We start from the raw sequence: 68,276 nt of genomic DNA on the forward strand, positions 1-68,276 counted from the left end.
AAATCTACACATTCAGAAGTAAAATTTGACAAATATTTCCTAAATATTTGTTAGAAAGAACAGGAGAAATGTTATATGGCAAAATTCCTATTCTACTAGGCAACAAATACTTCAAGGTTGTTATGTACCCTGCATACGGATCTTCTCGAGTCTTTTAACCCAAAATAAATCGCCGCTTTAAGTAATCCACTTGCTGGACCTTTATTACCTCACCTGCTACCCCCTCGCTAGCCGCTCTGACTGTAAATATTTAATTAAAACCCAATGCGCCATTTCCCTGTACTTAGCGATATTAGAAAAGCATACAAACGACTACTACTTTTTGCCTTCACTTTGGTCAATTAAATTCCACTACCAGTCCACTGCCTGGGTTGACTTTCTGCTTTGGATTCGGTAAATAAAAATACAAATTAATGCAACGCTTGGCCACCAGTGTGTGTGTGTGTGTGTGGGAAAACGCAACGCAATAACCACAAACTGGCTGCCCTCGCCGGATTGTCCTCGCCGGTTGGTCGTTCGTTTCAGTTGGCAATTAAATAATTAATTAAATGCAAAAATCAATCCTTTCGCATTTTTCCGCACGTTCGGGTTGGTGTGGATCTGCGAGATGCGCACTACTTCTATTGCTTTCAACAAAGTTCCTTTGGTCCTTGGATGGAACTCCACTGAGATGCATGAAGTAAAGCTAAAGCACACCAGGGAAAATGAGGGGGTAAAAGTGAGAAAAAGAGAGCGAACGAGCGTATAAGTAAACACATTCCGCTCTGGTCAAGTTTTAGAACTAATCTTATAAATAATTTATACACTGAAACCGACACCGTACCATGGACAGTTTCCTCCCGGATGGTGTCCGGCTGCTGGCCAGATTCCACCTAACCAGCGCTGGTGACTATTTGAGAAGACAACAATTTACACCAGCACTTACTGTCCACTGCCTTTTTTATGTATTTTTCGCCAAACCGGACAGCTTCACCATCGATCCTTGTCTTTATGCACCGTACTACACGATGTACGATGTCCTCCGAGTCCTGTTTCACGATGCGTCCCTCCAATAACTAGAGGGGGGAAAACAACCAGCAGGGAATCGCAACCAAAAGGAACAGAGAGCGTAAGATTACTAACATTTTCGTCTGTACCAGCAGCTTGTTTTACTACACCACTCGCTGTCGGTGGAAGAAAATGCTCACCGCCCCTTATCTATCTCATCCTCACTTAACTGCATTGTACGTAACAGCAGCAGGAGACGAATGAGAACGATCTCGGAGCAGCAGCAATTGGAATTTTAAATCAAGACCCAAGGTTTGGTGATGCTACCCTACTGGTGGTCATGTTTGGACAACCCTTTTACGTTTCGCCACCCGCCGTGCCACGTTTGACGGACGCGATGCTCGGTGAAAAATCGGTCTCCTACCCCTGTTTTCCATGGTTTGCTGGTGTGGGTTAAGACGGTACGAGCTCCAGCATCCGAAAGAGTTGTAAAATGTGATTGTACAAGCTGTTGCAAAGCTGCAAAGTATAAATAATGAATATTTATTGGATCCCAGCCCGTGTGCTACTGGTACACGAAACGGAAGAACCCTCTCCGTTCGAATATTGATGAGTGGAAAAATGTGGGCAGAATTTAGAAAGAGAGCGAGAGAGAGTGGTTAGCAAGCAAAAAAAAAGGACTCTTGGATGAGGGCAACACAAAATAAAACCTCCAGGAAGATTATCTTTCCCGAAATCGACTCACACCTACCAAGTTTCGGCTGGAAGGTTTATTTTCTTTGCCAATGTCGACGCTATTTTCTTTCTTTTTTGACGTGGACGATTGAAACGAAACCGAAACATCGTAAGTGATACAGTGGAACACAGGGTTAAGCGGGAAATTGGAACATCTCTATTTGACTGGTAACAAATCCCTTTATTATCTCGGGTCGATGCGATGTTTGGGGAGGGAATCCTGTTTTGCTTTACGAAAGTACTAACATCCGTGTAACTTATTCCAAGAAGTGGTCCCGTTTGACGTGAATAGTTTTGCAAAATGGATGGTTGGTTTGGTATTTAAACACACGTTTTCCTCGTTTTGAGAGACACCAGAAATTGTTACCTTGTCTTACGGCGAAAAAATAAAGATAAATTGTTTTAATGTGCTGTGGGTAACTCTCAATCCAGCCTTGATCGATCGCACTGTCCTGTTATCTTTATCGCGACCCATCCCTATCCCCTTCCCATCCCCAGCCGAAGTGTCGAAATGGGGATATCATTTGCACGCTAACGTGCCCTTTTCAATCTCGCACTCTACCCCGGCCAGAAGAGGTCAGAGCAGAAGACATTAACATACCACACATACCACCACGGCGGGAAGGATCGCTCACCGAAGCGTTTATTTTTATTTCCCTTCGATTCGATTCCTGTTTTCCTTTTTTTTTTGTTCACGCGCTGCATCCTTCCTTAAATGGGCAACAGCGAGCGTGTGCAAAACCCACGGCCGGGCACGGTAATTTGCGCCAATAAATCAACCCAAATCAATTCGACGTTAATCAATATAATTTAACGCCACAAATGAAACGATGCGCGAACCCAAAACCACGGAATGCGGAGGGGTAGGGGAGGAGTGCGGGTAGTGGAAGGGCATTGAAACAATCGGTGCATTGAATGTATGTGTTCGCTTTAGGTTCGCTCTGTATCACCTGGCGATCCCAAAGGCGATCCCTCGTTACGATCAAGTACGACATACCGCTGGTTGCACGTTGGTACAACGAGTGGACAATTTCGGCTAAGAAACGTTTCTTATCAGTAAACAATTACTAATTTTAGTTACGAATTTTAAATACAATTTGATGAAATAAAAAAAAATAGCTTATCTAAATGTTATTTAAAAATAAATTACTTACATCATTCATGAGCTACGAGGTAAGTAAAAAAGTTTAAGTAAATAAAGATTAGTTTGTTTGGCCGAGTACACCCGAGATACAGTTTGGATGATTCAATTTCGGTTCTGTTTTGGAAATTCACTGTTTGGTGAAGGAAATATCTTCAAACGAATGTGAAATGTGTATTATATTAAGCTACATTTATTTATAAATTATACACCCTGGCCGGTCGTGTTGATTTAAAAATGATTAGTTTTGTGTTTTGTCGTCTTCTAAAGATCCAAAATTAATTTTATCTCTTGAGTCTTTCCCGCCATAGGAAAGAATTTAAACAAATCTAACTGAAAATAAATGAAATAGCTAATGTTCATTTCAGAAACCCTTCAAAAATAGCAATGGATATATTACGAGCAATTGAAGAAGTTAATTGTATTATTTTTAAGCATAAACGATTCTACTGCTTAATTCGACATTCGCTAGAAATATTGATACTCATATCTATCGCGGATTATAGGAGACAGCCTGAATTAATGCCAGTTTTTTTTGTTATCCTTTTAATACACATCTAAAAAGGTTGCAAAAAGTAGATCATAATGTAAGGACAACTGCTACTACTAAAAATTGAAAACGATGTGAATTTTCCCTAATTTTTGGTTGTGGGGAAATGATGATATCTGGAAGTTTTAACTTTAAAACACCTAAACAGCATTACCATTTGGCAACATGATGTTGAAGAGCTCATCAAGCTGAGTTGTATTGCTTTATACATATTATTTGATGAATGATTCAAAGAGGACTGGTAAACTTTAATATTCCAATGCAGTTTTCACACTTTCAATTTAAGCTTAAATATGTTTTTAAAATTTTGTCTGTAACAATCCAAATTTATAAAACTTAGCTATAAAACCAAGAATATTCCACATACATTTAAAAAGTTTAATTATTCTGGACACATTTGACACAGGATTATGGTTGCACTGAATATTAGCCAAATTGAGAATAAAAGTGAACAAAACCTATTTCACATAGCAAATAAATTTACTCTAAAACTGTAAAATTCATAATTTCGACTACTCCGGATGATACCTCGAACGAAAGCAGATATTTCTCAAACAAAAATGTCCGCCTATTTGTATTGCACTGTCCCACTGTGCGCTGGTAGTAGTTTTATGCTTTTCGCATCTTTTTCGCTCCGATCGATCGATCCGCCCGACACCAGCGGTTTTTGTGGTGCATCGCGGCAATAACAAAAAAAACACAGCCTGGCGTTAATCGGGTGACAGTTAACGGTTAACCTGGGCACCACAACATTTTTTTTTTTCAAGTGCTTCGTGTTCTCATATTTTGCATACCAAAGCAAGCCAAATCTTTCGGCACCCCTTTTTCGCTCTAAGCAGAACACCCGTCTCAATCGCGCAAAAGAACGAAAGCCGCACGAAAGCTTTTGTGTAGCGAGTGCCGGCATATGAACCGATTTTTAATGCGCGAACCAATGGCAAATGAAAATTGGTGTAATTTATATCCCGCGTTGTTCCTCAACCATTGCCCTGCCCCTGCTGCTTCCCGCATGCGATTGATCGGCACTAGGTGTTGCTGGTGTGTGCTCACAATCCAGCACCAATAATTTATGGCCCATTTTTCCAACCATGACCATGGTCAGGGCCGCGCGTCAATTAGTGGGTTAACCGGGGAGGACGGAGCGTGCGGGCCCGGTTTGCTGATGCCACGAGGCGATGAGCTTTTATTTATTGCTCAACCTCGCAATGGACCACCATATTTGGTGCAAAAAAAACGTAAGGCGGAAGGAGTTACCCGGATGCCCTTTGGCGGGCACTTTCGGTGAGATCCCATTTGCATAACCTTGTTGCTATTAAAGACCTATTCAATAGCTATTCGATCCTTTTTTTGTCTTCTTTCGTTTTTGGATTAAACGTACAATTAGATGACATCATATGGCAATATCTTCTCACCTATAACTGACTCACCAGCATTGATTGATGCATAGGAAGTCTTCTACAGTCATCCGGTCCGTTATCGTTATCGGGTAAGCAAAGTAATCACCACAGCCTTGAGCGTCAATCGTTCACTGTTTATATTGTAGTCAATTAGACACACATCGATCGGTGGTCGCTGCGGGAGAGTTAAACTATTTTCTCCCTTCTTCAAAACAGCTTATCATCTCCTTGCTTCACTAAATGGCAAACGCAAAACAGTAAAACAGCTTTATTTGCCTTCCAAGGTACAGGCGAACGAGCTCCAGTAAGCAAACAGCAACCATAAGTGTGAAACACTTCAGATAGGACGGTTTTGTAAACCGAATTGTGTTTGGGAAGGTATCACTCTTTACTAACAGATAGAAGAACATAGAAGATATGTCGTAACACCCCATCCGTCTAGTACACGTTCGGGAAGTTGGATAGCCTTATTATCAGTTCTGTACTAGCTTGCCTGCAAGAAAGGTTACCAAACCGTTGCTTCTGTTAACAATCGAACGCTAGTAAGCGTGCCGCTTTGTCTGAGTCACTACACCCAAAAAAAAACCAAGGTTTATTCAGAACATCATGTGCTCCTTGATCTCGTGCTGCTGCGATTGTGCTGCATCGATTGCTTGCTGGTAAGTTGACATGGTAACAAGAGTAACACTCTGCTGTAACGCCACCGAAGTAACGCAGTAAACCGTGCCTGTTCAGAATAAAACCCCAAACTCCTCCGTGGTGTCCAATACTGCACGAAGAGTTCTTAACAATGTGCTGCTTTATTAAGTCCATTTGGTTCTTTGTGAAAAGTATTCTGCAGACAGTGTGCTAGTGAGTAACGACCGGAGTGTCTTTATGGTGGTAAAAGCGTTACAGATTTCTATCAGGGTTTAGTCATCAGGCTTATCGCACAATCGCAACAAATTAGGACAAACCCAGGCGGGATTGTTTCCGTATCATCCGACACTTACACAATTCGGTGCCGATTGTTTGATATGTATTATCAGTTCCGGTATCCCAATGCCCACCCGAATCTGTGCAGGTGTCTTTGTGCATTCGTTCGTGCGAGGGTGTGTGTCAGGGGCATCCGCGTCCGCTCGGTGCTTAGTTTGAATATATCTAGGCAAAGCGATAACCTGTCGGCCTCCTCACACCTCTTTTTATATCCGATAACAAGTGATTGTTATATTACATCGTTACTGCGGCGTAAGCGTTCGTGCTCAGTACCGGTTCGCCAACGGCAGCGCCCAGTTGTGTCAATAAAGGGGCTTCACAATGTGTGGCATACTTCGGTGTTGTTGCGATTGTACCAAACGGATAGCTTGCTGGTAGACTCATACGCGCTACGTACGTGTCATCTCACTTCACTAACACCTTTTTGTTAAACTCCCATTCTACAGTTGCTGCACCTGTGCCCTCCAGACGCTTTGCTGTATGGTGTTTGTGGTGGTCATCATCTGTCTGGCGATTGGGCTGGGCGTCTATTTCGGCGTCTTCCACAACCGGGACTCGGACGACAATACCACGACCACGCCAAGAAGTCTCATACTAAACGCCCTGATGCCTGACGCCTTCCGCGAGGAGAAGGAATCGACCTGGGTGTATTAGAAATCGCAACAATGTCTGCTCGACACATCCCACAAGGGTTAACGCTGTGATATGTGAATAGACTAAGGAGATGATCAACAGTTCTTTGGCACTCGTGTCGGTTTAACGTTCAGTGCATTCAGCTCATCCAAAATTTGCCGTTGAATAAATCGATGTGCCATCAACCAAAAAATGGAAACGCGCCCGTGAATCATCCGTCAGTTTTTTGCCGAAACCCAGCAGCTTGTGTTTCATCGGTGTGTGTGTGTTTGTCACTTTCGCAACCACCGGTCGGGCGTAGATAATGCTTGCGTTTTAGATGATAAGCGGAACAAGCACACAAGCAGCGACACCGGGAAGAGCAACATCCCGAACAAACGTAAGGTGCGATCTCATTTGTGGATAAAGTGACTCAAATTGGGTGTCCAAAGCGCAGGGCGGCCCAGTCCAGGAGGTTGAGCAATTAACAAAAGTGAAGTAATTGGAGCACACCACTCCCGAGTACGCCTGTTGACATGATGAATGTAACGCCTAAATTTATGTAAATTACCCTACCGTTCTCTGTGCGGTGCGGTTTCTGGCGCGCTTTAGAAACCGGCCATCGGTGGGAAGCGAATCAGTCCGAAGGTTCTTCCGTTCTTCAGTCCCAATTTGGGCACAATTTTGCGAGGCCGAAAAGCGTGTAGCAAGCGTCACGCAATCACGCAATGCGCCAGGTCGCGGTGGGGACCGATGGCAGGATTAATTACCTGACCGTCAGGGCGCGTCGTCTTGATCTTAGACGTCCGATAGCACAACAGTGCCCGTGTGCATTTGGGACGATGGAGTGATCAGCTGATAGCAATAGGCAGCATTTAGCAAGGTCAATGCCTAATGGTCAAGCAAACGGGGAAGCAAAAAGTACTACTAAAAGAAGGAATCGGAGACGACCGCACTGCCTTTGCCAAACACTTTGAATAAGAGCTCTTTTATAGCAGCTTTTTCTTGAAAAGCATAACTTGGAAATTGCGTCAACCTTTTTTTTTAATTTATTCATGAAATTAAACCCGTCCGAAGGGTGAAATTATCAGATTGTAAAATTAACCACCGGGCATGGGCAGAATATGAGTTGCCGTCGTATCACGAGAATGGAAATGGTTTGCGGATAGAAATTATGGTCGCTCACCGTCATCGTGCTCAGCCCCAAAGCAAACAAATCACCTCAAAAGCAGCAATCGTCCAACGCAGGAGAACCTGCCTGAATCGGACACCGAACACGATCCGGAAGCTAATGCCCCAACACCCTTCCGGGCAGCTTTCGTCCTGCATATGTTCCGACCGGTGCTGTGAGGCCCAGTCGTCGGCCAGCTTCACAATCAAGCGTCAATGGGCTTGCAATTTGCGATACCGCCTTCCGCATTGCCTATTTTTCATTCATCTATCGGCATCAGCTCCCGGGGAACCATGCGTACACTCCGATGGATGTGTTTTTATTTCTCCACCTCACTCCTCCCTTATAATCCGACACTTCTTCTGGCCCCCCTCTTCCCCCCTTCATTCTTGCTCTCTTGATATCTCCACCGTACCACACTTGTTTGGAAAATTGTTTGAAGTGTGGCCAGCCTAACAAATGGCCGATCATAAATCCGGGCTACTTAATGTCGCGGCATTGAATTACGCCGGTCCTGGCTGCCGTCAGGTCCCGTCAGCCCGGTCCGGCGCTGGTCCGTTTTCTAAGCACGTAAATTATGGATTATGGTAGCCACGGGTTGCGGAAGGTGCGAATGAGAATGAGCGTCGATCTATTTTTACAACATCAACCTGCATCGCCGGTGCATCTGTTGTTGGACCGCCAGACATTGCGGCTCGCGTTACGCAACCTGCATCATGCGGGCGGGCTGGCAAGGCATTTAATCCTGCGTTGCTGCGCTTTCTGTGTGCGCGATACGCGGACCGGACCATTACGGTGCGGTAATTTATGCTCCGCAGCTAATGCTCCCGTTCACATCTTTTAAGCATCACACGGTCTGGCGATTGCCGATGTGTGCATGTTCGATGATAATTTTGTCCCATCAATACGACGTCAATACGGCTAGCGTTATTTATGGGTAAATTTTAAAAGTACAATTTATTGCGGTAAAATCATAGCTAGAGTTTGGCGAATTGTTTTCGGTGCGATAATGAGGTATTAAAAATACAGGTTTTTACTATGAAAACGAAACTTTGTGTGGATTTACTGTACATTTTTTCTTATGATCTTGTTTTAGCAGAGTGATCTTTTTGAGTCTGAAATCTTTAGAATCGGTAGCCTTTGGTGCGATCTTTAAGGTATTGGAGGTGACAAATAACGCAAGGTTTATAGAAAACCGTAATCTGTATTTTATTCATTCACTTTGTAGTCGAAACTACGAGTTTTGATAAGAATTTGATCTAAAAGACATCATGATTTATAGGATTATGGAAATGGAAGTCTTTCACTTTGCAAAGTTCCATCCTTGGTTGCTTCTAATTATTTATCAGAAAACTGTTTTACCACTTAGAACACATGAAATATGTTGTGACAAAAAGGACTGTTTTTGGAGCTCCCTAGAATTCCCCGAGAAATGTATTCCAATAACCTCCAATTACGATATTTTTGACAGCAAAGTGATGCTCTGCATATGGTGGAATCGCCCCTAGGTAGTTCATTATGAGCTGTTACAAATGATCCAGATGGTCAAGTGGAGACTTTGTGAGTAACAGATGGTATATCCACCCGGGCTATTGAAAGTACACGCGAAGACATCCTGCGACATGCATCATCTGCATCTGCCTAATACGTCTGATTTGATTCCATCTGACTTACACCTTTACGGGTCCATGTAAAATTATCAGTAACTCCTAAACAGTAACTAGATCCGAAAGTGAAAGAAATTTCGTGCATGGACATTAAAGTGTTTTTTGAAGGATTGACCAATTTTATGGAAACTTCACAATTCCTGGTGAAATTGGCCGATGTCTAGCAGACAATAATTAACAATCTCCAGTAGTACAGTAACTTTCTTTTCGTAATGTTACAACGGTTTTAGGGTTTATGCAGAGTTTCTTATGTCCGAGTGATGATTGATGTCTGATGTCTTGATCAAAAGAGTGTTTATTACAGCCATCACATACTACCAGATTGCTTAGTTTTGGCTTGCCCAGATGACATGCTTCCCCTTCAGTGGTCTAACTTTTTAAGCGTAACCATGATACCATGACAGCTTTGCATCGTCAAGTACGCGTCATTATTTTTCCACCATGTTCTTATTCTGTTCTGATTTTGTTGACAGTTTGAACTACACGGGGGTCAAGAATTCCTTGTTTTCGGGCGAGACACTGTTCGTGCAGCAGACATCATTTGCAACATGACCAGGTGTAGACTACAACCTGCGACAGCATTCCTAAATCCAATATCCCACGCATTCTACATGCAGCGTCTATGACGGTTTTGGAGACAGTCTCACAGCAGTAAACAGTAGTCTCCAAACTCCCAATCCCGTACGGCGATGAGCCCTATATGTTCCACCAGGACGGTGCACCAGAATTTACGGCAATTTAGGATCCAAACCTGAAAAGATCTGAACGGTTTTAACAGACTGAGGTTTTTTGGACACAATTTTGTGCACTCCAAGTTTTCTGGATTTGAATCCTATCGACTTTTGGTTTAGTTCTGTATGATTTCGATTCTCACCGAATACGAGGTCGTCACTTTGGACCAGTTTAATACAGTAATTCTCAAATTTCGGACCAAATTCTAAATACACTTGCTCCTGTCTCGGGCAACGAGCCCAAGCTTCTTCTAAGGATTTTTTGGTTAAATTCTATATAAACATAAGCTTCGAATAGCCAAAACCCGAAAACAATTAATTTGACACACATGTGTAATGTGTGATCAATCCATGCTAGGGTAGTCCGATCCAGGTGAGGTGCAATCCATGACCTTCATTGATTTAAGACCTAATCAGGAAGCACGAGATGAATATACCACTTCCAACTTCTTTCTGCGATTTTCATGTTAATAACATTTTAAATCATTAAATTAATATTCCTTTCAATCCTGTATCAGCGACCTTCACCGCGTGCCCTAAATTTGGTTGCAAAAATGCATCATTTCTTTACCTTAATGACATCATTACAACCCAAAAGGCGAACCACACACAACTAGGTATCGATCGCTCACCACAGGAAATAGGTATCGATTATACCTTTATTACCAATCAAATCAACTTCATGCTCATGATGAATCACAATCCACACAAGCGAATGATGATGATGATGATGATGATTCACCTTTCCACAAATGCGCTCGATCGGTTTATGCTTATTTGTGCTTGGATCCAATAATCCTCTTACGTTTTGTGAAGACTGGGGAAGCCAAGAGCACACACAGCGCTGTCAGAAAATATTTCGCCATCCTTCAAAAATCCTCCGGTTGGCCGGTGCAACGATGCAACCGTTGGTGTCGCCTTCTTCGTGTCTTGCATTTAAAAACACCAACCCGACCAAAAAAAAAACAGCAACCATGCGACGACAGTAGAAGGAAAGGATTTAAATACTGGGTCGCCGTCGGCGTCGCGGTCGTCACAACGCCAATGACGAGACTTTACAAAGATTATAATAAATAAACCCCGTAAATGTTACATGGACTGGGTGGACCGCCTTCTTTGGGGTTCTCCTTCCCCCACGTACCTTAAAATGGGGAGTAAACGTAAGCGCTTAAAGCATCCACCGCACCACGTTCGTAGCCGTTATTAATTAAGCCGTCAGAAGCGTGGCGAACGGAGGGTATTATTATAATGCTTGTTTTTTTTTTTTTGTTCAATACTCCTACAAGCTACGAAGCTTTTTGGATGAATTTACAGCCAAAAGTCTAAAGCCTGTCATCGGTCTTCGAACTTCCCGTCACATCGCGCACAAGCCGCAATATTTCAAACATTTAAGCAACATGCAGTTTCAGGGATTGCAGCAAGAACTAAAAACAGCTTCCGAACTTTACGTGGAATAAAAATGATGCTTCCCTAAGCGGATTGCACGGAAGTCACCGGAGCGAACGGCGTGGTTTTGATGCACTACGTCCACTGGGTGCTGCGAAATTGCATCAAAAACACGGTGGCTGTTTGGCACCCTAAAACCCTGCCCAACCGGAAAGTGGTGAAAAACTACCGCCTTAAACAAGGCTGGCCCCACTAAGTGACGGGCAAATGGAGACTAAACCCCATCAAGGGTGGTGTTTGCGAAATAAACTTTACCAACGGTTAGTCGTCACCAACTAGCGAACGGCAAAACCCATAATTCCTCGGCAAAGTTGTTGGATCGAACGGTGGTATCGAACAGCCCGGTGCGGATGTCATCCACCAGCTGACGGTTGATCGTAAATTTACGCCAGCCTTTTTTTTTGTTTTTTCGAGCGCCACCGGTCCCAAAAACCCCGCTGAAGGTGTCTTTTTTAAGCATCTTTTCGCACGCACCTGGCCAAAAGTTTTGCTCGCACAATAAACTCCTGGTATCGGGTGGGGGGGAGGGGAGGGACTGCGGGTACACCAACTCTGGGTCACATCCGATTTGGTGGTGCTTTCGACGACACCTAGCGCCGAATGTATTTCTTTGCCGAGTTTATGACCCGTAAGAATTGGACCATAAATTCTGCACACCCAATGGCGCTTTACCACGCGCGTGATCGCACACACACACACAGACAGGCTGTCCACGTTGGAAATTTGGAGCATCATCCTTGGGTGAACATAATTGAATCAAGTTCGCACGTACGATTACGGGGGTGGTGGTGGTGGTAACTGCCTTCAAATCGGGCTAATTCTTCATCCACCAAATCGATGCAGACGAAAGGTTAGAACACGGGCACTGTCACGGAGCGCAATGAAGTGAGAAATTTATGGTGCTTTAGCAGAAAACTCGAAGCGAAGTAGTTTGGATGCATGAAAAGATACATAAATCGTGTTGAAAATGTACTTGCGAAATATTTGAAACATATTCCGTCGAAGCAAACGATTAACAAATGAATTATGTTTGATAGATTGCATACCTTTGGGCGTAGAGCTACGTAACGGAGCTGGATTGTTGCGGGCCTTTCTGCGTTTTTTTCTTTTTCGCTAATTTCAGTGAGTCACAAGTTCGGCATTCGGTTTTATAGTTAAGGAAATTAAGAAAATATGTATACTTAAAACTTTGCTTCTCCATAAAAAGCTCGGTTAACCTGCGATGATAACAAATATCCTTGCCACTTTCTAGTAACAGCAACAAGAGAAAAAAAATCCCCCATTGCTCAACCGATCTGTGTAATTTGATGGGAAAAGTTTTAACGGCCTCACGCGAAACCATTACTTCGCGGGAGATGAATTTCTACCCGAAGCTCACCGGAAATGATGAACTACCGGCTGTGGCTCGCAGGCGAAAGAAAAGGCAATATGATGGCCCTGCTTCACGCACCAAAACGGTTCTCTAGATGATGTGCAATATTTTTTTAACGCCTACAGGGAAATCCGCAATCCACGGAAATGAACGATCGGGATGGATTTATGTTTCGCAAACAGACATTTGAGTCGATGCGTGAATTGTGCGAGTTTGAAGCCAACAAAATGCTTTCCAGTGAGTGAAAATTTTACATTTTGCGTGTTTGATTACAGTATTTTCAGAGCAATGTTTGGAATAGTTTTAGACCATTTTGAACGGTAATATTAAACTAGAATGCACCCATCAGGTGGTTGTGCAAACGGTTGCATACTATGCAGGCGTACACATTCTGCTGGGGTCGTATCACCATTTCAATCGATACTTAAATTGATATTAATTAATTTCATTTGTTATTACCATTCATTAGGTTATTTAAAAGTATATTTCATCAATAAATTTTCATACATTTAACCATTAAATTGCATTATTAACGAGAGGTAACAGGTAACTTGTGACAATTTTAATATTTTCGGGTTATTACCGCTTTTCAAATAAATATAATAATGGTTTTGGCGACGAGCTGGTGGTGTTTTTGGCGCCGGTCTTCATAGGACAGGACCGGTTCAGAATCTCATTCAGACCAGTCAAATTTGACTCAATCACAATATGTGCGCCTACATTTATGCAACCGAAATCACGTTAAGGATATAGTGGATGTTTCCTAATATTTTGCAATTAATTGTTACAATAACATTAACAATCGATACATATTTCTCTTAAAATACTCCAATGAAAAATATTTATCAAATAATCGAAGCAACCAATTTAATAAAATAAGCCTTTGCGCATTGCATACTTTACGGCGCTTCCTTCACTACAGAGCTGCTGAATGCCATGTCAGTCTGTTACCCAATGTCAAACAATGTTGACTCACGCATTTCGTGCAGTGTGCCATTTATTAGACAAAAGATGCTCCAGTGGACATATTCTCGTAGCGATAAACCATTAACCTCCTTTCTGTTCCCACCATTAAAATCTTTCTGTTGCAGAAAACGAAGGGGGTTCCACGGATTTGACCACTGTAGATAACAAGAATATCCGTTTCTTATCAACGCAACTGCCTGCCAGCAGTAGCACAGAGTGCCTCGCGACCAAATAGATGCCATTGATCCTTCTCCATTGACAGGAGAACGATGAAGAAAGAAGACAGACAAAGCCATGTGGCAAACAACTCGTTAGCTCCTGCTCGAAGGAAAGCCATTACGAGACTGGTCGTAACAGCGCGCCTGTCGTGTAAGCTGATGCTACTTGCTATTTGCTACAAAGCAGCAAAAATCAGCTAAAACTTTTATGATGTCCACCAGTCAAATTCGCCTCCCCAGCTGCATTTGTCCGCCGGGAAAAAAAGGGGTTTCCTCGAACGCTCGGCCGAGCGAGGAGGGCGAAACGGACTCTGCTCCGGTTGGCACACTTCCAGCGTGTCTTAACTTGGCAAGAAAGGACACCGCGTTTTACGGGCCCGAAAACACTTCGACATTCGCGACCGTTACGCGAATCGAACGACCGGGATGATGACTGCCGGTATAGCGATAATAATAATAACAGCTAATGGGCCACCATTCATAACCGGCAATGTTGTTTTATTTTCTACACCAGCGGGTTACGCCGCACGGCTGCCTGATGATGGTTTTACGACGGTGTCATTTCGGCGCGACGAAACATACTTACGGTGTACAGCGGGCCGTCATCTTCGTGGCCGAATCTTGCACTGGTGTGGCTGGCCCATCTTCAATCAGCTTCAATAGCGGGTGACTTTTTGACAGCCCAAGCAAACCCTGACCACCGGGGGGTGTCCGGGATCGAGGAGGGATTGCAATTATCGTAGAACGAGTCGAAAGCGAAACCAGTGTCCGTTTTTTTTTGTCCTGTGTTCGGTGTTCCAACCGTGCACGACACGAGCATAAAATCATAATCCGTTTATTTGTATTAAGTTAATCATGAGCCCGTCCCTTGATGATGCCCGAGCAAGATTTTATGATGATTTTTTCCCACTTTTCCCACCGAGGCCCTTGTTAGAAGCTGTCTTTTGCTGGGTAGATTCGCTAATAAACAGTTTTAATGTCAATGTTTTGCTGTGTAACGAGCACGAGCTCGAAATGAGTGGCCGCGATATAAGCGAGCGCACAGAACCAATTAACCCGACGGCAAGCCAGAAAAGCTATCACATGCCGTATTAGCATTGTTGGAGGGCAGAACGTTTCAAACACGACAGATTGCGTCTTCGGCTGTGAAAGTTGCGTTTCGAAGGGATATTTTCGTGTTAAGATTAAAGTTTTTTTTTACAAATAATAATTATGATTTGAAATTATTTGAAGAAAATTGCTTTAAAAAATCTTATTTTGCACCGTGTGTAGCCTACATTTAGGCGCATCAGGTAAAAAGTTGAATATGTCTTTTTTTTTATTCAAACTTCTCTAATTTCTGCTCTTAAATAAAGTGATAAAAGAAACGCTGGAATTTCTCCCATTAGAATTAAGGTTCAAATCTGTCTAGACAGACGGAGCGTCCATTAGCCACCGACTAATGTATCATTTCGTAACGGAACGGATGTGGTATTTAGGAGCCGCTCTTGGCAAAACGATATAAAAAAAAACCATCCAAAAGAAAGCCGAAACATCCGTTAGAAAAAGTACCCTTGAAACGAAGATCATTAGCATGTGCGTTGAAGAAGGGTAACAGACGACCTACACACGATGCATAGCGAAATTCCTTCACCAAACAGAACCAATCGAACCGCTTTCGGTGAGGGGTTACGTGTCAAAAATTGGTTCCAAACGTTTGTTTCCTTTCGTTTGCGTGTTTGTCTTAAAGCTGCTTTTGTTTCTTACTGCCATGCCAATGGAATGATAATCTTCCTTTATTCCTTTACTGCTTTTGGCGTTTCGGTGTCTAGTTTATCAAAGCAAAAATGAACAAAATTATCAAAACGATCAAGATGAAAAAGAAATCAAAACAATCACACACCGAACAGCTCATCATATCGTTTAATAAAGATCGCAGCATTCTTATGTTGACTGTTTGGTGAGATCATTTGGAACGATTTGTGTTTTCGTTTTTATGCAGTTTTCATACGAAACAATGTTTAAAAAAAACCCCGAAGGGAAAGCCTTTACTCCCTCCAATGTGACTCACTCGCAGAAATTAAATGGCTCGCTTGAAATTATATGTAATTACACAATCACAATCGTAGTTTATTATGGTGGGCGCAAACGAAAGGACCCAATGGAATGGACGTGAGAAAAATGGATAAAACACATTCTTCTCAATCTTCATCTTTAGCTGAATTGTTCTAAACGTTTTTACAGTCTTTGTTTCTTTCTTTTTTTCTTGCCATTGGTAACCATCTTCAACAAGACTCGCCATAATCGATGTGAAATCTGGTCTGGAAGAGGTTTGATTATACAAGGCACTTAAGCGAACCGAGCGAGTTAAAGTATTATTCAATTATGAATTTAAATCGCAGAAAGAGTGATTTTACCTTCCTGTTTAATGTACACTGAGCACTAGTGATGAGGTTAAATCCATTTTTTTTTAATCGAATTAGCCCCGGGACCATCTGGAGTGAGACTGACGATTAACCCCAAACAGTTATCAGCCGGAATGGGTACACGAAAATCGAAATTCGGATTTGACTCGGCACAGCTCGTGGTGTGACTCTGGATTCAACATCACATTCGATTCCGAATTTGATTCCAACTCCTGGACAGCTGTCCCTGGATCCAACCCCAGATCTGACTCAACGACCAGATCCAACCTCAGATCTGCCACAACGCCGGATTCAACTTCCGATTAGACTCAACTTCGGATTCATCTCCAGATATGACTCAACTCTGGATTCAACTCCAGATATGACTCAACTTCGGATTCGACTTCAGAATTGACTAACCTTCGGACTCAGATTCAGTGACTGCATATTTTATCAACCTCCGGATTCAACTGCCGATTTGACTCAATTCCGGATTCAACTCCAGATTTGACTCAACTCTGGATCCAACCCCGAATTCAACTCTTCTTCGGTTCTGATCCAACTTCGGATTCAACTCAACTACAAATACTTCGGACATATGACTCAACTACAAATTCAACCGCTGATTTGACTCAACTCCGTAATCAATTACTGGTGTGACTCCGGATTGAACTTCTGATTAAACTCCACATTCGTTTTCATATTTTACTACGGATTTATCTCCAGATTTGGCACAACTCCAAATCCAATTTAATCCTACTTCGAATTTGACTCATCTCCGGCTTTCAAATTCGATACCAAAGTGATCCGTATTATGTATTTCCGTCATCTGATCTTTATTGGAGTTCAAGCGGTACTGAACGCGTAGCTAAAGATTAAAACTACAGTTCCATACTTAGCTTATCACTAATACATAAGTACTTACTATAATTACCTATACTACAATCCGCAGCACCGTGTTTCATTTTCCGATAGTTTTTGAAATCGAATCCGATTTTTCAGTGTCGGAATCGAATTAAATTCATATTTCTCCTCTACATTTCCCGTCATTACTGAGCTCCAGAAAACAGTGGTAAAGAATCATCAAGCGTGTTGATTCCTCATACCCACAGAGCCCATACACAATGGTGTCATACGAATACATCACAATCACGTTGCAAATATGTATTGCCACGTTCCACCAATCTTCCAACGCATTAGCGAACGTTCTTCTCATCTGGCCAATCAAGCACACGGAAAGCGTACCGCGCTTCTCATCCGTCACCAGCATTAATCCGGTCTAACGTCGCGTAATTTTGTACGCTCCAACTGAAAGAACGGGGTTCCGGTGCATTTTACGCGTACGCTTCCGGACGGAATTAAATTGGTTGGCTTCGCGGTGGTACGATTCGTCCGATCGTCACCCGTTGCATCGATGCAACCCAACGTACTGCAACGTGCGCGTGACGTGTCGGTGCAGATAAATCACGCGCCCTGTACCCGGGTATGGTATGGTTCCGACTTGTTGGAAGCAGGCTTTACCGGATGAAATTTGTAACCACCAGCGTGCAGTGTTGCAGGTGTCCTACAGTCTTCTTTTGCAAGCCAAATCACGGTGGGTTTTGTTTGTTTTATTTCGATAAAGTTTTGAAGAAAATTTATTAATTTAAATTTAAAATTATTCAAAAGGGAACACTTTGAATTTTATCACCATCCGATAAGCGTTGGTTTACAATCACCATCAATTAATTTTCTGTCACGTTTTGTTTTTGTCCCGCCCCAGTGTGCCTCGGAAGGATTAAGATACGACACGGACCGGGTGCGACCGAAAACGGTTTCAGGGTTTCTTTCGCCACGTGTTATGATCTCGTGTTGTGTTACAATCGCACTTCGTTGTAATCATACGCATCGACGATAATGAGCATCGAGCACTGGCAACTCAGCCTTATGCAACGCATTCAGCATGGTAACACACGGGAACGGGATGAAATTTATCAACCGACGACATCCAAGTAACCCTTTTTACTCCGGTTACGCGTGTAATGCACTTTGCATAACTGTTGGGCGTTTTTCACGACCGGGTATGGAAATTCGTGCGACTAAATTGCCTTTTGGAATGAAACAACCTGCAAAACGTCACGTGGAAATAACTTTACCACATCCTGACCTATTATTGGTTAGTCCTTGCTGACCACTGTAGCTGATTTCTTGCAAATATTTGCCAACCAACCGGGAATGCGAACAATTTGGTCAACAAAGGACGCTTTGACTTTTACTGCCTTTGCCGCCAACTTTCTACGCTTGTGTTAGTTTGGAGCTGTGTTCTATTTTTAAAACATCTTCTTTTCTTATTTCCGACTACTACCGTTACTAACACTATTTCGGTACCTTGCTACCCGTAGAGAGTTTTGGGGGAAAACCCGAACTTTTTCTGCTCATCGTGTCCACCGTACGTTAACGATCTCTCCGGCAAACTCGAAACCACGATGAATCCAATGCAAATGTTAGGGTCCTTCAGCTTCCAACTTATTCCTGTCAGCTTTGATGTCTTAAAATAGAGCTATGAACGAAATAAAAAAAAACACAACAACCTACCACGAATTCAGGCGACAAAAGTCAACCCAAACTATTTTATACCCTTTTCGCAAAGGACTAAAAAACACACCCATGAATCGCAAAAGTGTCCAAGCTACTGTGCGTCACCGAACACAAAAGGAGGTCCTTCATTGAGTCCCTTCCGTTTCGGTGGTATCGCTGGAACGGAGCATGCAACGGAATCCTTTGAAAGTTCCACGAGTTTGGCCGCACTGGACGAAACTCTAAAACATACACCTATCACCAACACATCTTATCGCAGGGTGATGAGACCTAAACTGACCGGGGGAAAAAGACTCCCTTTTTGGCGAAAATCTCCACTTGAATTCGATGATTTACTCAGCAAACAGCTAAATTCAGCAAATGCAGCATAATTTAATAAAATTTTATTTTTTATTAAATTTAAACCGCGTAACTCGGGTACTGCCTGTATGTTGAAATGCTTAGAAGAGGAGCTATTAAGTATAAAATATTGTAGTGTCAATTCTCCTGTGTAACGCGTCGAGACACCTGTCATCGGGATCGGGGTGCTAGACTTCAAGTACAGATTACGGAAAAAGAAGCAAACTATCGACAGTGTTGCCAACGATTCCCTTTTTCATTCTAAATTCCTTCACATTCTAGTGGTTTAATAAACGCTCTGTCCGCAGTTGGTTTGCAGATACTGTTTAAAGTCCACCCGGTACACACTATCCGCGGATCGTTCCTCGGTAACTTGCGGATAGACCTGCAGCACTATCTCCCACTTCCAGAGCAGGCGCGAATGGAACGTTTCTTCAAACGTGGCCATCGTTTCCGCCTCGTGGTTATCAAACTGCTCCGGGTACCGGGAAACCTTGGTTTTCGTATTACAGTAATAAAACACGCGCCATTTCGTGGACAGTGCCTTCAAATAGTGTGGTTTGGTCTCCTTTAAAAACAGCAACCCATACGGCACGTAGAACCGGTCCGCATCGATCACGTTCCGGAGCCGGTAGCCCAACCGTGGCGGTCCGGTCTTGAGGTTGCACGTTTCCAACGATTTGAAGAAGATGGTTTCGATATCGCACAGATCGTACAACCTCTTCGCCCGTATCTGTACCGTCGCCGCGCTACCGTTCGTGCAATCAGAACGGATGCCCTTCAGCGGTCTGTAGAGCGCTTTGGCAAACTGCTCACATCGGGCCATTCGCTGGCGGAGTGGCAGTTGGCGAATGTTTTCGCCACCAAGCAACAACCCATCGATGATGTGCAGCGTGTTCATGACGATCTGTGATTGTCCCTGACCCTGCAGCTCCCGCACAATCTCCCCGTAGATGATCGTACCGTGCGGCAGCTCGATCGCCACCTCCGTCAGCGGTACCCAACTGCACCGCTTCGGATCAAACTTGTACACCTCCCTGCCACCCTTGCCGAGCAAGATCGTGCGAATGTTTTTGCCACTGTTTTCCGCGTTACCGACCGGCACAAAGCACCAATCGTGCGCGGACTGGAAGCTCATCCTCAGGTCCGGGTTTTGCAGCCTCTTCTCCAGCTGACACACGCTCTTGGTCAGGCTGTTCCATTCCTTGCACAGCTTCGCCACGCACTGGTCCGGGTCACCCCTGTTGGCAAACTTCCGGATCCCGCCCGGCAGCTTCCACAGCGACAGACACGTTCGCTTCACCTCCGTCTGGCGCGTTTCGGCGAGGTCACGGTTTTTGCAGTACGCCGCTAGCTTCAACAAAGCCTTTATCTGGTTCGCCCCGATAGTGTTGTTGCTGGTGCAGATGTACTCGAAAAATGTGGCATCCGCACGCAGCACCGCGTCCGACACCAGCTCGAGTGTGTCGATGGTTTGCTTGCGATTGTTAAACATCTGCCTGTTTACGTCCGCAAGATGCCGCTGGACGAGATCGGTGTTTGGGAGCTTCCACTTGCAAACGAGATACCGTTCCGAGCTGGCCGGACGGCTGCTGTTTGGTTTGCAGATGGTAACCTCCCGGAAGCACCGGTACGCTAGGTACACCAGCCCGACACTGAACGGTGTGAACAGATCGAACACCTTCATCACAAAGTGTCCCTCCGGTCGGACGATCGCAAGCGCCACGACCATCTGGCACAGGTAGAGCTGCTTCGAAAGGATCTCTTGCTGGTTTTCCCGTCCTGCGACGGAAAACCCTCCGTCCGCCATCATCAGATGGACGCCCGTGTCCGTCTGCGCCATGACGTAGTCGGAAAATCCCTCAATATTGGCCGGATCGAAAATATTACCGTCCTCCTTCGGTCCGTAGTACGCGTCGAACGTTGCCGGCGATCCAGCCGCGAAGTCGTCCAAACGAAAATCGCACGCCCCTTTCAGCGTAAAGCCAAACCCTTTCGCGTGCCACCCATTACGCCACAGCACGTACTCGGAGAACCCTCCCGGGCCGGCACACACGTCCGCGAAGTAAAACAGACCGTTCGCCCTTACCAACCGCTGGCCGTCCTGGTCCAGCGGTTTAGTAAGCATAAAACCAAACAGCGAATCCATGTTCGCCATCTTGACTGCGGCACGGTTGATAAAAATGTTGCTCTTAAGCAGCTCGAACGGGTTCGACTTGGACCGCGCCTTGCACATATCGTCCGCACCGAGATTGTCGAACACTGACTTGCGCGCTAGAATTTGTTGCAAAATCTCGCGCTCGCAGTATTTGTGCTCGTCGTTGATTTGCCGCTTGCGCGGGCCTACTTTTATCCATGCGTCCAGCTGTTCCTGCGTGATGCCCGGATCGTCCGCAGCCGCATTCGCGTTCTTCAGCCAGGTGTACATTTCCGGGATTTGTAACTTCTCCGCTGCACCATCCCACTGTTCGGCGGCCGTGATTAGCTCGTTCAACTGCATGCCTTTAATTGTAACCGGAAGCACACATTACCAAACACGGACACGGATGCGTAAGATCCAACACACCTACCTAGACCGCTTCGTCCCTGCTGCGAGGACGTTTCGATCGGATCCACGCGGCCCTGGCCTGTCTTACCCAGCCCGGTGCCAGCCCTGTAACCCATCTGTTGCATGATGCGTACCGATTTGTCGGAAAAATTTGCCAACGCTCCGGCCTCTGTTCCGGTTCGGTGGAGCTTTTTGCTTTCCGGCTGGTTTGAATCATGGTGACCGTTGGTGTGTTTTCGTTTGTTTTCCTTGTGCAAATTGTCACACATTGTTACTTCCGCTTCTGACGAATTGGCGGATATTGCCGTCGGTGTCGCCATCCTTCAAAGAAAGTAAAAGGTTGCCTTGTAGTGGACTTTTTACCTTTGTTTTGCTGTAAGAAACCACCATACGAACTTTTTGAACCAAGCGATACGATGAGATGCCTTCGAATGGACACAGACCAAAAAGCGCGATCAGAGACTTCAGAGTGTGTAGATGAGAGGTGTAAGTAAAGGCCTTTATTTCACAAAGTGGATGTATATGAGGTAGCAAAGTAGGGTTTCTTCAAATCCTTCAAGTTGTTCCCCGTTCGCGGGGTTCTTCGATACCACATACCATTAAACACAGGATATTGATCGAAAGTGCAAGTGAGATGGAGAAATCGAGAAACACCCTTTGCCTCTTGCGTACAGTGCTTTCCGTAAAACTTACGTAGTATCCGTTTACAGGCAGTCCCCGAGATACGCGGTTCCTCTATTTGTGCTATAAACTTACTCAGCTGTCAAATTTCCAAAAACCGCGTATCTCCGAATCCGCGTATAAGAGGAACCACGTATCTCGGGGACTGCCTGTAGTTACTTTTAAATATAATTTTTAACCTAAGTACTAACGTCAATCACCAATAAAATGATTAAAAATATTTTGGACACATTTTGTTTAATATTCTATCATTGTGTTCGCTGTAGCGCCATCTGTCGGCACTCCCACGACGCAAACCCAAAGAAGCGTTACAGGCAGTAAAAATGTAACGCTGTTTCGTCATGCTTAGGATTTCATTTGTAATTAAGCAAAAACAACGAAAAAATTAATTTTCTATAACTCTTTTATAAAACATAACTCTACAAATCATCTCAAAGTGTAAAACTACATAAAACATTATTTTAAAAAATTCCCTACACTGCAATGACGGTTTGACAATTGGAAGCCACATTGTTTACACTGTTTGACACTTTCCCTTGACTTCGTAACCCAAAACAAACAGATTTTCTTGTGATGGTTGCAAAGTTGTAGAAGTTTTCCGTAACCCGGCCGGGAATTTTCCGTATTTCTAGCCATGTTGGGACATCTGGTTCGCCGGCATATCTACGGCCGGTGCGTGTACACGGTCCCGATACGCACCATCAACGTGGACAGTTCGACCAAGCTTGGTTTTCCTTGTGCGTACAACGACGAGGAAACGAAGAAAATTCTCAACACAATCAATGAACAGGAAGTGGAGGAATTGTACAAGTAATTTCAAGCCAAATAAGACACGCATCTCTTTAGTTTTTTGTAGCATATTGTGTCGCTTCTTTTTTTCCCGCCGTAGATACAACATCTCCAAGTACCGGTTGAAGAAAATCGAAGGATGGCGTAAAAAGTTCGGTTCCTTTCTTTCGCTAGAGCAGGTGCTCGAGCTGGACGGGTTCGGTGTGACGGTGCTACGCAAATTTTACGATTCGATCGTGCACGGTCCGAATGAAGATACGGTAGCCGTCACGAAAGCAATTAAACGAGACGTTAAATTCACCACCCCGCTGCTTAGTGCTCAGATGATACCGAAAATCAACAGCTGCGTTTCATTGTACGTCGGGTTGGATTACGTGACCTGGGCACACTTCAAGCTGGCAAAAGAACAACCAACTGCACTGGCAGGTTGGAACAGTTACAACATCAGCGACCGTAAGCTGCACATCAACGAGCTGATCCGGAACGTGTCGCAAATGAATCGGCTCATCCCTGCAGCGGATGTATACGTGGTGGAAAACCCTCCCGTTGCACAAGCCTCGGCCATGGGGTCGGCCGTACAGACCAATATTAATGTGCAGCGTTCGCAGCTGATCGGTATGCTGATGCTAATGCTAGCCAACAGAGCTTCACCGTTTGCGGACGGTGGCTTGAACCAGTCGACGGATGGTTCCATCGGTAGCAATGTGTTCTTCCTGAAGCAATATCTGTCCGCACGCTTGTTTGGCATCTTTGTAGGCAACGAACGGGTCTCGTCGGAAGAGGTGATCCGTTCGATCATGGAACGACAGCTCGCACCGAACGAGGAACAGCTTGAATCGATGCAATCCCGCCTAATCATACCGTCAGGGTTGAAAATCATTTACGAGGAAAACGATAGTACCGAGCGCGAATTTCTTGGACAGTCCCTACTGCTTGGGCTATCGTTTTTGCGGCTTTGCATATTCAAATGCGAGGATAGTTTGAAAATATTTCGTCGATAAACCAACGCCAGCAAACGAGCCCTGTGATAGAATGTTCCTGTTCAAGGAGAAGTAGTAGCGCATTAAAAGCAATTGCAAATGTATTTGAAAAACGGATAAATTGTGTGCTCGAATGAACGTTTTCGGATACGAATCACTTTCGCTTTCCCTTTCCTTTGCGTCCGCGACCTTTACCGCGCATTTTGCGCTTTCGCTCCGCAACTGAACGCCAGCAACGTTGCAGTACCTTCGCTGCCCGGTTCATCATGAACGCTTCGATCCGTTCCTCCTGCTCACGAATCTCGATCTGTCGCTTTTCTTCCATCGCATCAAAGTACCTACGGGAGAAGAGAGAGAGAGTAGTTTCGCCGCAGTGCCTGTAATATCTGGACAACCACTGGAACAAACTTTTTCTCCTGCGGGTCGAAAATGTTATTCTTCCAACGGTTATACTCCTGCTGGCGGGTGTTCAACTTCGTCACCAGCTCCTTCAGCTCGTGTGTCCGCTCACCCGCATCCTTATCGTACTTGTGCAGCCACAACTGCAACTGATTGGTAAGCTTCAGCTTCTTCAATCGATTCGTTTTCTCCACCGTCAAATCTTCCTGCAGTTGCTGCTGGTAGCACTTAAGCGTGCCTGCCGCTTCCTCGAGCAAATTCTCGTACCGCAGATCACTTCTCTCGAAGTAGTGGAACATCTGCCGATCGGAATCATCCCTGAAAAGCAAAAGATTCAAAACCTGAGCGAATCCTCAAACTCATGAATTCATGAACACAAAACATTTTACATAAATTTTATAATATTATCACGAGAATTCTCTCCCAGTTCTTCCAGCTCCTTGCGGTACCGCTCGATTACTGCGTACTTCTCCTGCACGGATTCCTCCAGCTTTTCCTTCTTCATCACAAGGATGTCCTCGATCTTACGGATTTCCTTCTTGTTACGCTCGTTGCGCGTCCACAGCCGGTGCAGAATCTTCTCCTTGGCCAGATCTTTCTGTGCCGTCAGCTTCATCTTGTTGATCGTAAACTTGCGGAATTCGCGAATGTTTGAAAGAAAGCGTCGATAAACACCCGGGAGCTGTAAAGCAATAGTGGAATTGTAATGATTATGGAAGATGTCCATCTTTAAAGGAATATTCTATTCCCACCGACCTGCTTCACATGTCCAACCGTTGCCGCGTGGAGTTCCTTTTTCGCGAGAAGGGACGCCAGTTCAATTAGTTGTCCTGCAGGCACGGTTAACTGCTCAACCTGCAACAAAACATGCTTATTCCAAGTCCGAAAACAAATCTTCCGCTTATTTCCCCATCCTTACATCAATATCATCCTTGGACATCGACGCCGATGCATTGGAGGCAATGTACTGACTGAGAAACTTTATCACATTCTTATCATCCTCCTCGAAGCAAACATCCAGCAGGGCTTCGTTGTGACAGATTATCGGCAGGCAGAACAGTACCTCCAGCGTTTGGGTCAATTCCCCCAGTATCATTCCTACCCGGTTGATCTGAATGTTGAATTCGACCTTCTGCAAACTTTCCGGATCGTACGAATCGTACTCCTCCTCGCCGTGTGCCATTATTTCTGACGTTATCTTCTCCACCATTGCCTTGACGGCGGCCACATCCTCCTCGGAATCACCGGCACAGACCGCTTCAAAGCTGTCTCCCATATTTAATAAAGATATTTAGTAGAACAGATCTCCTTCTTAACAACGCAATCTTAGACTAACTGCTCAGTAAATATATTCCATAGCAGCCATAGACACCATAGCAACGGTGCATGCGTGTTGGAACCGAGCACATCAAAGCGTTTAATGTTAGAATTTGGACAGAAAACAATCGCCAGGGTCGCTTTCTCCACAGAAATTTCACTTCTTTCCTTTTTTCCCTTTTTTACCCTTCTTCTTCGTTGGCTTTATTTCCAATGTTCGCTTCCAAGCACGCTGCAGCACTCGCACTGCGTGCAGCTTACGCATTTCCTCAATTTTCTCTTCCAGCGCGATCGCCTCGAATGCACCAATCTGTTCCTGCAGTTGACGTAATCGATCTTCCTGGGGACGGAATACTGTGTCCCTCCACTCATCAAGACCAGCCATTCGATCCTCCAGCTCCCGCAAAGCCACCATTGGTTCCCCAATGAACTTATCGTACTTCTTCACCCAAAGCTGCAGTTGGACTTCCATCTTGGCGATACGCTTCCGCTTTGTCTCCTGCTGATCGAGCTGGGACAGATATTCCGGTGCGGTCTCAACGTGGGGCTGGACGGCAAGTTGCTCCTGCAGTCGCTGAACAACTACATCGCCTTCCAGCTTCAGCGCCACCAGAACATGTTGCGAAGCGTTCAGCTGTTCTTCCTTTTCCAACTCGCTGCGTTGCTGAAGTCGCTGGCGCTGCGCTTTACGCTCGAGGATCTTCCGTTCGTATTCCTCAATCTTTCGGGTTAGTGACTCTATTTTACTTTCCTGAAGTGCTATTACCCGTGCCCAACGGAACGTTTCATGCTCGGCACGGTTCTTGATTATTATTGGAGGACTCGGCGGACGCAGTAGAGATTGTTCGCTAGTGATTCGTACATGTTCGATCGTCTGCCGAATAAAGTGAGTTACTGGATCGGTTGTTGAACATTCTGTCACTACTTTTGCCTTTTCGTCGAGCTCTTTTAGTAAATGTTGGAATTTTGGATAATTGTTGGGGACTATCGCAATCTGTTGTAACTCCTTCCATACATCCTCTCCATCCGTTGGTTGCTTCTTGAGATATGTTTCTACTCGTTCCAGTGCTTCCAAATCGTTCAAAAGTTCCTCAAAAGCTTCCTCGATACGTGCTTTCTGTAGGGTAAAATCTACATCTTCCTTTGATGCCGATTTTGACGTCAGATTAAGGACGGAATCGAAACTCTCCATATTAGCAAAGGGCACCCAACAACAACACCAACTGCAGCCGCCGTACTAAGCCTGCATGAAATGAGGTTGCTACGGAAACAAACCAACTCAGTGCCTCGTGTTGTCATCAAATAAACAGTGTGCCTACTTCGTTTGTTCCGTACAGCAGGCACAATACCACCGATAGTGTTTAAACTTGAAAAATAGTACAAATATCTTTTAAATAGAGTCCAAAAACATTGCAAAAACGGCTTCAAAATGGGAAAGAAAAAGGGAGGAAATAAAAACAAGCTCGCCAAAATGTCCGACGAAGAGCGGGCCCGATATTTGCAGCACCGTGCCGACATGGAGGAGGAAGCGAGACGCCGCAAACAGCAACTAATAGCCACGTTTATGAAAGTGAGAACAGAATTGTGTGTGTGTGTGTGTTGAAAGTTTCCCTCTTACAGCACTATCTTTCACTCGTAGAACAAGCTAAAACGGGAGGATGCCTTTGCGCGGCTTAATCTGGCCAAAATCAACCAAGAGTGGCGCTCCATTTTGCGTAACATCAAGTGCAAGGAGCTGAAGGAGGAGGTGGAAGCGGTGGAGAAAACTTGCACCGAGTGTATCGAGAACAAGAATGCCGTCATCAAGCGGTTGTTGTGTGATTTGGACGAGTCGGAAGATTTATACTCCACCATGCTCCACGCGCATATGGAGCGCGTAGAGAAGATCATACGTAAGTAACGTAGGTGTGTGAGTGTAACTTCAGCTCCACTTACCCACATCTTCTCGCTCCAGGTATTCATAACGATCGTGTCAACTTTCTCATGGAGCTGTACGAGCTGGATAAGAAGGAAATCATCGAAAACTACGAGCGGGAGATGGAGCTGTACAAATCGAAAAAGTTCGAGCTACAGAAGGATCTGGAGTGTGTATTTTACGGTCTTGCCGAGAAGGCACGCACCGATCGGATCCGTAACGAGGAGGAACACATGCTCAAGAAGGACGAGCTGAAGAACTCGGTAGGTGTCTCCAGGTTTTTTTTTTATTATTTTCTTCCCCACAACACAAGATCTCTTGATCTTGCGTAACGAGGCGGTTTACTACATCCAACGGAGTAACTACAAGCAAGTGCATTCAGGTGCCACTAAAGCGCGTATACAAACCAAGCTAAAACATGGCGGACGTCACACTGTCCCAATCGTCACAGTTGGACTCGAACCGATCGCTCAAGCACGTCACAAAGCGCATCGAGTAGTCACACTTATCCTTCAGCCGATTGTCCAGCGCCAGCATGTGGAAGCACTCCTGTATCGAGTCGGTGTAAAACTCGCGCAGCTCGTGCTCGCGGATGTCCTTCGTGATGACGTGCAATACCTTGTGCTTCTCGGGGAAACCTTCCGCATTGGTGGCTTTCAGCTCTTCGAAGAAACACTGCATCAGACACGCCCGATCGCGCTCGATCGTTGAAGAGTTCCCGCCGCGTGATCCATTACCGTTGACCGTCTCGCCATACTGTGGAGGTGGGCGTCCGTAACTGGTATGCTCACCACCCGCGCTGGAAGAGGTGCCTTGACCTCCGTAGTACTGCCGTTTGCGTCGTCGGTAACTTCTTCCGTAGTCGAGCATCATCTGTTGCTCCTCGTCATTTCGTTCCCTTCCGCGATCTCCCATTCTCGAACGTCCGTGACGATCATCTCCATTACGTTGGTCTCTTCGATCCATCTGCTGCCGTCTGCCGCTTTCCTCCGGACGGTTCATTCGCCCATTACCTCGGTCGTTTCCATCGTAACGACGTTCGTAGTAAGACTGTTTGGCCGTTCCTTGTCTGTTGCTTGGACCCTGTCTACCATCATCGTAGCCCGTTTCCTCGTTCGATTCGTCTGATGCCGATGAATCATAGTTCGGGTACTCGTCACTAGTCCGATTATCCGAGCTGGTGTTCGTTACCTTGTTCAGGCACGTCCGTACAATTCGCTTCACATCCTCCGTACTTGGACCTTCACCTGTGCGGCATCGCAGACCATCGACCGGACGGGACGTGCCCAGCAGGAACACAAGCACAATCACACCACAAACGCCAATGGTGGCCGCTCTACCAACACACCAACCTCGATGATCCATCGCATATCTAGCTTACGGAGTTAATCCAACATGTCGCTTCTACGGAGTTACAAAAACCCGCGTGGTGACGATGTCCGCCAACTACCTACTCGCTTCGGATCTTTCGATGAGAGTTGTGGTTTTATACTCTTCAAAGCAACCCAGTTTTGATGGACTAATCGGTCAATTATTCTGTCAAAATGAACGTTGACAATGGATCAGCGTGGACGTACTAATTGGTTTCGGCCCTGATCTGCCTCGCCCTCACCTGTCATTGCTCCAGATCATACATTCACTACCATTCTCCAATTCCAATTGCAGATGATACTGAAGCTGGAAATGATCACCAAAGAGCGTGAGCGTGAAATGGAACGTCTGTGGAAAGAGTTCCAACGGGTGCTGAATCTCTATCTACGCAACACGGAAGAGTACCGGAACGAGTACAACACGCTGCGTGATCAAGACTCCAGCGACACGAAAAACATCCAGGATCACTACGCCGAGGTTGCCCGGCTAAGCGATCAAATAGCTGATCTGCGATTAAAGCTGGCCACCCTGAAGGAGGAGCACGAGTTCAACATGAAACAGATGCAGAAGAGCAAGACGGAATTGCAGCTTCGTGTGCAAAATCTTAAGCAAGAGATGGAACTCGGTACGCGCCTGGACCAGGAACAGCTGAAAACGCTCGCTGTGTACAGCAACGACGCGATCAAACATCTGCAAGGCATGCTGAAGAAGGTGAAATCTATCTATCAGATAGCGAGCTTCTGCAAAAAGTACGAAACCGAATCAGAAGATCTGCTACCGTTCGTTCAGCGTCCCAAGGAGTCCCAGGGAGGACCGGCGGAGCCGCCGGGCTCGGAGCGAGCACTCGCCTTACCATCCACCACCGAACCAACGATGGATTCCTTCAAGCGCGAGGTGTTTGACACGGCCGAACTGTTCGAAAGTTTCTGGATGCGGTTCAACAAGGCACGCATTGATGTGGCGTGTCTGCGCGAGGAAAAGCAACAGCTGATAGACCGGAACGAGCAGCTGAAGGCACATCTGAAGGACTACCTCATCACGGTGAACATGAACAGTGGTGGACCGGTAGAATCGCACGTAGATCTGCTCACCAAACGACCGACCTCGATGAAGATCGAGAAGCTGGTACGCATCGACGAGCAGGTGTTGGTGCAGGAAGGGACGCGGAAAACGGTACGGTTCCGAGCCGGTGGAGAGCGTACCGATCAGCGACCCGTCACCTGCATCGAAGGGAACCTCAGCAATGCGATCCGGAACGAGCGACTGTTGGGGGTTCGGGCGAAATCTTCCGATATCTACTCCATGGTGCGTAATACCGCATAATCAAGCGGTATGACGATGGGAATTCCGGAGTAGGTTCACGTATATGAAATAACTCCAGCGCTGTCTAAACATCAGAGTAGACTCCGAGAAAATCCTGAACCGACTCCGACTTCAAATTCTACCAGAATTGGTCCAGCAATGCTCCAGGTTGCTTTGACTTCTTCAGACCAGTCAAACTACATCGAACATCTTCGACGTAACATCAAGACTGCTACCGATCTATCCATTTTCCTTTGGTAATGATCTGCAGTTGATCCGAGTTGATATTCGGAGTGGGTACGAAATTGATCTTGAGTTGTTTCTGAGTTGCTATACTAAAGCTGTTCGTAGTCAGATCAACCTAATTCCTACTGAAGAAGCATACGGTACCATGAAGAGCCTTATAGTTAAACTTTTATTAAATAAAAATTCTTACATTATAGTGGGTGTGGAATGGTGATTAGTGCTTACACAAATAAACTAGGACCGTAACAGAATAATATGTATATGTACCCATACACAAAAATGAAGCGTGTTTGTAATTAAGTTATGTCGCAAGCGAACCGTCTCTTTGTTTTGTTCCGGATCCGTAGCGGATGACTTGGTTGTTCTAGCTAAACCGATGTGACGATCTGGTACCGGCTACGAGCACTGGTCGGTCGGCCGCCACGAACGACTGCGTACGGCGGATCATAAACTCACCGGCGCTGGTCCGATAGGTGGGAGACATGGCCTGAAAGATACGAAGCGTATTATGTCCACAACATGTTCAACCTCTTCACGAACTCCCCGCACAATACCAACCTGTAGTTTTGCCTCCACAATGCCTTTATTATCTTCCGACAGCTGTATCTTCTGACGGGCCAGCTTCAGCTCGCGGTCCAACCTTTTGCGTTCCTCCTCCAGCTGCCTCAGCATACCCTCCGCCTCGAACAGCTTCTGTTCGTTCTCCTGCTGCCGATGCTCGAACTCCATCCGCTTCTGACGCTCCTGCTCCAGCAAACTCTTCTGCTCCGCCTGCAGCTGTTCCAACTCTTCGCGCTTTTCCCACTCCTCGGCCAACACGCGCGCCTGCAGCGCACGCACAATCTCCTCGTCCCGCTTGGCCTGTATCTCGTCCTCCAGCATCTTCTCCAGGCACAGCTTTACGTCCTCCAGCTCAGCCACACGCCGTGAATCTTCCCGCGCGACGGCCTCATACTGACGCGCCTGTGATTCGGCCGCCAACCGGGCCTGTTTCTCGCGCTCCAACTGCACGTGGGTTTCCTCTAGCCGGCGCAGATGCTGGCTGCGAAGCTGTTCCTCCTCCCGTCGGCGCCGCTGCTCCGCTTCCCGCTGCTGCTTCCGCCTGTTGACCGTATCGCGCTGGAAACCCTCGCGCCCGGTAGAGTACGTTATGGCTAGCTGAAGTGCTGCAATCCACTGCAGTCGGGTCTTGTGATCGGGCGTGCCCAACTCATACGTCCGATCGCCCGACACAAGGGTGAAGCGTTGCACTTTCTCCTGCTTGCCCGAGCTCGGATTGCCCGCCGGTTTGACCATAAACCGGGAGTCGAGCACAATCGTGCCGCAAACTTCCCGATCGGCCGGATGCTTGTAGTACGACAGCTCGCAAGGCTGCAGCACGAAGAAGTACTCGCGGAACGTGGGCAGCACGTAACCGCGCCGGAACAGGTACCCCTTCTTGATGACGTCCTCGATCAGCGTCTGATACATGTCACCGATCGCCTCGCAGATCGACTCGCGGTAATCGTTCACCTTATCGTAATTCTTGAAGCGTAACATCTCCAGCAGCTCACCGAACTCTAGCGACTGGTCGGACGTGCGCAGGTAGTCGTACTTGCCGTCACCGTCGTAGTTCAACCCGAGCGCATTCAGCAGATGCTTGATGATGATCAGCGCCTCCATCGGGTGAATCTTGACCGCGTACCGGTTCGGCTCGGTTGCATCGGTCGAAAGGTCGGCCACGAGACAGAATATGCGGAACAGCTTGTAGACGGCATCCTCCGTGTAGTACTGATCGTTTGCAGGAAAATTCATCCGACACACCAACCAACACACCTACACCCGGAGCAAAGAATGTGAAACTTTTAGTGGTGGATCGTCCTGCTTGTGTTGCGCCAAACACCTTACCTCGTCGATTTTGGTTTCATAGTTACGCAATGCTGCCAGGGGCAGCTCGTTGGACACACCGGCAAACACCTCCTGCGCCAGGTAGTACCGGTAGTGTTCGAAGTTCAGTGTTGCCGTCGAACGGAAGTGATCCAGTCCACGCTCCACACCGTACAGATCCAGCAGCGTTGCAACGTTTGCTGTTAGCACCTACGACAAAAACCAGCAACGGAGAACCAGGAAATCGAGTTAATAACCGAGAGACGATCGTCACACTACCCAACGATTGGTTCCAAAAATAGTCCACAACGTTAAATGGCTGCCAATAAAATAGCATTCATAGGGAAAATAGGAAGCACTCGGTTCTGGCACTCGTCTGGACGCGACAATAAAAAGCACTTTAGTCAGCCGCGGCTATTATTAGCGGTTAATTTTTATTGCTTCCTCGTGGGTCGCTTTTAAGGTGGCACATTTTACAACGTCCAAGTCCACGACCCTAACTGTTCCGGGGGCAAGCCTTTTTCTATTTTACGGTTCGATGAGCACTTAATCAGTGACATCCACAACATTTTTAACGCAACAGAATGTGCGTGAAGGTCGTGTCTACTCTTCGAAAACCGCAGGGGGGAGGGATCTATTATCTAGGCTAGTTTCGGTTCGGTAATCCTGATACTCACCTTCAACTTAGATTTGCTCACAAATCCATCCCGATTCTGCTGCAAAGCATTGAACGCATGGCATATACTGTTGGTAACGTTCTTCAGCAATGTCGCCATTTTGATCCTGTTTCCAGCCCGAGTTGAGTACCGTTTTGTTTTGATTGTAGAACTTAGATAAGCACACGATTTGCACAACGCTTCACGATTGCAGAGCTACAGTAAGCTTTCGTCCAATGTTCGTCTATTAAACCCTCGCCACTCTGATTGGGGTTAAAAAAACGTTCTTTTCCAACACCTAGACCGTACACGCTACAACCAGGCTGTCACAGCTTATTCGCACTCGTCCACGCACCAGCACATTGTCCGACGAACGCATCCCGAAAACTGAACCCACTGTGGAACCACCAGCCTACCCAGCAGGTGTAAGCTCACCACACACTGTTTGCATGTGTGTGCGCGCGGCGCTTCTGTTCTGTTCCCTCGCGCTGTGTTGTTTTGGTTTCTTCTGCGGGTGGGGCACACCAGTTTGCACACAATCCGTACGATAGAGGAGTCGGCAGAAATCGGCAGTCACAACACAGTCACCGTGTGCTCTTGCTGTTTGCTTCTGCTGGGGTGCTTTTTTTTTCTCTTTTCTTGACGGCGGTACAGGTTCCCTTCGCAAAAAAAAAAAACACTTGTGGCTGTGTGTGAGAAGAAGGGATAGAATGAAGAAATTTGCAACGATTAACCAGCTAAATGCATCTCCCACAATTGGCCCCCTTTGGTGGCTTGGCTTTATCCCAACCCATTATCTCGTGGATGCACATTCGTTTGACGCCTCTGGGTAACCCAACACATTGCCACACACACAAGATAAACAAAATACCCATCCAGCATTGGTGTAGTGCATTTTTAACCATTGCCGATGAGAATGATGTCACAGTGGAGACGCCAAGGCCGCCCATACGTATTGGACCCATACGTATCTCGCAACCAACAACAATGGTGTGTTGTGAGCGCGTGCACGTGGTACATGAATAGGCATGATAGCAGTTGGAGATTTATGCACATGATGCATACGTTGTATGACAGGTGTGATAACTTCAATGTGCAGCGCTGAATGCACACCGAATTAGCTGCACGGTATGCGATCGAACAAAGGCGCTGGGATCGGTGTTCGGCGTGGTGGTTTTGGGTTTTATTGGAGGCTTTAATAACAACCCAACAATGAAATCAGCTCAAAAGCGAATTCTTTGTACGGTGGTTAACCAAGCACAGATGACTAGACGAAGAACAGAAGCCAGGGAGTTGTTCGAGAAGATATGTCAAGCGCAAGATCTATCTACAAAGATAATATATCAGATCACTCTTCCTTCTTTCTATCACATCCTAACTACAGAGATCTTCAGATCATCTTCAGAGATCTTCAGAGATCAGATTCAGAGATTAGAGATCTGATCGTAGTCAGAGAGACTAAGTGCTGTTCGGAAATCTTAGAATTTCTGCTCAGAATGCTTCGAATTTCTGAAATCGGAGTTGGTATAGTCTTCCCTTCATATATCGATATGATCTTGGCTACTAATAGCTTCTATTCAGAGTGTACGAGAGTTGAGAGGTGATCTTCAAGTTTTATACTTGGCAAAACCTTAACATATGATGGAATAGAGGACAGAGAACATCCTATAATACATTAAAACATACACCGAGCACTAGAAATCCTTCTTCAAAATGTAAAGTTCGTAGGTAAAATGCTCCTAATTCTACTGAGCATGTGATCTCGGAGATGATATTCGTATTAGCCTTCTTCTTGAAAAAGAGTCATTTAACCTGAAGAATGTGGAAGTAACTGATAACTAATGGTTAACTAATAAGATATGGTTTACCACGTAGTTTGATAGTCAGTAGCTGGTTCCAGAGCTTGTAGACCAAACGCTGTGACACGGGATCTGGAGAATGCCCCAAACAAACGTGCTATAGGGGAGGTAATTTTATAATTAAGACTCTAACGACATGTCTGACCGCAAGGACTTGTCATGGCTAAACCCCAAAGAGGAGTAAAGAGAGATGGTGCTCCATAAAGCCTTGGAACAATGCATATGTTTTGGAGATGTATTTGGTACAAACTCACGAGTTGGAATGACTCTCACATAGCAAAGACTTCCAGCAAAGGTTTGATTCGATTAATCGAACAGCGATTCAAGAAGTCCTTACTCCTTATAATATCCTTATATTCCTATACGTATACCTCGTCATCGGCTAAATTGCAGGATCTTTAAAAACTAATGACTGGGGATACTAAAAAAGATATTGTTCGTTTTATCGAGGAGTCATGAGACTGACACTGTGCTCTTTATCCCGTAAAATAGAAGTAGATGTTACACAACCACAGACCGTTCTACGTAGCAATGTATTCTAATAAATCATTCAAAAATTCTAATATTCTATGCACCAATTCTAATAAGGCGACAACCGGGCAGTGTAATCAATCTTACCCCAACCCAACAATCGCCTATTTCCCAACACTTCTCCTCGGACACTTTGTCCGACATTTTCATTAATCTTCAAACCCGCCACCCCAGATAACGATGAATCACGTTTTGCCACCGCTGCGCCTACAGAGATGGTAACGATCGCGTTCTTCGGCCACGGTATCGATCGCCTTTCTCTCCTTTTCCAGCATCGTGAGCTCAAATCGCCCGATTTCGATGTTTGATTTTTGCGCGCTGATTAGGTTGTCCCTCCGTCCATCCCATATTAGGGATCGTCCAGCCAACCACACACATCTGTACCGGGTTGGTCTGGTGTGATTCGAAAACGTGTACGAGCGTAACGCTTCTTAATTGCTAAACACCATTTCGCACACACACACCGGTGGCAGCAGTAGTCGCGCCGTTCGCTTTCCCGATCCGTAGGCCCAACATTTCCTCCCACGCATTTACGCCGCAGCGACGACAATCGGCACACAACTTGCTACGCCGGGCGAATGATTATAAAACACGCTCAGCCGCCGGTGCGTACCAGGTTTTTTTTTTTGGGGTGGGCTTGCGCAAATCCCAGCACAAATCGAAGTGAACGCGATCTCGTGGCGGATTGTGTCGAAGATGTCAGGCTGCCGTGCGCTGGAACAATTTGGACAGAACGGCTTTTCGGTCCCAGGGACGAAAGCCGATCCAGATTGGCCGATTCCAGCGCAAAAAGGCCCAAACACCCCAAAAACGGCCCCCTTCACGATCGGAAAAGAAATGGTGATCACCGGAATAATGCTAATGGGTTATTCCGAGACCGGCGCGACAACGCCGCGAACATAACAATTCATTTATTTGAGTGCCTTTTTGACGCCATTCAGTGAAAAATCGGCTGGATTCGTCGTCTTTGTGATGCGCGGCCATGTAAAAGCCGTAGAAAGTACGCGCGGTCGCGGATCTCACGGACGGCCGGCGCTGGTGCGTGGGTCTTGACCGTTTTTAATATTAACTATCGATCGAACACGGCAATCAATCGTTTAACCGGCCATTTCCAATTGTGGAAATTGTCCCCAATTTGCTGTGCCACCACCAAACACACCTTGACTTATCTGTGCGGACCAGGCAAGCTGTTCGGGCCAGATGTTGGCAGCTCGAGGGCACAAATACACAGAATCTAGAATCAGCGCAACCATCGTCTAGAATTTATTCGTTCACTATCCAAACATAGACGCGACATGCAATTTGCATGCGAAATTACTGATTAAAGTTTGCAAAGCGACCCACAAAGGAGAAGACATCATTAAGGACGACGGTTAGGATACTGGAATAATTGATCGTTGGTCAATTAAAACAAATGATCACTTCCATTTCCGGATGCAAAACACAAAACAATGCGATGAACGAATGTCCATTTCTGATGGTCTAATCTTAGTGACTCTACCAGACCTTACCAGAGAGTGGCAGATGCTTGATGCGCCATTTTGTCAAGATATCGGCAACTTTAAGTTTCGTTTCATGTTTAACCAGCATTTGTGACTGATGTACACAATAAAGTTCCAATGAAGTTTGTGTTTTTTTTTGAAAGACATTCTTGAAGATTCTCGTCCAACGATCGCCATCACCATAAACTCGGCTCGAAATGGGTAGCGGGGTAGTATTGCGAACACTCCGTTAATCCTGCAAAACCTTGGAGACGGCAAAAACCAAGCAAAGCCAATCTAGAACACCGATAAAAAACAATAAAAATGCACTTGTCGCCGCTCGTGACTAATAAAACACCGCAACGGACGCTGGATCGATCCAGCGGTCATCGGTGCCAAGACACACCGGACCTGGTGTCAAGACCCGTTCGATCCATATATGGACATTTCTTTATCAAAAACTTCAACGCCACAGTCTTTGCAAAACGACACATCACTCGGCGCGTTCGCGGCGGCATCACACACACGGGAAGAAGACGAGCAATCAAGCAGTAAATGTGGTCCCCCCCACCCCCACGGCAGCACATCAAGCCGCTGCCAACATCATAAACTTAATCCCCCCCCCTCCACCCTCCACCCTCCCCTCTGCTCCCACTAATCGACATCGGTCGGTAGAGATTAATAGAAGTTCACATATTCTAATGAGCTCTCCTTCCGTACGCGTCCTCTTGCTCGATCGGCGTACCACTTCCTGGTCCGGGCAGGCTACACGCCACCACAAGCGGTGCGCAATTATAAAACCGATCCAGATTTGAGCGCGACTGCAAGCGTTCCGATAGTGCGCCGCTAGGAAACACTCCTTTCTGCCACGGCCCGATACCATCGCGCACAGCAACAGTCCGGGACCGGTTCTAATACATCAAACCAACAAACAGCGCAGCGACAAAAGAAAAAAGGTGTGTCGTAGGCGTTCGCCCGGGTTTCGTTCACTGTTCCAACATGGGGAGACGTCCATGGCAATGACCGATGCGATGCGACCGGGAGGAGCGGCAACTCACCGCCGAAGAGAGTGCCCAAAAATGGTCACCACATGCTAGGGCTTCGAAAAGCACCGAAAAGGGCAGAGTGCGATGGTAGGGAGGTAGCCACTGTTGGTGTTGTTTGCGCCCGGTTGAGTACGCCGACGCCACCGCCAATGTAAACAAACGATCTTCCGGGCTCTGGTGTGCCGAGCGTTCCCCGCGCTGGAGTTCAAGCGCTTGGTTCTGCTTGTCCTTGACCGACGTTTTGCCAGCGACCGCACACCTCACATCATCTTGTGGCGGTGTGAGCCGGGGGGAAAGGGTTTTTATGCCCAAATATGCTCACTTGCCACACTTGCACACAACCCCGTGCCGGTGTTTACGAGGGGGTGGTACGATCATTATGAATTCCACCAACTCTTCCCATCAGAACCGTTGGGCCCTGCACGGTGATCAAGCCAAGTTGCCAGCTCAGTGTCAAGTTTCAACCTCACGGGACACCCCGGCGGTTGAGGTGTGGTGACGTGTGGATATAAATTGCTCGATCACGATGTGTCGTGGTCAGCATAAGCCCAGGTTGGCGCCATTTTACGACTCGCGCTCGGCCAGGAAGGCGCCCGCATCCAGATGTAGCAGGGGGGGTTCCACTACGACGCCGGATCGGTTCGGGGACAATGCACAATAGGGCCACCCGGCACCGGTGAGTCCGGTGAGGTTAAAGCAAAGCGTGCCTTGATCTTCGCATTACGACGTAAACGATACGGTTGATGCGACCCAGTGCACAGAGTGCTGATGACACCACCCGCTCGAAAGAGGGCCACACGACACTGCGATGAGAGACATTCGTGAGGTCGTGCGCTTCTTCGCCTGGAGAGAACAAAGCGAACGAACGAAAATATAAGTCATCTCCTACGCGTGCAAGTGTATAATGTACCGTGCTGAAATATGAATGAAGTTATAATTGTACGCAATCGTGACTGGAAGGTGACGGGAGTACAAGGTCTAGATGCAACACCGTTGTTGACCGCAATATGTTGCGTACAATTTATGAGTTAAGTTGAGTCTTTTCAAGACCTCAAAACACCCCGAGACCCAAAGAACCAAAAGAGAAGAGATTAGACAACTTCACAGAATTAACTTCAGTTTTTGCACAGACTCTAAGTTAAGACCTCAAAACACCCCGAGACCCAAAGAACCAAAAGAGAAGAGATTAGACAACTTCACAGAATTAACTTCAGTTTTTGCACAGACTCAGTCAAGACTTCAAAACACCCCGAGACCCAAAGAACCAAAAGAGAAGATATTAGACAACTTCACAAAATTAACCTCAGTTTTTGTACAGACTCTAAGTTAAGACCTCAAAACACCCCGAGACCCAAAGAAACCAAAAGAGAAGAGATTGGACAACTTCACAGAATTAACTTCAGGTTTTGCACAGACTCTAAGTCAAGACCTCAAAACACCCCGAGACCCAAAGAACCAAAAAGGGAAGAGATTGGACAACTTCACAGAATTAACTTCAGTTTTTGCACAGACTCTAAGTCAAGACCTCAAAACACCCCGAGACCCAAAGAACCAAAAGAGAAGAGATTAGACAACTTCACAGAATTAACTTCAGGTTTTGCACAGACTCTAAGTCAAGACCTCAAAACACCCCGAGACCCAAAGAAACCAAAAGAGAAGAGATTGGACAACTTCACAGAATTAACTTCAGGTTTTGCACAGACTCTAAGTCAAGACCTCAAAACACCCCGAGACCCAAAGAACCAAAAAGGGAAGAGATTGGACAACTTCACAGAATTAACTTCAGTTTTTGCACAGACTCTAAGTCAAGACCTCAAAACACCCCGAGACCCAAAGAACCAAAAGAGAAGAGATTAGACAACTTCACAGAATTAACTTCAGGTTTTGCACAGACTCTAAGTCAAGACCTCAAAACACCCCGAGACCCAAAGAACCAAAAAGAGAAGAGATTGGACAACTTCACAGAATTAACTTCAGGTTTTGCACAGACTCTAAGTCAAGACCTCAAAACATCCCGAGACCCAAAGAATCAAAAGAGAAGAGATTAGACAACTTCACAGAATTAACTTCAGTTTTTGCACAGACTCTAAGTCAAGACCTCAAAACACCCCGAGACCCAAAGAACCAAAAAGAGAAGAGATTGGACAACTTCACAGAATTAACTTCAGGTTTTGCACAGACTCTAAGTCAAGACCTCAAAACACCCCGAGACCCAAAGAACTAAAAGAGAAGAGATTAGACAACACTCTCAGCTTGTTAGAAATGATTTGACAACTTCACAAGCTCGGCAGCTTCCTGCACGCCGTATCGTGCGTTAATCAAAACAATTACAGCAATTTAGCACTACAATCATCGTTTGGGCGCTCGCTGCTAGTGGTTCCTAGTGCTTTACCGCCCCAGGAAGCGTTGACAACCGGCCGGACATTATCGCCGTCCACCGAGACACCTCGCGTCAATCAACCTTTTCCCGACACCTGATAATTGAATAATTATCTGACAACCGTGCATGCACACGAGTCAGACACATATCAAACCCTTAGCCTACCATCGGACGGGGGGGGTGGTGCTTGGATATCTGCTGGTGATCAAAACATCTTAGCTCGCGATAACCTCCACGATTTGAAGTTCCGCAAGATCATAAACCAATGTTCCAAATTAGGTAATCTATACCTGTTTGGCTGCGGTGCCCGGTGGTTATTGTTGTTATGGTTGAGGTTAATGGTGATGGTGGTCCAGTCATCGTTTGCCTATCGCACACGACCGGTTTCTACAAGAACCGCACAAAGCAAAGACTCCAATGGTGCGAGGTTTGGAACTCCAATAGCGCTACCTCCCGTTTCGGATAGCCTCCGGCAGGCAGTAAGAACTAGCATCGTAGTCGCGAACGGTGCTTCCAGGGTAATCACCCAATGTAAGCACCCCAATATCAACACACACACAAACTTCACCAACCTGTGGAACCAGAAACCCCTCCCCACGAGAGCAGTCGGAAGTCTACAAACGATGCCGTTTTGGATGGAACGGCACCCAAAAGACCTTCACCAACAGAAAAAAAAGCTCCAAGCATGATTCATCATTCCCTCCTATTGGACAACTTCTTCCCCAAGAAAATGGAGATGCTTCCAAGCCTAGAGTAGTGTCTCCCGGGGTCGTTGGTGACAAAACGGACGCGGTGACATTCGGCTATGGGTTGTGACAGGCGCAGGCGCCGGATTGCCCATAACACGCGATGCGCGATCAAAACACGCGTCGCGGGTAGCGCACACTTTTCGAGGTCGATCGTACCATATCCAGCACCCAAAGATAGCGTCCCCCCCCCCCACCCACCTCCCTCCACTCCGCATCGCCACCGTATGTTTGCCTTCCGTGACGGGCATTCTCCGTCGGGTGACGTTGCCAGTGTCACGGACGGTCACGAATCGGCATTTCGTTCGATGAATGAACTCATTGAACCAGAAATTGTGACTTTCCTTCCAGAAGAATGTGATTGGCCCTCGGTGCACCGGAACTAACAGGGTGCTTGGAATGTCTGCATTTCCGAACGCCACTCTCTCATTAGAGTACGCTAAAGGTTAGAACTGGCACTTCAAGGTCAAACAGAAAGAGATCTCTTCCGCTGCTAAATGTAGTACAACAAGGCTTTCCAACGGTTTGATCTACATCTTCGAAACACGTACCTCTCTCAACGGAACGAGCGATCTTGAGGGTTCTGGCCACAGTTAATCAACACCCGTACCAAATGCCTCCCGCTCGATCACTATCATTCAGCTCCATTCTGCTTAACGATCTGTTTGCAGAAGCAAAGCGCTCGATCAAGGTGAAAATAAGACACCCCACAGCCATCCAATGCGTCGCAGGTAATGGTCAGCCCCAAGACGGGCGGGAACACACAAAGAGTACACCGTTAATTGACAACCGTACGGATGCTTCACTGTAATCATTTAATCACCGCAATCACCGGGCATTTCTGTTCCCGATTCGTCCGGTCGGAGAGAAAAGTGGGGAACTCGCTAAGGGGAGGGAAGGAATGCATCTTTTAATTTACGCACCGGACAAACAAACAAACAAATCGAAATGGAATCTGGCAAGGGTTGAAGAAAACAAAAATGGCCAATCTTATTGCGCGCCACCAGCATTCCACCACTGCTCTGGCTCGAAACGATTAAAGCTCGTGTCAACTGTTTTTGTTGACACTGGGAAGGTCAACTCGACCAAGGCTATCCGTCGAGATATGTTGATCCTTGCGAGATACTTAAGTCCCTCCCTGGTACGAAGTGATCGGCATACGCAGCCAGAACCGATTTGGAGGATATTGGCTATTACTTGCAGGTGGAATAGCCTCTCTTTTTGCATTCGTGGAGACATTCTAGGCGATAAATCGCATCTGGCAACACTGCCGGAGCAGAGACCGATTACCCGAAGGCAGTAACATCCAGTTAAACAAACACCAAAACAAAAAACAAAAACGACTCTACCTGGTCTACACCTCCATCACGCCACCGGGCGTCTCCGTCTGGCGGTGTTCAATAAATCAATTTACAGGTCGAATGTCGAATGCAGTTGGGAGCACTGCCGGTTTGCCTTGTCACTCGGCATTGCATGCAGGCTGGCAAGTAAGCATAAACGGTTTTGCCCCAACGGTGGCGTTTAGTTGTGGGCTTTCATTTGAGATCTTGCGCTCAGGATTTCTGAGAGGCGGACATCAATCTGCAATCAATGTGGTTGAGATTCTGACCAATCTGAATCTCAGAAGAGCCGGTAAAAGACTTTTTGGAATCTTCCATTGCTCCCGTCTCAACCGAGAGCTCCACTCCAGATTTGATGTCGAAGTCGGCTCTAGTCAATGCAAAAGTTCCAACTGTCATCGTCCTCCGGAGCACTGCAATACCCTCGGGAAATAATCTCGCGTGTAGTTTCGTTCCTCAAACTCCTTTTTTTTTCCTCGATCATGTTCGCTTTCGATTTCATTGCTTGGACATCCACCAGCGCAGCGCTGTTGGCGGAGTACATTGTATCGCGTGTGTCTAGACAGGACACACACACCACCCATTCGACCGCCCGCTGCTCGCCGCCCTCTCCGCCATCCAAGGCGCCAAATAACATGCGCACGCAATATGCAAAAGCCTCTGCCGCAGCGGCACGAATTTGAGACTCGCTGAGACACCCGGTGGAAGGTACTGCGTGCTGTGTGCACGATTCGATTTTGATCGGTCGTTGGGTGCACCGGCAGCGAAGCAGAGGTGCGAAATGAAAATCCCACATCCTTGAATAACCGTCCACGGTTTCATTGCCCTTTTAACGCGCACCGCAAGTACGGCGGGATGATCGGTGGCGGTGTAAGATGAACCGAGCCATGAACCGTGCCCAGTGGCCTTCCGGTGCCGATCGGGCGAAAGAATGTGCCCCCACGAATGACGAAGATGACAAGACGGGGCTGTGGAACGGTCCAGAGAATGGAGGTTTTTTTTGTTGCTTATCGCTTGTTGTGTTCTTGCTGGCAAAGACAGATAAAAATACGAGTGCAAGTACGCTCGTCCCATATCACTGATACTGAAGGGCGCGTGCAAACATTTCCCGGAATTTCATTTCTTTTGCACCGACGTGACAAGGTCTTTGCGGGGCAGGGAACAAATCGCAGATGATCAACCAAACCCACAATCAAACTGTTCGCAGTTGAAGTTGTTCTTGAAGATACCGTACTCCTCCTCTCTGCATCATCTCAGCTCATCGAAAAACATCGAAAAACATCGAAAAACAAACAATTTCGTGTGGGTGAATGAGCACCAATTAGATAAGGTTTTCGATTACCAACAAACTATCACCACAAAACGTTCGCATTAACGTTTGATCAGCAACGAGAGCTAATGGCAAGACACAAAACCTGCCGCCGGCAGCATTCCCTCCTACCGTGTGTGTGTGGCCTTATCTTAATTTTAATGCATTCGGCATGAATCGGAACGGCACATTTGCATACTGCAACACCGGGCGCTTGGCGCTGTGCGTAGGTTGACGAACACCCCGAACATGGATAGGCCCACCCATTAGTCAAATCATTATGAAGCTGGCAAAACCGGTGGCCGCATGCCGTCTTGACTCATCGGTTCGGTGACTAAAACTCGATAATGCAATCGCTTTTGATCGGCACGTACGTGGTTATCGGTCTCAATGTTTTGTTCCTAAGAATTCCCTGAGTTCACATCAAACTGTGGCCACTCGGATCACGATCGATCGCAGCAACAATCGCACACCGGAACGCTTGTTGTGTCGCGCACTCGCTGCCACACGTCTTAATTGATAAGATAAAAAAACCCTCGCTTCCGCACCGCTTCGGGAAAGCCACCAACAACACCTTCGCCAAACTGTGTACACTGGAATTGTACCACAAGCACTGTGTCGTATATTCGTCTAACTCAAACCACCCCCCAACATGACACATTTTACACCGCATTTTTTCCACCTTGCACACGCCAAAAACTCATCAATATATGTTTTGCAAACAACAGAAAAAAACGACACTGAGCGACCGAAAGCGACCAGCTCAGCACAATTCACAAAGGCGAACCGATGCGAGCGGTCGAAGCGAACCGAGCAGCACAAAAAACGAACCCCCCAAACCAAACCTCGACACTCGACTCACTCGCACAACCGGCAATCTCTCCGTTTGCGAACCGTTCAAAACCGCGCTCAGATTCAAACTGACAGTCGCGTGCGTTCTCTTCCGACGTGGACGATGTCGCGCGGAAACAAAAAAAAACACGATTCCTCCCTTCCCTTTCCCAACCCCCATTCCCTTTCGCACCTCTACTCCCGCAAAAACGCACTTGCCGAGCGGAATGAATCATGATCTCCGACGCTTCGATCGTTTCGGGCAAGTGGCTTTCGTAGCGGTTGTCGTTCGATCGGTCGACCCCTCCGACAAGCGCATCGGCTTCTTCGGGCGCATTGGATGGATGCGTCATGCGCCCGCGATCGCTGCACCTACAGCGGGTAATCCTTGACTCGCGCACACACACACACACACACGCACAATCCCTTTGCGCCCGGTTCTAGGGCTTTTAGATAACGCGACCCCGCGGTTACGGTCGCTGGAAGCGGAAAAGGGAAATAACACCAAAACCATACCTCAATAATGTTGCGCTTCCACATTTTGACCCTTAAAAGGGTCTTCCTTTCTGCTGCTTGTTTCCCTTCTGCTGCCAAACCGATCACCCGAATAAAGCCAGTAAAGCTGGAGCGCTTCGCCTTCCACGGGAGGAAAATGAGAGAAAAGCCATTACAAACAGGTTCTTCCGTTTGTGTCTGCTCGGTACCTTCGCTTACCTGCCACCAGCCATGCGCTTACCAGCTTTGGAATGGTCGGGCACGTGGGTAAATGTTGATGTTGCAACTGATGCCACTGAGGTTGAACGAGAAATCGGTTGCATCCGGTGCGTTTTTTTTGCACTGCTGAACGGTTTGCACGTATTACATCTAATTTTAAAGCCTTAACTTTCACCGGCTAAACATTGACGCGATCGAGAGGATCGAGAGAATCTTGACGACCTAGAGCTAGAGGAGCTGGAGGATTTAGAAGCATCTAGACGATGAGATCGAGAGAATGCAGATTTAGATCTAGATTCTAGGATCTGGAGAACCTAGTGGATCTAGATTACCTAGCGAACGTAGAGGATCTAGAGGATGTAGACGACCTAGAGGATCTAAAGAATCTATAGTATCTAGAGAATCTAGATTACATAGAGTACCTACAGGACTACCAAGAGAACCTAGTGGATCTAGAGGGCCTAGAAGATCTAAAGGATCTAGAAGAACTAATGGATTTAAAAGACCTAGAGAATCTATAGGTACTAGAAGATCAAGAGGATCTAGAAGGCCTAGAGGATCTGGAGGAATTGGAAGATTCAAAAGACCTAGAGCATATAAAAGTCCTAGAGGAGCTATAGGATCTAGGAGATCTAAAAGATCTAGAGCATCTAGACGATTTAGAAGTTCTGGAGAACTATACGCACTGTATCAAGAATCTCTTCTATGAGTCACGCATTCCCTACCATACACGCTACTGCGTTTGCACTACTGAATAGTTTACACGTATTACATCTTATTTTAAAGCTTTAACTTCCACCGGCTAAACATTGACGCGATCGAGAGGATCGAGAGAATCTAGACGACCTAGAGTAGCTAGAGGGGCTACAGGATCAAAGATCGTACAAGATCTAGAAGAAAGTAGAGGTTCTAGACCTAGTGGATCTCGATTATCTAGACAACGTAGAAGATCTATAGAATCTAGACGACCTAGAAGGATCTAAAGAACTAAGTGTATCTAAAGAATTTAGACTACGTAGAGTATCTAGAGGATCTAGAGTACGTAGAGTATCTAGACGTACTAGACTACCTAGAAAACCTAATGGATCTAGACCAAAAGACCTAGGAAATCAAAAGTTCTAGAGGACCTAGAGGATCTAGGAGATCTAAAAGATCCAGAGCATCTAGCCGTTTTAGAAATTTTGAAAAGATCTTTACGCACTCAAGAATCTCTTCTATGAGTCACGCATTCCCTACCGTACACGCGAGAGAAGGGATCGTTCAACTGAAACGTTCTTTCATGTGACATTAAAAAGAAAAGAAAAAAGAAAAACGAAACTGAACGATTTAGTTTTCGGTTCCATTAGTCTGGGCAAAACGGTTTTGCCTTCTGATTTGTGGTAATTTGAGATAACATACATATCATTATATAGGGATGACCATTAAAGGGAGCAGAAACACTGACATTCTTTCCCACCTTCCGGTCCCTCCACACCCTTCCTTTTCACACACGTGCAAGAATTACAAATGACTTAGAATACGATTTTTTTCACGCGTCACGCGCCAGACGATCGTGATCGGGAGCACGGTTATCGGGAGACTATTGGGCGAGGGGAGACATCATTTTAAAAGGGGTGCACATTTAAATGTTAATCGTCGCAGGGATGATTTCGTTCCAAAGAGAGCATTTCGTTCGTCTATGTGCTTTGACGGTAGATTATTACAGAGTTATGTTTAAATTCACGTTTACATCATCACATACCGCGTACCGCGCATTGGAATATCCTGCTGCTGTAGCCTTCCTCAACCTTGCAAACGCTTGTAACCTTGCATGGCGCTGATAAGATTATGGGTTTCACTAACTTGTGTTGTTTAGTTTTATGTTTTGCTATTGCGAACTGTTTTTCCTTGCGATTTGAATGATAAACTATTGCGTTCGAACTTTATCTTCGGTATTGTGTTTTTCTGTTACAATGTGCTATCATATTTTTTATCGAAAGGTGCCTTCTATTTTGTAAGTGTTGGGCCTCTTGCTATGCTTCCAATCCCTTCATTCAAGCCCATTTCATTGCTAGAGTGGTGTGCGATTAGATTTTCGGTTTTATCTGAAGATATATCTTCCTCTCTCTTTGTCGCAAATGTAATGTTTTGTCTATCTCGTTTGGCACGCATGATACGCGTTCGTTTCTTCATAAGAAATTATCGATTACCATACAAACGTAAACAATAAATAGTTGACAGCAAAATATATATTTAGAGTAACTGGTGCTGCGCTCAACCCCGAGAGCTATACTGGATTTTCGAGTTCAAATGGTAAAGTTGCGATCATTTCTGCCTTTCCCGAGCGCGAGACAATCTTTACCAACACGATGGATGTGTTTGGTTGGGAAGCCTTTGGAAATCCTTACAATCGATCAATGGTTCAATTACCTTGAATCTAGTTTATTTCAAACAAGCTACAGAAATTGAGAAAATTCCACATTTACCTGCAGCACATTTGAGTTGCAGTTCAATTTGATTTCGACTTGACTTAATCGGTCATGGTTGACTCAAAAACCCGTGAAATTAATATAATATTTCTTTTTTTTAATAATTGTTAAATAAAGTAATTCATCCGTCTATTGCTCCACTCTTCAGAACACGGACCATGCCCCTGAGCTATTTGGAGGGTAGGAGCGTTAAATTAGTTGTGTGTCTTTTTTAAATTATTGTTAACGCTATCGCGTGTGGGCAGAAATCCATGGTATTGGTAAAAGGAGCCACCCAGACGCATCACTCCCCACAGCACTACTCCACATGTCCCTGCCTATTTGTACGTTCGAAACTAATTGTATCTTATCTAGTGTAAAAAAAATCATCGCGCACGACAAATCTTTGCAAAAAAGCTTCCATCCCGAACACTGACAAGGTGTTAAATAAAATATAGATCTCATTACGCCGCCTGTCTCTCACTCACTTTCCAATATCTCCCTCTCTTCGTACAAAATTTATCGTTAATGTAAAACGGTAATCTTTACAGGTAAAACTACTAAATTGGCGCCATTCGGTCGCCAAGAACAGCCGACGTTTGAAGAAACAATATTAATAAACGGAAATGAACTTAACCGCACGACGACAAAATGAACATTCCATCGAGCGTAACGTTCAGCGCTGACGTAGAAAAGAGACATTATGCTTAAATACCATGATCGATCGCAAACCGATCGTAGATACAAGTGCTCCTGTCTGGTTATATCGAGCACAGCTAGATAAGTTCGTAATAAAAACATCCAAACTACTGTGTAGTAAAAGCTGAACATACCACAACACATCCCCTTACCATACACATTTGTTAGCCCGCAACGAGATTGCGCCGGATCCAGCGTCCGAACGAAAGTCTTTTCAATCGCACCACGTCTTAACGTAGCGTCGGTTCGTTTCAGTCGTTGCGGAAAAGCATTATTGTGCAACAACATTCGGTAACATTCAGGATGCCTTCGCTCCATGCAGTGGATCATCGGCCTACCTACGGAGACGCAACAGCGATCGAAAATTCTACGATTGTCCGCAATTATGCGGACGGTATTACGAATATGCATACGGTCGATTATTTTGCTACGAATAAGAGTATTTACGAGACTGTGGAGAATCTGCATACGTGTCCAGTGGATTAAATGTTATATCAGTAGCATCGGTCTGATGGTGCGACTGTCATACGGCCCAAGTTGCTGATGCATGCCGGTCGGCAGAATTTGCTGGGTAAATTGCGTCCACGACCAGCAGGACTCATCTGGCCCCGTGTACAGCCGATCCAGCGCATCCCGCCGGACCCAATTACAATGCATCGCGTAGGGATCACTTTCCTGGGGCAACATTTGTCACCTGGCGTTGGATGCGCAGGGAGTGCCTAAATTTTTGGCCGCTCCTCCAGCCGCTGTGGATGTACCAGCACCGCCCGCACCACCACCGCGTCCCTGATGCTGGTGGTGATGATGATGGTGGTTGTGATGATGTCGCTGGTGCCGGTTATGATGGTGATTGTTGTGGCGCCGATTCCGGTACCCTCCACCACCACGGTGATGATCGTTCTGCCCCGAACAGCACGGTTCGGTACAAGCGTCCGGATCGTCATTTGCTTCACCGTTTGCAACTGCGGTGGCAGCTGGCGCATTACTACGCTGCCGGGTGGCATTATTATTATTAGCTGCTTTTGAGCTTGAAGATCCTTTGGCGTGTTGTGCGTTTGTGCCATGCTTCTTGTTTGCTGGCGTTTTAACCTCTGGCAGCATAGTGCTGGGACCGTTTGAGGAGGTATCATTTGTGCCTTTAGCAATCTGAAAAAGATAGAAACATAATATAGGTATTAAAAATTATTAGAAAGATGTTTGATGGAAAATAAAATAATTACAGACATTTGAATGCAATACATCTAGTTTCAATCTTATGTGCAAAAAATGTTCAATAATACATATATCAAAGCCCTATCGGACTAACTTCACCAACTGGCCAGAATCTTAAAAAAGTACTTCAAGAAATAAATTTGGTTCGGCTTTGTCGTGTTTTTTGACGATCTTCTTGGCCACGAAATTATGGGATCAAATCTTCCAATGAATTTGACCAGAACCGCTAGTCTCTCTAAGATTCTCTAAGATAATCTGATGACAGGCCTCGACTGACAACTTCCTCATCATGAAAATACATCCCGTCCCGTCCTTCTTTAATCTTTTGCCAAATGCTTCAACCTCCAATCCACACTTGATCTTTATCTTTAAATTATCTTGTACTTCACAATAATTCTTTTGAAACTTTAACCATTCTCCAGGTGTGAGAAGATATGATATTTCACAGATCGACTATTTCCGGGGAGGCACGAAGTGCCTCGACATTTCAAATTTCTTCGCCTCGGTATGACGCCTACAGATCGAGCAAAGCTTACCTATATTTACCTATACATTACCTATATTACATATATTTACAGTGGCTGATGAATTCAACTGATAACATTGTCAATTCTATTCACAAGAGAATTACTTCAAAAGGTGAAATAATGCTTAATACAAAGGTGGTAGGGAATTTGTATGAAAAAAATCACGAATCGCTAAAATCAATCCGCTGCTTAAACTTTTCGTGCACTATTATCAATAGTTAAAATAAATAATATTTCCTTTCTTACCTCGCCATTGGGGGATTCCGTTTCAATCGCAATAACGTTGCCCTCTTCCGCTTCCAAATCGATAATTCCACCCCGACGCTTCTGCTCCATAAACAGCCGGTTCATTCGTGCCTGGAGCGATTTCAGCTCATCGGTCACCTTAAATTTCGGTGCATTTTCCCGCTCCGCCGGTGGGCGACAGCGCATCAACGGTTCGACCTCTACGTCATCTATCGATTCCCGGCACACCGGGCACTGTGCCTGGAATGGTTTCGCTTCCTTACGCTTCCAGATGGGTAGCTTTTCGATTTCTTCCTCATAGTTGCGCTTCGATGCGTTAATGTGACACGCCAGACAGTGGCTGTGCAAATAATGATAACACACGGTTTTTGTAAACTCATCACCGTCGAGGAATCCATACAGACAGATCACACACTGTCCGGATGGTAGGTTGCTTTCCGTCAACTGTTCCCGTATTATATCTATGAGATCAAACACGACCGGTTGGCCAATCGATTCAGTCAACTTTTGCTGCACGGCACGCTCGATCTGCCCGATTATGTTATCATCCAGGCCACGTGGATTGCGCAACTTTACGTTTGGGCGCACATCCGGATAGCCGACGGCCGGTAACACTTGCAGCGTGATGCAAACGTACTGTGATTCCAGCTCTTCGCCCACCGTCGGAAATACGGTCGTTTCAATCAGTTCCGGAAATCCGCTTCAAACACCAATTCGATACCGAAAAAGAAGAACACAAAACAATTAGCACGATAAGAATAGTCATATTGTGCAATATTTTGGTAACAACATGCACCCTCTCAAGGACCAACCACCACCACCACACCGTAAGGACGCTGTTCGGAAATCAATAGTAGTTCTAGGGGGCATGGTAAATCCCAGTTGCATCTTACCTTGCATTTTTAGTGATATGAACGTCGTCCATCAGAATCGCTTCCAACGATTCGACTTCATCCAGCAGGCTGTGGAGAACCAGAGGGGAAAATCATTTTGAGAAGAATACTAGCAAAGGACATCGAACCCGGTGTGGAGGAAAATGTATTGCTTCGTCTGTTCGCAGCCTCGTAAAGAAATCACACATCGATCGATACTTACGCGTCCATCCTGTGCAACCAAGGGAGCTAAATATTCCGACACACAACAAGTGGAAAAGATACACAAAGCTATACCCTTCTGAGGAAATTCTCAACACTAATGAACGGGACCGATTTTTCGCAACAATCGCACGAAATAAATACACTTTTCTACAGATAAATACAGCAAACGGTATTGAAAATATCCAATCCAGCCTTGTGTGTGCCCGTCTAGCATTCACTGCAGCGCAGGCTACACAAATCCAACCATTTTGACAGCTCGATGACAGTTGTAAGCAAACGGACTGGTTTGACGATAGCAACTCTCCCGGGGGGTCGTTTGAATTTGGATCAGCTGTTGGGTCGGTTGTAACTAAAACCACAGAAAAACTTTACGCACATTTCGTCTTTATGCTTTATTGGTTTTCAATTTCCCTTCTTTTGTACATCCATGTAAGCTAAATCTGTGCCAAACGAAACAACGAATCCTTCGAACCATTCTCATCGAACTCCACGCTGCTCCATTTTCGTTAAGATACACAGTACCGCCCACTGGAATGGAGCAAATCCACCGGAATTGGGGCTTTGTGAAGGACGATTTTCATGTTACATTTCTCTCTTTTTATTTCATCATCTTTAAACTTCATTTCACATCTACCGAACCCTTACTTCAACTTATTTTCATCTGGAACAATTATAGGATTGGGGGGACTCGGGAGATATGATATCTACGCAACGCCATCCATGTCAAACTGATTTTGTTCCAAACATTAAGTCCAACTAAATCCGAAAATTGACTTTGGCAAGTTGGCAGGATTTCGCTTCATGTTCATCATGAAAATCTTTTTTTACCTATTGGAAATTTAACCCACGAAAATCGAGAACACGCTCCCCAGGGACGAACAGAAGCAAGAAGTTTGCGAGAAGGGTAATACACAGCGAAACAAAACAAAAAAGGCAATGATAGTGAAGATGTTGGGACGAAAACGTAGATGATTTCTTTCACTGATTGTACCCAGTGTGTGCTGCTGCTTACAAATCCTGCGTGTGTGCGTCACGCCACGTGCTTTCACTATCCTTCGAACCTAGGATCTAACCTGAGAAGAGAGCACAACGAACAATGCCTTCAAATACTACCGAAACCTACGAAGGAGAAAACCCATCCATTTGCTAACCTTGTTCAAGGGTAGAAGAGAGAAGATTATGATCCACGAATCTTTTTTTATTATCAAAACCGAACCCTCGAGATGATTATTTTTCTTACTTTCTGTGGGTGCGTGCGTTAGAAAATCGAACTGTTTTAAGGAAAAAGGGTTACTTGTTTTTCCTCTGTGTGTCAACTTCCGGTGCGCGCTCATCTGCTGAATGAATCGTTCTGTGCGTCCACAGCACCACCACCGGTCCGACGGAGATTGTCAGTTTGCTACGGATGTCCTCCGAATGATCCTTTTGTGCACTAACGGACCCCTATCGCTTCACTGTAGCTGTGTGATTTTATGGCATTCGAAAACGATTCCCGCAGTGATCTATATGTACATACAACACTGGTTTGTTCCTTCTACTGCTACCTAAAAGATCCCGCACCAACTGTCTCATAATTCCCGAGACTCTTGTTTCTACCCAACTCCTCTCATCGCTCGTACTTGAACTAAAGGTGTTTTGTAAACCTAACTTCGTAAACTCTACAACCCACTTTTGCCCTCCTCTTTTTTGATCTGTAAGTAGCGCCTGTAGAGATTCCACATTTCCCAAGAGTATCCACACTCTTCTCTCCACCAACAAAACAAATCATACAAAATTATTACAGCAAATAGAATTAAGACCGACATATTAAGAAAACCATCAATAAAAAATGAAAATTTTCCCATAAAAATGCGCTTGGTTATTTCTGTTTTACATTTCCTTACTAGTAAAGAATTTATTGTTTATTACTTCTCGGGCTCCTTTTCTTTTTCACTGATTTATCAAAAAAAAAAAACTAAACCGATATATGCTCTCACTTGCTCCTCTATTAAATGGCATACTAGGGGGGGGATTATACATATTGATAACGTTCGCGAATGAACTGAATCAAACATGACTACTAACACTGAAACTGATTTGCTGCTGCGCTACTACTATAAATCCTGCCCCGCGCTTTGTCACCACCACCTTCTTCTCTGTCCTTCAAGATGCCTTTTGCTGCTTCCGATGTGATGATCGACGATCCTTCTCATTACTGCTGCGAACATCAATTAGAAGATCTCCTCCACACGATTATATCGGACTTTTTTCGAGATGTCCTCTCTTTAGTGGCGTGCGCTCTAATGTGTGTTTGTAGATGTGTAATGGAGTAGTAGTAGTAGTAGTAATAGTGGGTGGTGGGGCGATATTCCGCTTGGTTAGCCAACAAAAATGTGGCTTTGCTTCGTCGGTGTCTTCTCCTCTGGTTGAAGCTGTTGTCTCCAGATATCGTTATCATAAGCGTCACTTCTGCAGCTTCTCTGGCACACACATACGTTACACGCCAAAAGAGAATGCGCGGGACACACCGCGAGTGTTTCGTCGTGGGCTCTAGCTGATCTAAGCTTGGAATTCAATGTCCCATCTTTGTTGAGTTACACAGAGGAGCTCTCCCGTGTGTCTTTGATAAGTGTGAGGATACATTAAGAAGGTGGTGATCTTGAGAAGGGACACACACACACAGGACAGAGAACGTGTTGATGTGTATGAATGTTTGTGTGTTCAAATGTGCATGTGTGTATGTGTTTGAGTGTAGTGTGTGTCGTATGGGTTTATAAAAAAAGTAGTGTATCCTCTTGGTACACTCCGCTTCACTGCTCTTTCTTCGCTCTCTATTATAATTACATATTATTTACCCCCTTTTTCCCTAAACTGTTCCCTGACTTTCCCTACCTTGCTAAGAATAATTTTTATCTGATGTAGTAAAAGTTTGTTGTGTGTTTTTTTGTATTATTTGTGTGTCACTCACTTATAAATGATTGAAAAAAAAACAAAGTGTATATAGAAGATTGAGCGCGGCCACTTTGTTGGAGGGTGTGTGCCGGTGCTTTTGTCCGCGCGATCGAGAAAAAAGGGAGGAGAAATGTACTTTTTTTTGTTTTGTTTTGCTGAACCATATCATATCCGATCATCGTGCCATGCCTTCACACTCCCCGGGCTCTACTCAGCTTCCTCTTCTCTCCTTCCGCTTTCTCCTTTCTCTCCCGCTTCACTCCTCATTTTCTTGCCTTTCCTCATATGATTCCATTTTTATCTTTTCTCTCTCTCTCTTTCTCTTTATCAATTGTCATTAATTAATCACGGCCTTCCTTGAAAAAGAAACAAAAAAACACGTAAATTAAGGAGGATCAGTTGGCAAAAATAGTATTTTTTTTAGTAATACGAATATGAAACAACAGCACGCGTTTACGCGCACCGTTGCCCACCAAAATGAGTCTAAGTGAAGAAGAAAAAAAAACAAAAGGAGGAAAACGTTAGGAGAGATGCCTGGGACTGGTAGGTGAGAGGCGCGTTTCGCATTTTTGTATAGCTGTTTCGTTTTGTTTCAGTTTGTTGTAAAAACAATACTTTGTTTTGTAGCTAAAGAAGTTCGTATGGTAAAACAACGAAAACAGGTAAATTACTTTGTCGGTTAGTGCTGGCTTTTATCTACTGTATTGCAAAAAAAAAGTTTAGTTCGGTTGCGCATTTTCTCTACTCCTGGTTTTTTGTATTCTGCAAAAATCTAACACCCCTGCTGCTACTTCCGATTTTGCTTCACAAATTTTCTCTCTCGCCGGGATAGAAAAGCCCCACACAAAAAGAAAGAAAAGCAAGCGGAAATGACAACTTTGCACGCAGCGGCACACGCACCACACACATAACACATATGCGCCAAACATGTACTTGTGTTTGGTGGAGAGATCGCGTTTAAAGGGACCCATACTTCACTCATATATTACGCTGGACAACCCCCCTCGGCTGTATAAAGATAAAGATTGTACGTTAAAATAAATGTGCTCTCTATCGCTATTTTCATGGGGGATAAAAGAATGACTGGAATGTTTGAATTATTTAAATGTGCCTGAAATAAAAACACACAAGCAGTAAAATGAGGGATGATGAGAGAGCTTATACAAATATAGAAGATCGAGACGCGATCAAGTAGTGAAAACAGCCAGCAGGGGAGAATGATCCAAAACTAACATCCTGCTGATTGTTTCACCATGAAGAGAGCACACACGAAATGAAAGATGCGTAATGATAGGGAGGGGGGGACATACACAAAACAGTTAAAACGAACAATTAAACTACAAGCTACAAACTACGCGAAATCTTTGCACGAGTGTGCGCGCACATATTTAACAGGAAACTGCATTTAAGTGCGCATACACTCATCAGGACATGGTGTAGCAGTAGGCTTGTTTCGACAGAGAGTAAAGCCCAAAGGAATGCAAAACTCTTTATATGCGCGGGTTTCTAAAAGAAAAAAAAACAAAGGACACGGACGTTTACTTCAGACATGGAAAATCAAGTCAAATATACCTCCTGCTTTTTCTCCTCAAGCGCGCTGTGGTGGTTGGGGGACTCTCTTCGCTCTCTCTAATTGGTCATCTTTTCACCGAGCATTTTCATATCAACCAAATGCAAAATCGCTTCCAAATTCAATTTTCCAAACCCGACAGGAGGTAGAGAGAGAGAACAACACAACAGAACAATCGATATTAAGGGGGATGGTGGCGGGGGGCCCGCGGGAAGAGGTGTCGGAGGAGATTTCCCATAGAAAATTATGCGTTTATCCCGGTTTTTGTTGGTTGTACAATAGGTAAAACTCTATTTTCCACTTGTCATTTTACGGGTTTTTAGTTGTTTTTTCATTTCATTTCAATTTTGTGTAAAGTTGTGTGTGACGCGTTGGCAAGTTGATAGATTTTAGCGGTAGTAATTGTAGTACAGTTTTTGTGGGTAGTAGGGTTAGCAGTAGTTGATGGAGAAGGAATCTGAAGGTTAATCAACGGGTCGGAAAGCCTTTCTTTTGTATAGAGCTTGGGAAGAGTGGTAAGGTGATTGAGAAGGGAGTTACTGAACTCCAGATTCCGGAACACACATCCCGGGAGGGGAGACCTTTAATAGGTGAAGGGAAAAGAGAGGTGTGGAATGATGAGAGGGGAGGAGGGAGTTAAGAGCGGTGTGTGTCCAGAAGTGTTGTTGTTTTCGTGTGTAAAAGACAGAGAGAGATGCGGTGATTTGTAGTTGAAGTAAGGCCCCGAACATTTACACAATAAATTAAAAATAATTATTTTAAGGTTAGTGATTAGTTCAGTCGCTCTCATCTCCAGACTCGTCATCTTCATCCTCCGAATCCTTCTTTTTGCTCTTTTTGGCAACTTTCTTTGCACCTTTCTTTTTCTTGGTTCCGGCGTCCTTGCTGCCACCGTTTCGCTCGAAATCTTGCATCTGTTTGTTGTACTCATCCTTCATCTTGGCTGCCTTGTACTCCCATTCCTGTGGAAGGGATTCAACAAAAAAAAATGAGAACATCAAATATTAGCAAAGCGATTAATTAACACCGAACTAAAAAAAATAAGTTCTCTGTTCAAAAAACTATATAACCTCCGCAATATCTAATGTAGCGATAGAAGAGTATTTATTAACTTACGCTCTTGTCCTTCATTCCGCGCCACAGCTCACCACCCTTCTTGGCGATCTCTGTGACCTTAATTCCAGGATTTTCCTTTTTGATCTGTTCACGGGCCGAATTCAGCCACAGCATATAAGCCGATAGAGGACGCTTTGGTTTCTCAGCCATGATGGTTGTTTTCGATGTCAGTTATTCGTAATGTCACAAACAATTAAAATGTCCTGTAAACGGGTCACAAATCAAGCAAACGGAAAAATTAATAAAAGCGAAAGTCACATTATCGTCTGTATGAAATTGATTGCCAAAACACAAAATGGATTCCGTTATATGCACAAATCGAAAGAATTTGAATTTTTCGTACTAGTTACACGAGGGCTCCCCCCTACACCCTGCCCCCGTATATTCACGCTCTCCTTCGTTTATTAGCGAAACAAACAAGACGCAACATAGTAGCCTTTGCGCATTAGTGTCTTCTCTCCCGAAGAGCTCCCCCCATCAAGAGCTGTGACCGGAAAAAAGGTTTTCGGTAGCTATGTTCAAAACACTTGACGTTCTTTGAGTTCCGTGTTGAGTGTCGTTTAAAAGCCCCCTATACTAGGAGCTATATCCCCCCTAAGCGGAACACTCGTTAACGACAAATCTGAATTCGTTTCTTCATCAAGAAAAGGTAGCCTACTGTGATGCTCCCGACAAGAAGTCGCAGCAAGCGATACGGACTCTCTTCACGGTTCGCAAGTGCGAGCTTCGAAAGAAGAAAATATTATAAGATGATGACGTTGGTGGCATTTATTGGTGATGTGTGTTGTGTCCTCTCTTGTCCTGGTTTGCCGTTTCCTTTGCCCTCCCCACAAAACCAATAACCATCAGAACGTTGTACAACATGCAAACGGAAAAAGGCCAACAGACCAGCAGCAGCAAGAGACCAAATTTCAACCCTCTTCAAAAATATTCTCTCTCTCTCTCTCTTGGACTGATTGGCACTGATCTACACAGCTATATCAATGTGTGTTACGCGCCTCGACGGATTATTGGTCGACGTTACCCATGCTATGCTCCTGGGTGATGTGTGCTTGATAAATATGAAGGCGCTTATGCGTTACTCTCAAGCGCGCTCTCAATCGGTATACCCATCCGTTATATATATATGTTCCGAGTTATGGTTCGAGCTCTCGCCGCCACGCACGTTTCGGAGGGAAAAAAGAAGATGATGCGACGCGCACACGCAGCTGCCCCTGTGAGCCGACAACCCCGAGTGTGTTCTCACCCTTAGGGGACGCGCGAAACGTGGTATTAGAGCACGGCTACTTCTTCTACGGGAAGAGAACTCACAAAATCTGTCTTCGACTAAAGAGGCTACGTGCTTCAAAATGATTGTACGCGTGTGTGTTTGCACGGGCACTGCTGAGGAAAGCATATTCCTTATGAAATCTGATGAAATTGGAGAATGACAAAAACGACGGAAGAGAAAAATTGTGTTGCGAGTGACTGTTGGCGTGTTCGTCTCCGTCATATCTCTTTGCTCGTATATGTTGCTGCGAGTGCCGCCTGGTCCGGTTTCCGTTACAGAGATGAAAAAAACGTGCGGTTTCGCAAGAAACGACGACCAATGAGAACACTTTTCGTTGTATGAACACGAAAATTGACTGTACGTTAGAATAGAATATTGTTTAATATTTTCTAAGCAAAACTTTGAAACAATCACCTATGATGAGATAATTTAGTTTCAACCATAAAATATGTAACTGTATTTCTTAAATTCATTCTTACTCACTTGACAAAGAAATTCACTTTATGATAAACCTAAAATCAAACTGTGATCACGAGCAAACATGAATCTCACCGAATGGGAAAACGATATTTCATGGCCTACTATTACCGCATGAAACTGTAACGCTTCGGAAAAATGCGCGCGCTTTTTTATCTCAAGCGAGACACCACGCTAAAGGTAGTTACGGAAGCACGCTTTTACTTGCGCTCTAAAAAAAATCTTATTGCTTACAAATTTTGTTCCATAAAAACAGGCATTTATAAGCTCAAGTACACAGTGGACATTTCTAGGATTTATCAACGCCATTATGAGAACTTTCAGAAAACTAAAGAATGCTTCTTTTTTTCAAAATCTCAAGTATCCGTTTCCCAGTGTGCCACACACAAAATGGAGGACTGCAAATGAGAGCTGCTATTTACATCATCCGCGCGGCATCATCTACACACGCAGGCTTCGGTTGGCCTTTATTTGCTTTTCATCATTGCACGCCTCATTTAGGTGAGACTTTTTCACCAACACTGAGAGATTAAAAGATGGGAACTACCGAGCACATAATTGTTGAAACATCGAGATAATTATATAAATTTTCGAACAAAAGTATTTTTTTTATTTCAAACATATTTCCCCTGTCAACGGAAATAAAATGCCAATAACGTACGTTACACACGTAGCGCGTTACCTTTGTGTTACTGTCACTCGCGCTTGGTACATCTTGGCTTGGCTTCTACACGGGAAGGTTAAAGGCGCGAACGCACTTGTATTGGAGGAGAACAGGGCATGTTCCAACGCTACAGGTCTTAACGCGTTATATTTTCCATTTCCCTAATTCGAGCCGTTACAAAATTCAACTCAGAACTCGTGCTGCAAAAGCAGAAGAAACAAACTTCCGGAAGCCACCTATACATGCAGAAGGATTACAATTATATATTAGAATACTGTTAACTGTAAATCTTCTAAATTTTAGGCCTCAATTAACATTACGCTTTCTTCAAAAATGTAACCGCCACGAGAAAGACGCTATTTTAGGCCAACCCAAGCCATGCTCTCCCAGGGCCCACGACAACGGCGTCACCTTACACTTTTCTGGGAAGAAGAATAATGGATGCCCAAGAGAAATGAAAAGACTCGCTGCTTCTTCTGCTCATTAGCCATTAGTCCAAAATTTTTGCAATATTTCTTTGAAAATAACCCCCTAACAAGAAGCATTCCTTCACGGCAATATATTTAACAAAAAAAAACGCCACTCAAAATCAACCCAACGGAAGGAACACCGTGCGTGCGCGTCATACATTTTTCGCTCACACATATATATCATTCTCTTCCTAGAAAACCGTTGCCTCGATATATCTCACACACACACATACAGACGCGCACACACTGTTGAGAAAACTGTTCTTCCCAATGCAAAAAGACGCACGCACACACGCACAAGATGCCGGTCGTTTGGATAGAGCGCACCGCACTGGTTCAAATTTTAACCTTCTTATTTCAGTGTATTTACGATATATTGATAATTAATAGCACCGTGCATTGCTTAATCGATGCCAGCAGCACTTACTTTTGTCACACTTAAAATCTCAGGGTTAGTCACAAGAGGCCACTGACGAGCAAACACAACCAATTCGTACTACGTTCCTAACTGCAACTGAATGCTACGAACGCGTTCCTACAACGCCACAGGGCCACGGTACCAAACCGTACCACTCACTGTGTGGCAGCTGAGTGACCCCTTTCCACGGGGTACAGGAAACGCACACCAACACACATGAGTGCCCGTTTGGTACTGCGCGTTAACCAGTGAAGGCCGTTACGTGTGTGCGGTTGAACACTCAACGGCACTTACACACCAGCACCGGCGCTTCGTTCACAAGAGGTTCTCATCACAGTAGTGTTGGCCTGTGTCTCGCCCGTATCGCGGCGTCAGTAGCCATTTTGAGATTTGCGGTCCGTCGTCCACATATGTGAGTGTCTCTAGCCCAGCTAAAGCAATCCACACATACATCACAGCCTAGCGTGTGTACGAGCAAAGGAGACCATTAAAGAGCGGGAAAAATAACAGACAGGAATTTTTGTCGTTATGTACGGCGCTGGTTTCTCGCTTTACAAGCAAACTTTTTTGGCTCAAAATAATGAAACTACCTGGAATTGGATTCGTTTATCAGAACTTATTCACAGAAAACGTTCTATTCTTGTGCCTCAAAGCTAAACTAAACCCAGGCTACCCACGCCTACATTGATTGATTTCGATTCGCAAAATTCCACATAAAAATGTGCTCGTAATTTAACATATAGAACCCCTTAAAAAACAATATGATTACTAAGTAATCGATTGCTTCCTTATTCTTAATAGCCTTAACAGATAGCAAAACACTATTCAAAACCTATCTTAAAGTGATAATAAGACCCCCACCAAAAAAAATTGTATGGAAAAATTCGATCACAACACAATCGGGCCCAAGAGCACGCGCCGCCATTGATAACCGATTTCGAGGCAACCAAAATTCAAAAAGTGTACCAACGCTTTTCTACGATTCGTACACAGCCCAACTCGACTCTTGCTTCAACTTCAACTCACCACACACAACGACGCGCCTGCTGCTTCCCATTTCGCTGCAAAAGGGTGTGTGTGTGTGCGTATGATGAGTTCCACCGTTCCCAACATATGCAGCGCCTCTTATCGTATCGACGGTGAGTGTCCCGGGTGGTACGTTCAATGAAAAAACCTACCTATGAAAGATGGACGAACGGGCCGAGCATTTTGTTCTATGGATGGAAGCCAATATATGGGAAAAATATTTTGGCGCGAAACGAGCCATTTTCGTGAATTTTCCACCGTACACCATGGGGTACGGATGCCAATCGATGGGGCACGCGAAAGTAGGACGATTATGGAACAAAGTTCACCGTTCCGATGCGTACCGTAGTGGAAAAATATTTTTCAAAATCCTCACCCATATTTAATACACCCCAGATCGTTGGAAGCCATAGCGGCCCCGAGCGCACGGGATCTCAGCCATTTTGGCGTTTGGTGATTTTTTCTCTTCAACCAAATCGCACGCACGCCACTAAAATGTCACCCAACGGGTGAAAAAATACTTTTCCCAAACGTTTTCACACGCCATCGGACGAAATCGTGCGTAAATCGGCCACAAACGCGATCCGTCCGGAGTGCCATCGTCACCAGCCACCATACAATTCCAATATGTCGCCATAGTGGATTGGCTGAGCGAACCCACGCCAGCGAAGCGGTTCGGAAATTTACGTTTTTTCCCCACTAAACCGTCACCGATTTTTGCGGTTAATGCGAAAAATACTCTTTGAATATTGTCACCATAAGTCGTAGAACGGGATATTCGACTTACCGGAGTAAGATACTGGAGAAATTGGCCGCACAAAATGCACTAATTTATGACCACTTTTTTCCTATGGACAACCACACAGAGAGAGGACACACAAACGGCTGGCAGAACACTTTTGCTTCGGGTACCGTGTACGTACTGTGAACGGTGCTAGAGCACTTGGAAGAATCAAAAAAGGGAAAGCTTTGTCTGCGCTGCGAACACACCACCGAGCGAACGAGCGTACGAGAGCAATGACACGCACACAGCGATAAGCGTTACCGCGCGGTTGCGGGCACAACTAGCAGTGTGTGCGTGAGCGGGCTATGGATAGATGAAAGCCAAACGTCACTTTTTCAAACGTACCAGCAAGCGGCGAGCCGGCGTTATTTGTTATTTACGACGGTATAGAATATGTGCTGGTCCCTTTTGCGGCATTCACCGCAATACCCAGAATGCAGTATGTGGGCTGAAGGATAAATGCTTTAACTAAATAGAAAGGTTTTAACAAGGCTTTATTAAATTTATGTTAAAATGATGAAATTTTAAGACAAAAATCGTAACAACAAGCTTTATTAAGCGTAGTACAAGAAGAAATTTTGGCTGTGGGAATATTTTTACCCTCCTAGAAAACGATATCTATAAATGTAAAGTAACAAAACGCCACGAAGCTGTAAATTGGTGCGTAAAATTGAAATCATCAATAATTGCGCCCACATGCCCAACATCAACAAGTCCCGAGACCAAATGGCAATGCGACGCTCCGGAACGCGGGGTTTGTTTACGTTTTCATTGTATAGAGCCGTCCTGAAGTCACCGTGAAGCCGTTTGCAATGCAATAAAATATCGTGAGAGTTATGTAGGATAAAGTTCCATAATTGAAGGAGCAAACAGTTTATCGATTACTTTGAATATAAAGGGCAAATGGATGTAGCTTTTCAATGTAATGAATCAAATTAGAAGAGCAGCGTATCATACATGATGATAATAAAATAAAATGATAATATGATAATAAATTTAAACAGCTTTCTACCACAATTTCATTATAAAGATTAAACTTTTATCGCTGTTTGATGTACCCACCAGATATTATAGTTATTTTTTTATGTTTTAGTTCCAGATTTGGGCAAGGTCAATGGAGCAGGGACAGTAATTGCGAGTGCTACGAGGACTGTAAAATGAACTCGCTATCTTACAGCGAACTAGACTTAGAATGTCATTAGAATGACACCAGAAGACCTAGCCCGTAAAGTCTTTTGAGGCATGCCACAAGGACAGACTAGGCACGCTAGGCCCAAATCGAGATGAAGTGATTGGTGTTGATGCGTCCGCCACAAAGACCTGTGATATTGGATTGGCAATAGACGCGATTAGCCGTGGGCGATTTAATGAATCCATGCAGCAGGCCAAGACCACAAAGAGTTTTAATACCGCATAAGTAAATAAGAAAGTATAATTTAATATTCGTTTTTATAAACATATTCGAGTAATTCGTTTTTTGGTGCCAAAATTTTCTTTGAGTCATCCGTCTTGTTTCCGGAGAAAACCATATGTATAATATTTATACAACAATATATGCTTGAATTATAATAAAATAAAATTTCTCTGTGTAATTTTAATTATTCCTACATATTATCGAGTATATGTAACGCGTTGTTAAAAAGCAACGCGACAGGAAGATCTGTACCATGAACAGGCCGGTATGAGAAACACCCTACAAAGCTGTACCAAACGGTCCCTTTTACCGGGACGGCTGTTGCAATTCTCTTCCCCTCAATGGCATCAATTCGCTTCCCGCCTAAACTGCTCAGTTAGGAATCCTGAACCACTGAACCAACGCTGATCCTTTCTGGAGAGACCCTATCTCGAGTTCGAGTCTCCGGCTGTACCGCACTGTGGAAGGCAACCTTACCGGGTACAACATGCACAGGAAACCAAAGCCGGCTGTTACACTGTGTTCCTTTTTTTGCCTCTTTATGCGCTACACTTTTTACCTTGCACGCTTTCCCATCGATGCTCTTACACGGGTAACGTTTGCTGTGCCTTGTTAAGGGGGAAGAGCATCAAGTACCATAGGGGACCTTATGTATACGGTCTAGCAACATCACACAGAAGGTCTCTTGAAGCAAGCAAATACGTTTGGTCTTGCCATTTTGTACCGTGTGTGTGTGTGTTGGTAACGGTCACAGAGCACGATGCAATGACGCCTAGAGAAAGTAACCGTTACGCAGCCTATGCAGCATTTAAACCGCAACATTGCATGCGTTGCATTAGGGAAGCGTGTATAAAATCACTATTTATAATAGCTTCCTTCTTACTCATCCGGCGCTACAACCGTTTCGCGTTCTTGGTCTGCTGCAGGAGTCTCTAAAACGCTCACGATCGAGCGCCATCGTTTGTCAAACGAATATCCCAGGTTTTTCTAGGATGAAGGCATGAATGCGATTACTACATCTCAATTTGGTGCCTACAACTTCACTTTACAGCCTCTGTTCATGTGTATGGCCTCAATAGGTTTTATGGGCTGTGTTGTCCAGTGTCATTCTCATGACATGACCTGCTCAATGGTTTGAGTAGACAAGTATGTTCGAACTTTGTAAATACCGGTTGGACGCTCGTGTCTCAATATCCATGCTGTTGTCGGTGCTTACCTTTGCCAAGTTGGGTCAAGGTTCGAAAGGAGAGCTCGTTGTGTCATGAAGTTTAATGCTAACTATAAATAAGTATATAATGCTGACACACGACAGAACCGGTCCAAACTCCCATCTGAAGCAATCCTCCGTACGCAGGACTGACAAATGGCAGAGCAGAAATGGCCAAACCTCTTGAGGTTGTTGTGCCGATAAAGAAGGTAAATAACCAGCTAAAAACTTCTACAATGTAATCGATTTCTAACAATTAAAAAAAAAAAAAACTTCTGTGTGGCAATTTCTCAGACATTAGAAGCAGAATGGACTGTTTTAAGTACGCCGTAACTGATGTTTATTTCTATGTCTATATTCAATCGGTTAAAGAACTTAGCTTTGCTTCGAGCTCCGGAATTATGATTGGAATTATAACAGGAGATAAACATTACAATTCTTTCGATAAACTAAAGCAAAGCGCGTGTAGAGAGGTGACGCTCCTTATACAGATGAGAGTGAAAAATGAATCTTATACGGTAGAATGATACAACGAAAAATTCACTGATTTGCTGGATTCAATCACTTCCTTCGCTCATATCCTCGTCATCTTCCGATTCGGACATCTCAGATTCGGAGTCGGATTTCTTCGATTTCTAAAACGGAAACATATAAGCAAAGTTAGGAAGTAGTCAGAGAACACCGTTCGCACGGTTCTCGCTTCACTTACCTTTTTCTTGTCGGTCGATTCCGGTGTCTTTGACTTCTTGGAGTCCTTTTTCTCGCGGTCATCCTCGCTGGACGAATCGTCCTCAATGAACTCTTTGCTCTTAAACCGATCGCCCATCATCGATGTATCCGCGGATTTTTTTGGCGTCGCCGGTTTCTTCTTTCTCTTTTCTCCCTTACTACCTCCGTCCGCATCGCCACCACCGCCCGACGCCTTGTACGCGGCCATCGCTTTCGCATAATCTTCCTTCGCCTTTGCCGCCTTGGCCTCCCATTCCTTCTTGTCCTTTAGTTCCTTCCACATCTCACCACCCTTCCGGCTGACGTCGGTAATCGAGATGCCCGGATTGTCTTTGCGTATCTGATCACGGGTAGCATTCATCCAGATCATAAACGCACTGGCTGGCCGTTTCGGTGCGCCCGAATCTTTCGTTTTCGACTTCTTGGCGCTCGGTTCCTTTTTCTCCTTCTTTTCCTTCTTCTTGGGTGACTTTTCTTTCACCTTTTCCTTCTTCTTGTCTCGCTTTTTCTCCCGTCCACCGTCCGATCCACTACCGTCGCTGTCCCCACCGCTACCGTCCTCCTCGTCCGAATCCTCCGACGATGATTCCACGTTGCTGTCGAACTCTTCGGCCACGTCCGACTCCTGCTGGTTCGGGTTGAAGTCCTCATCGGTCGATTCCTCCGAATCGCTTCCGTCGTCATCTTCGTCGCGTTCCTTCGCTTCCGCCTTAACACGCGCCAGATACGCGTCCGGTTCGCCCTCGTTGTCCGAATCGGCAAAGTCGTCCTTGTAGCTTGCTTTTCCGCCCGTGTTCTTCACGTTCAGCTTCTTCGAGACGATGAAATCGAACAGCTTCGAATATTCCTCCTTCTCGATGCTGCTAAACGTATGGACCGTGCCAGTTTTTAGCTCAATCTCAAAATCAAAACTCCTCGTCGACCCACCACTGCGGGCAAAGTTGACCGTCGCTATCTCCTCGAATCGTATGTGGACGGGCGGTTTGTGAACGTATATAAAGCCACGTTCCAGCGGGTACAGATAGCCAGCGGCCGCTTTAAACGAACAGCCAATAGCTGGCGTCCCCGAATGGCCGATAAAGGTGCCCGGTCCGGTTAGCTTACGATTTATAATCACCTTCATGATTTTGCCCAACACCTCGTACACCGGTCCGGACAGTTCCTTCGTTAGCTTATCCTCGTACTTCTCCTTCAGCTCTTCCTGCGTAAACGGTAGCTCGATGTTTGTTTCCTCATCCATTTGGAACAGCGTCACCAGGAAATGATATCGTGTCTGTCCCTGTTTTATTGGTGGGTCCAGCGAAATAACGAAGAACATCTGCCGGTTATCCTTGTGGGGCAACAGGAACAGTCGCAACACGGACGAGGTGGGAATTTTAAAATCATACGTTTTACCGTGCAGTTGAAAGAACGACTGGAACACCTTGATGTCGTAGCGACCACGCGGTGTAAGACAGTGAATTTCCCGGAAGATCGCAATCGCATCACCCGACACCGATATGACGGACGCCTGCTTCATGACGTTTTCCTGGAACGCTTCAACCGGATCGATATCGGCCGACTCGGACGTTGGAATGTGGAACCGCATCTCCATCAAACTGACCGGCGCATCATCGTTCCGATGGAACTCTACCGTCACCTCGTTCTTGCCCACGTTGCACTGCGATACGTGGTTGAGCGGTATCTCAAAGCTGGTCTTATTCTCCACATCGAAGCTCAGTACCGCACCCTTAAACTGTACAGCGCCCCAGTTCCAGCCACGCATCGACAGTTCCTTCTCCAGCATATCGAGCTTGTAGTTTTTCTTTACAAACTCCGCAATCTTTGCCTCGTCGCCAGTAAAGCCAAGAAAGCGATGCAACGACCCATTCTTCAGAAACACACGCAATCCAAAGCTCCCGACGAAGCGCTGATAGTTGAGCAGCTCGATATCATTCGAGTTGATCTGTTCCACCTTGCCAGTTTTGTCGCTTTTGAATACCATCGCTGTATCGGTCATTTTCAGCTTCCCTGGACACTACAAAGATGCAATTGAAAATGGCAATAAAACAGAACATGTTGTACACGCGGATGGTGCGGGCGGAGGTGAAGAATCGGACCGCTGGTCTATCTTACCATTGCGCCACGAATTTCCGAACTGATGGACGAATACTCGAGAAAATCTGCCATCTTCACTGCCGTATGCACGAGCCTATTCGCTCACCGGTACGCCTTGATAATAGTTTTTAGTGCTCGTTGCGTAGTTTTACAGAAAAATCACAATAAAATTGAGACCGAAGGCCAATTGCAGTTTGGATTGGTTATGTTTGGCGCGGTCGGAACGGGTTTGACAGCTGCTGTGTTGACAAACGCTGCTGGATCATGTCAAGGCCGCTATAGAAGAGATAGGACGATAGA

General features: G+C 45.3%; 11 protein-coding genes across 11 annotated transcripts; 3 read left to right on the forward strand and 8 right to left on the reverse strand.

Moving 5' to 3' along the window:
* The first annotated feature begins 5,600 nt into the window (after nucleotides 1-5,600).
* On the forward strand, nucleotides 5,601-6,439 carry LOC128708866 (uncharacterized). Its single transcript, XM_053803846.1, has 2 exons — nucleotides 5,601-5,662; nucleotides 6,232-6,439. Exons 1-2 carry the CDS (start codon nucleotides 5,601-5,603, stop codon nucleotides 6,437-6,439), a joined length of 270 nt encoding a protein of 89 aa, XP_053659821.1.
* Nucleotides 6,440-19,554: 13,115 nt separating this feature from the next.
* On the reverse strand, nucleotides 19,555-22,136 carry LOC128718634 (cap-specific mRNA (nucleoside-2'-O-)-methyltransferase 1-like). Its single transcript, XM_053812256.1, has 2 exons — nucleotides 21,839-22,136; nucleotides 19,555-21,770 (listed from the first exon to the last, which is right to left on the reverse strand). Exons 1-2 carry the CDS (start codon nucleotides 22,134-22,136, stop codon nucleotides 19,555-19,557), a joined length of 2,514 nt encoding a protein of 837 aa, XP_053668231.1.
* A 995-nt stretch (nucleotides 22,137-23,131) lies between these two features.
* LOC128708457 (uncharacterized) lies at nucleotides 23,132-24,287 on the forward strand. Its single transcript, XM_053803436.1, has 2 exons — nucleotides 23,132-23,307; nucleotides 23,387-24,287. Exons 1-2 carry the CDS (start codon nucleotides 23,132-23,134, stop codon nucleotides 24,285-24,287), a joined length of 1,077 nt encoding a protein of 358 aa, XP_053659411.1.
* Nucleotides 24,288-24,420: 133 nt separating this feature from the next.
* Nucleotides 24,421-25,941, reverse strand: LOC128708547 (dynein regulatory complex protein 10-like). Its single transcript, XM_053803525.1, has 5 exons — nucleotides 25,585-25,941; nucleotides 25,422-25,520; nucleotides 25,055-25,347; nucleotides 24,675-24,983; nucleotides 24,421-24,604 (listed from the first exon to the last, which is right to left on the reverse strand). Exons 1-5 carry the CDS (start codon nucleotides 25,939-25,941, stop codon nucleotides 24,421-24,423), a joined length of 1,242 nt encoding a protein of 413 aa, XP_053659500.1.
* A 198-nt stretch (nucleotides 25,942-26,139) lies between these two features.
* LOC128709317 (uncharacterized) lies at nucleotides 26,140-27,174 on the reverse strand. Its single transcript, XM_053804303.1, has one exon. The coding sequence runs from the start codon at nucleotides 27,172-27,174 to the stop codon at nucleotides 26,140-26,142; it is 1,035 nt and encodes a 344-aa protein (XP_053660278.1).
* Nucleotides 27,175-27,411: 237 nt separating this feature from the next.
* On the forward strand, nucleotides 27,412-30,591 carry LOC128707106 (dynein regulatory complex subunit 2). Its single transcript, XM_053802053.1, has 4 exons — nucleotides 27,412-27,552; nucleotides 27,622-27,874; nucleotides 27,937-28,160; nucleotides 29,563-30,591. Exons 1-4 carry the CDS (start codon nucleotides 27,412-27,414, stop codon nucleotides 30,589-30,591), a joined length of 1,647 nt encoding a protein of 548 aa, XP_053658028.1.
* Nucleotides 28,309-29,262, reverse strand: LOC128707107 (general odorant-binding protein 71). The gene has a single exon (XM_053802054.1). It carries the CDS (start codon nucleotides 29,260-29,262, stop codon nucleotides 28,309-28,311), a length of 954 nt encoding a protein of 317 aa, XP_053658029.1.
* Nucleotides 30,592-31,180: 589 nt separating the features above from the next.
* LOC128708910 (differentially expressed in FDCP 6-like) lies at nucleotides 31,181-33,458 on the reverse strand. The gene is made up of 4 exons (XM_053803890.1): nucleotides 33,360-33,458; nucleotides 32,704-32,892; nucleotides 31,375-32,631; nucleotides 31,181-31,303 (listed from the first exon to the last, which is right to left on the reverse strand). The coding sequence occupies exons 1-4, from the start codon at nucleotides 33,456-33,458 to the stop codon at nucleotides 31,181-31,183; spliced, it is 1,668 nt and encodes a 555-aa protein (XP_053659865.1).
* A 15,953-nt stretch (nucleotides 33,459-49,411) lies between these two features.
* On the reverse strand, nucleotides 49,412-51,673 carry LOC128718635 (E3 ubiquitin-protein ligase RNF25; the record flags this gene model as incomplete). The annotated part of the gene is made up of 3 exons (XM_053812257.1): nucleotides 49,412-49,867; nucleotides 50,707-51,406; nucleotides 51,600-51,673. Coding segments are annotated over 3 exons (1,230 nt in total), but the record flags the coding sequence as incomplete, so codon positions are not given.
* A 5,297-nt stretch (nucleotides 51,674-56,970) lies between these two features.
* Nucleotides 56,971-57,570, reverse strand: LOC128710513 (mobility group protein 1A). Its single transcript, XM_053805568.1, has 2 exons — nucleotides 57,421-57,570; nucleotides 56,971-57,266 (listed from the first exon to the last, which is right to left on the reverse strand). The coding sequence occupies exons 1-2, from the start codon at nucleotides 57,568-57,570 to the stop codon at nucleotides 57,081-57,083; spliced, it is 336 nt and encodes a 111-aa protein (XP_053661543.1). The 3' UTR covers nucleotides 56,971-57,080.
* Nucleotides 57,571-65,707: 8,137 nt separating this feature from the next.
* LOC128719269 (FACT complex subunit Ssrp1) lies at nucleotides 65,708-68,048 on the reverse strand. Its single transcript, XM_053812894.1, has 3 exons — nucleotides 67,995-68,048; nucleotides 65,860-67,896; nucleotides 65,708-65,785 (listed from the first exon to the last, which is right to left on the reverse strand). The coding sequence occupies exons 1-3, from the start codon at nucleotides 68,046-68,048 to the stop codon at nucleotides 65,708-65,710; spliced, it is 2,169 nt and encodes a 722-aa protein (XP_053668869.1).
* Between the last annotated feature and the right edge of the window lie 228 nt (nucleotides 68,049-68,276).

This window comes from Anopheles marshallii, chromosome 2 (assembly GCF_943734725.1).
Source record: "Anopheles marshallii chromosome 2, idAnoMarsDA_429_01, whole genome shotgun sequence".
Classification (NCBI taxonomy): Eukaryota; Metazoa; Arthropoda; class Insecta; order Diptera; family Culicidae; genus Anopheles; species Anopheles marshallii.

What these genes read in the sequence shown, in the direction of transcription:
- LOC128709317 (XM_053804303.1), bottom strand. Translation starts at nt 27,174, where the DNA reads ATGGAGAGTTTCGATTCCGTCCTTAATCTGACGTCAAAATCGGCATCA.
- LOC128710513 (XM_053805568.1), bottom strand. Translation starts at nt 57,570, where the DNA reads ATGGCTGAGAAACCAAAGCGTCCTCTATCGGCTTATATGCTGTGGCTG. An exon ending in GCGGAATGAAGGACAAGAGC is followed by an intron (nt 57,267 to 57,420) that starts GTAAGTTAATAA and finishes TCCCTTCCACAG; the next exon opens with GAATGGGAGTACAAGGCAGC.
- LOC128707107 (XM_053802054.1), bottom strand. Translation starts at nt 29,262, where the DNA reads ATGGATCATCGAGGTTGGTGTGTTGGTAGAGCGGCCACCATTGGCGTT.
- LOC128707106 (XM_053802053.1), top strand. Translation starts at nt 27,412, where the DNA reads ATGGGAAAGAAAAAGGGAGGAAATAAAAACAAGCTCGCCAAAATGTCC. An exon ending in TAATAGCCACGTTTATGAAA is followed by an intron (nt 27,553 to 27,621) that starts GTGAGAACAGAA and finishes TTTCACTCGTAG; the next exon opens with AACAAGCTAAAACGGGAGGA. An exon ending in GCGCGTAGAGAAGATCATAC is followed by an intron (nt 27,875 to 27,936) that starts GTAAGTAACGTA and finishes TTCTCGCTCCAG; the next exon opens with GTATTCATAACGATCGTGTC.
- LOC128708547 (XM_053803525.1), bottom strand. Translation starts at nt 25,941, where the DNA reads ATGGGAGACAGCTTTGAAGCGGTCTGTGCCGGTGATTCCGAGGAGGAT. An exon ending in GATAATATTATAAAATTTAT is followed by an intron (nt 24,984 to 25,054) that starts GTAAAATGTTTT and finishes TTTGCTTTTCAG; the next exon opens with GGATGATTCCGATCGGCAGA. An exon ending in TTCGACCCGCAGGAGAAAAA is followed by an intron (nt 24,605 to 24,674) that starts GTTTGTTCCAGT and finishes CTTCTCCCGTAG; the next exon opens with GTACTTTGATGCGATGGAAG.
- LOC128719269 (XM_053812894.1), bottom strand. Translation starts at nt 68,048, where the DNA reads ATGGCAGATTTTCTCGAGTATTCGTCCATCAGTTCGGAAATTCGTGGC. An exon ending in CGGAAATTCGTGGCGCAATG is followed by an intron (nt 67,897 to 67,994) that starts GTAAGATAGACC and finishes GCATCTTTGTAG; the next exon opens with TGTCCAGGGAAGCTGAAAAT. An exon ending in AATCGACCGACAAGAAAAAG is followed by an intron (nt 65,786 to 65,859) that starts GTAAGTGAAGCG and finishes TTTCCGTTTTAG; the next exon opens with AAATCGAAGAAATCCGACTC.
- LOC128708866 (XM_053803846.1), top strand. Translation starts at nt 5,601, where the DNA reads ATGTGCTGCTTTATTAAGTCCATTTGGTTCTTTGTGAAAAGTATTCTG. An exon ending in ATTCTGCAGACAGTGTGCTA is followed by an intron (nt 5,663 to 6,231) that starts GTGAGTAACGAC and finishes CCCATTCTACAG; the next exon opens with TTGCTGCACCTGTGCCCTCC.
- LOC128718634 (XM_053812256.1), bottom strand. Translation starts at nt 22,136, where the DNA reads ATGGCGACACCGACGGCAATATCCGCCAATTCGTCAGAAGCGGAAGTA. An exon ending in GCAGGGACGAAGCGGTCTAG is followed by an intron (nt 21,771 to 21,838) that starts GTAGGTGTGTTG and finishes TTACAATTAAAG; the next exon opens with GCATGCAGTTGAACGAGCTA.
- LOC128708910 (XM_053803890.1), bottom strand. Translation starts at nt 33,458, where the DNA reads ATGGCGACATTGCTGAAGAACGTTACCAACAGTATATGCCATGCGTTC. An exon ending in TGAGCAAATCTAAGTTGAAG is followed by an intron (nt 32,893 to 33,359) that starts GTGAGTATCAGG and finishes TTTTTGTCGTAG; the next exon opens with GTGCTAACAGCAAACGTTGC. An exon ending in ATGAAACCAAAATCGACGAG is followed by an intron (nt 32,632 to 32,703) that starts GTAAGGTGTTTG and finishes CTCCGGGTGTAG; the next exon opens with GTGTGTTGGTTGGTGTGTCG.
- LOC128708457 (XM_053803436.1), top strand. Translation starts at nt 23,132, where the DNA reads ATGTTGGGACATCTGGTTCGCCGGCATATCTACGGCCGGTGCGTGTAC. An exon ending in GAAGTGGAGGAATTGTACAA is followed by an intron (nt 23,308 to 23,386) that starts GTAATTTCAAGC and finishes TTCCCGCCGTAG; the next exon opens with ATACAACATCTCCAAGTACC.